The sequence below is a fragment of the Chiloscyllium punctatum genome, chromosome 1, assembly GCF_047496795.1.
Source record: "Chiloscyllium punctatum isolate Juve2018m chromosome 1, sChiPun1.3, whole genome shotgun sequence".
Classification (NCBI taxonomy): Eukaryota; Metazoa; Chordata; class Chondrichthyes; order Orectolobiformes; family Hemiscylliidae; genus Chiloscyllium; species Chiloscyllium punctatum.
Genome location: NC_092739.1, coordinates 146,725,887 through 146,786,834, shown reverse-complemented (window position 1 = coordinate 146,786,834; position 60,948 = coordinate 146,725,887). Strand labels below are relative to the sequence as shown.

The 60,948-nt window shown below is 45.6% G+C and overlaps 1 protein-coding gene across 4 annotated transcripts; it reads right to left on the bottom strand.

The window, feature by feature from the left end:
* Positions 1-1,564: 1,564 nt before the first annotated feature.
* smox (spermine oxidase) lies at positions 1,565-49,808 on the bottom strand. Of its 4 annotated transcripts, none has more exons than XM_072576830.1 (7): positions 49,629-49,808; positions 37,375-37,609; positions 21,108-21,334; positions 18,582-18,755; positions 14,334-15,042; positions 9,225-9,385; positions 1,565-4,175 (listed from the first exon to the last, which is right to left on the bottom strand). In XM_072576830.1, exons 2-7 carry the CDS (start codon positions 37,580-37,582, stop codon positions 4,023-4,025), a joined length of 1,632 nt encoding a protein of 543 aa, XP_072432931.1. In that variant the 5' UTR covers positions 37,583-37,609; positions 49,629-49,808; the 3' UTR covers positions 1,565-4,022. The 4 variants fall into 4 exon arrangements, with proteins under 4 accessions (XP_072432931.1, XP_072432962.1, XP_072432941.1 ...); XM_072576861.1 differs by having other exon boundaries at positions 14,985-15,042; positions 49,629-49,807; XM_072576840.1 differs by lacking the exon at positions 49,629-49,808 and adding an exon at positions 48,020-48,086.
* Positions 49,809-60,948: the final 11,140 nt, after the last annotated feature.

Sequence of the window (60,948 nt, the reverse complement as noted above, 5' to 3'; positions counted from 1 at the left end):
TGCTCCCAGGAGGACCAGTTCCACCATAGAGCACACCAGATGGCCTCCTTCTTTAGAGACTGCAATTTCCCTTCCCACGCGGTTAAAGATGCCCTCCAACGCATCTCGTCCACATCCCGCACCTCTGCCCTCAAACCCCACCCCTCCAACCGTAACAAGGACAGAACGCCCCTGGTGCTCACCTTCCACCCTACAAAACTTCGCATAAACCAAATCATTCGCCAACATTTCCGCCACTTCCAAATACACCAGGGATGTATTTCCCTCCCCATCCCTTTCCGCCTTCCGCAAAGACCGTTCCCTCCGTGACTACCTGGTCAGGACCACACCCCCCTACAACCCACTCTCCAATCCTGGCACTTTACCCTGCCACCGCAGGAACTGTAAAACCTGTGCCCACACCTCCTCCCTCACCTCTATCCAAGGCCCTAAAGGAGCCTTCCACATCCATCAAAATTTTACCTGCACATCCACTAATATCATTTATTGTGTCCATTGCTCCCGATGCGGTCTCCTCTACACTGGGGAGACTGGGCGCCTCCTAGCAGAGCGCTTTAGGGAACATCTCCGGGACACCCGCACCAATCAACCAAACCGCCCCGTGGCCCAAAATTTCAACTCCCCCTCCCACTCTGCTGAGGACATGGAGGTCCTGGGCCTCCTTCACCGCCGCTCCCTCACCACCAGACGCCTGGAGGAAGAACGCCTCATCTTCCGCCTCGGAACACTTCAACCCCAGGGCATCAATGTGGACTTCAACAGCTTCCTCATTTCCCCTTCCCCCACCTCATCCTAGTTTCAAACTTCCAGCTCAGTTACTGTCTCCTTGACTTGTCCGACCTGCCTATCTTCTTTTCCACCTATTCACTCCACCCTCTCCTCCTTGACCTATCACCTTCATCCCCTCCCCCACTCACCCATTGTACTCTATGCTACTCTCTCCCCACCCCCACCCTCCTCTAGCTTTTCTCTCCACGCTTCAGGCTCACTGCCTTTATTCCTGATGAAGGGATTTTGCCCGAAACGTCGATTTCGCTGCTCGTTGGATGCTGCCTGAACTGCTGTGCTCTTCCAGCACCACTAATCCAGTATTTGCTTTCCAGAATCTGCAGTCATTATTTTTACCTCTATTCAGAGATCCAGGCTAGTGCTTTGGGAACATGGGTTGACATCGTAAAATTTGAATTCAATTGATAAATCTGGAACCCCCTAATCTAATTATGACCTATTGCCAATTGTTGTGACAACCCATCAGTGTCCTTTACAGAAGGAAAATCCACTAACCTCATCTGGTCTGGCCTAATCGTCATTGCAGACCCACAGTAGTGTGGTTAACTCTGAGCTGTCCTCTGAAATTGCTGAGCTAATCACACAGTTCTTGGGTACTAAATGCTGACCCATTCAGCAATGCCTACACCCCCACCCCACCCCAAAAAAAACCCTGCCACCTGAGAACAAGAATCTAGTTTTAGCAATGTCAATGCATCAAACTGGGCATTGTTGTTCTTTGTAATCTTCACAATCAAAAGAACTTTAAATAAAAAGACAAATTATAAAACGGAACTGTGGTAATTCAGTTTTATTTATTGAATTGTTGGACCCCATTGTATTTGGACTTGTGTGCAATATTTGACATTTCTTAAAAGTTACAATTCCATTTGCCATTGGCCTGCCCAATTCCATGACTGATCGACATCTTTAAGCAATCTTTAAGCACATTTGTTTACCATATTCTCTCCATTTTAAAGAAAAATATAATTGCAACATAAACACATAGCAACAAAACCGTAGGAATTAGGCAAAGTATGACATTGTCAAATTAAAAGTAGACCAGCAGGTCATAGTAACACTGGATTGTGGACAGTCATTGAATTACTTAAGATACAAGTTTTAAGGTATTGATCATGCCGCCATCTATTTCTTTCCACATTACATCAATGTTTATTTCAACAGTTAGAATGGATGATAGAGGGACTGCCAGCCATATGCTAGATGTATGTACATAATCATATTTACCATGTGCTTATGTCTGTGAAAAATAGTCAATGATTTCATGAGTTGGAGCAATCTGGAGGAAGAAGAATGCAAAATGCAAGAGAACACATGTAATTGAGCCTCTGCCCTGATATTCATTGATAGACTACATAGCTTCCCACAGCCTCGTCCAACACAATGCAAGGGGTGGAACTGAGCTCTCCAAGGCACAAAACATGGTGACAGTGATTTGGCAGCTGGCTCCAGGCCAAATACAATGGAGAAAGAAATTAATACTTTGAAATACACTGCCAGCCCAGGTTGTGTTGTTGATATGCATCAATTAATCTCCCTTTTCCCCTGTATTTATATTCAAAGGTTACAGAATAGTAGTGGTTCACAGAGACAAAGAACTGGCATTTGTAGATTCTCTTTCATGACTTCAGGGCGTCCCAGCACACCTTATAGATATTGCATTATTTTTTCGTGGCATCATTGACTAATCTGTAACTTTATCTTGATTACCTATTCCTTTATAGTTCTACCTAATAAAAATCTTGATCAATTTCAAATCAATTTTCAATTGGCTTAAACTCAACAGCTCCTTCGAGGACACAGTTCTAGATCTTCATGACTTTAATGTGAAGAAGGCCTTCCTGACAGGCCTTGAGAAGTCTAGCTCTGCTTTAAGATTTTGCCCTTGGTTCTGGACTCCACTATCAGAAGACATCATTTTTTTTTAATCCGGTCCATTAATCATATGAAAGAACTCCATTAGATCAGCCCTTAAACTTTTATACTGGAAGGAATACAAGCCTAGGCTGCAACACTCTCTCTCCAAACTTGTTCTTTTATGGTGAAGTGTAACACTCCAACCCCACTAAGACTTGCTAAGTGAGGTACTCAGAGTTAATGCTGTACCTTTAACAGTGTCTAGTTTTATATAACTGTCATGTAACATTCACTTCCTTGGGATAAAGCCAAATATTCTTTTATTTTTTTCAAGTTCAGTTTTGTCGTTGTCCATTAGCTTTTAGTGGTTTTGTACACACAACTTTAAATCTGTGCTCCAGCACAGACGGTAGCTTCTCACAAGACAGCACAACGAGTTATCTTCCTTAAGTACCAGCTGAAAGATCTTCACTTCCTAGATTAAAAAATGTACCACCCCAGTTTTAGCCATTCATTTAATCTATTACTGTCATTTTGCAATTTTCTGCTCCCATGTATATTATTTACTGGGCCTCCTAACTTGGTATCACCGACAAACTTGCATATACTGCTGTCTACTCTTCCATCCAAGTCATTTATAAATATATTAAATGGCCCCAGTATATATCCATGAGAGATACATGCAACAATCTGCCAATTTGAGTATGTCTATAATTCCCTAGTTTCCTGTTTCTCAATGACGTGCCATAGGACTTTTCATAGCTGTTTGCAACTCATCTTATCCAAAAGGTGAAACCTTCAAAATTGCTTAGCACTGCACAGGAGTAACAGCCTAAACTATGTTTGTTAGCTTCTAAAACTGTGTTTGTTAGCTTGAACTCAACCTTCCAAACCAGAAGCAAGCACACTATCCTTGAACCACTGATAAAAGGTGGGGCTTTATTTAATGGCTGTTGTATCTAGTAGCAAGAGACAGCGAAACTCACAGCAGCAGTTTGCAAAACACCTTCAGGTAACTTCAACCTGGAGCCTTTGTCACAGATTCAGCTCCACAGGTAAGTTTGCTGACAGTCCCTGCTGCTCTGTTACACCCATCATTTTATTATACAGTGAACAACAGCAGAAGGCACTTATGATACAAAAAATCAAAATGAGGTTAGAAGTACATTAATTTAAAAATTGAAACAGTACTGGGGTGTAAACATTTGCATGGTCAAAGCTTTATCAGAATGTGTACATACATAAACCCATTTTAAAATGATTTCAAACCTTATTAACCCCTTATTAAACAAGATTATAATATTGCATTTTAAGAAATAGTACATTGAACACATTTTTCGTCCAGTCCATACAAGGTCTTGATGGTAAATGGTTTGTTAGTTATCAAACCTTGTGCCCTTGCCTTGGTAGAGGTCTTGATACATTTCTATGAGACGTGCAGCTTCTCGCTCCCCAGAAAGCAAAGCACCGTGTGTAGTTGAGTAGTACTTTCTGTGAGTGGCCTCCCCAGCAAATAAAACCTGCATTGGCTAATAGAAGCAAAAACTCATTACAAATCATAGGTTAAATCTCCAATCACTTCTCATTTGTTAAAACTCAAAAATGTTTCACTATTTCACAAGTCCGGAGAAGTCAATATGTAAATCACATGAAGTACATTCCATTTTCAATTGCAATTTGGAATAGAAACAGCACAAACATTATGCTAAAACCGTACAGAACACTAGGCAGGGCTCAGCTGTAGTACTGCACACAATTCTGGTCTAACGCACTACAGGAAGAATCTGCTGGCACTGTCCAGGTAACAGAGGTGCTGCCAGGACTGAAGAGCTTTAGCCATGAGGAAGCATTGCTTTGACTGGCACGGTATCCTTCAGTAGAAAGGAAAGCAAGGGGGAGATTGAATGGAAGAATAAGAGGGGCCAAGATGGGGTTGATGGATAGGATCTATTTTAATTCATGGAGTGGTTAATAATAAGGGAGCAGAGATGTTAAATTATCAGTGGAAGGATCACAGGGCAGGGGAAGGGGAGTCAGAAACTCAGGGCTGGATTTTCACAGAGCTGGACCAAATCCAGAGACCTTTAAAAATGGGAGGCAGGTCCTGACTGCAGAAGTCCACCTCCATTTCCAACAGATCCAATGTTCTGCAGGGAATGGAAGGGGTGGGGCGTGAAGGTCTTGAATGAGAAACCCAAACTTAGTGAGGGCATTTCAAAATAGTGTTGAGTCAAAGAGATCTCATTTTCACCCATGTTAAGTCTCTCAGACTGTAGTGTCATCAACACTTAGTCAACAATAACCTTCTCACTGACACTCAGTTTGGAATCCGCCAAAGTTGCCAAACTCCTGACCTCAACACAGCCTTACTCCTATGAAATTATGGAAAGGGCGAAGGATTATCACTTTGGCAAAAAGAATAAAAGCACAGACTACTTTCTAAACGGTGAGAAAATTCGTAAAGCCAAAGTACAAAGGGATCTGGGAGTGCTGGTCGAGGATTCTCTAAAGGTCAACATGCAGGTTGAGTCTGTGATTAAGAAAGCAAATGCAATGTTGTCACTTATCTCAAAGGGTTGGAATATAAAAGCACCGTTGTGCTACTGAGACTTTATAAAACTCTGGTTAGGCCCCATTTGGAGTACTGTGTCCAGTTTTGGTCCCCACACCGCAGGAAGGACATACTGGCACTGGAACGTGTCCAGCGGAGATTCACACAGATGATCCCTGGAATGGTAGGTCTAACATATGAGGAACAGCTGAGGATCTTGGGATTGTATTCATTGGAGTTTAGAAGATTAAGGGGAGACTTAATAGAGACGTACAAGATAATACATGGCTTGGAAAGGGTGGACGCAAGGAAATTTTTTCCGTTAAGTGAGGAGACGAGGACCCGTGAACACAGCCTTAGAATTAGAGGGGGTCAATTCAGAACACAAATGCGGAGACATTTCTTCAGAGAGTGGTGGGCCTGTGAAATTCATTGCCGCAGAGTGCAGTGGAGGCCGGGACGCTAAATGTCTTCAAGGCAGAGATTGATAGATTCTTGTTGTCTCGGGGAATTAAGGGCTACGGGGAGAATGCGGGTAAGTGGGGTTGAAATGCCCATCAGCCATGATTAAATGGCGGAGTGGACTCGATGGGCCGAATGGCCTTACTTCCACTCCTATGTCTTATGGTCTTATAGTCTTATCCAGTCAGCAAACTTTGCACTGTTGAGCTGGAAGAATGGGCTATATACTGGATTAGTGGTGCTGGAAGAGCACAGCAGTTCAGGCAGCATCCAACGAGCAGCGAAATCGACGTTTCGGGCAAAAGCCCTTCATCAGGAATAAAGGCAGTGAGCCTGAAGCAGGGAGAGATAAGCTAGAGGAGGGTGGGGGTGGGGAGAGAGTAGCATAGAGTACAATGGGTGAGTGGGGGAGGAGATGAAGGTGATAGGTCAAGGAGGAGAGGATGGAGTGGATAGGTGGAAAAGGAGATAGGCAGGTCGGACAAGTCCGGACAAGTCAAGGAGACAGTGCTGCACTGTAAGTTTGAAACTAGGATGAGGTGGGGGAAGGGGAAATGAGGAAGCTGTTGAAGTCCACATTGATGCCCTGGGGTTGAAGTGTTCCGAGGCGGAAGATGAGACGTTCTTCTTCCAGGCGTCTGGTGGTGAGGGAGCGGCGGTGAAGGAGGCCCAGGACCTCCATGTCCTCGGCAGAGTGGGAGGGGGAATTGAAATGTTGGGCCACGGGGCGGTTTGGTTGATTGGTGTGGGTGATTAGGAAATGTTCCCTAAAGCGCTCTGCTAGGAGGTACCCAGTCTCCCCAATGTAGAGGAGACCACATCGGGAGCAACGGATACAATAAATGATATTAGTGGATGTGCAGGTAAAACTTTGATGGATGTGGAAGGCTCCTTTAGGGCCTTGGATAGAGGTGAGGGAGGAGGTGTGGGCACAGGTTTTACAGTTCCTGCGGTGGCAGGGGAAAGTGCCAGAATGGGAGGGTGGGTGGTAGGGGGGTGTGGACCTGACCAGGTAGTCGCGGAGGGAATGGTCTTTGCGGAAGGCGGAAAGGCGTGGGGAGGGAAATATATCCCTGGTGGTGGGGTCTGTTTGGAGGTGGCGGAAATGTCGGCGGATGATTTGGTTTATGCGAAGGTTTGTAGGGTGGAAGGTGAGCACCAGGGGCGTTCTGTCCTTGTTACGGTTGGAGGGGTGGGGTCTGAGGGCCGAGGTGCGGGATGTGGACAAGATGCGTTGGAGGGCTTCTTTAACCACGTGGGAAGGGAAATTGCGGTCTCTAAAGAAGGAGGCCATCTGGTGTGCTCTATGGTGGAACTGGTCCTCCTGGGAGCAGATATGGCGGAGGCGGAGAAATTGGGAATACGGGATGGCATTTTTGCAAGAGATAGGGTGGGAAGAGGTGTAATCCAGGTAGCTATGGGAGTCAGTGGGTTTGTAAAAAATGTCAGTGTCAAGTCGGTCGTCACTAATGGAGATGGAGAGGTCCAGGAAGGGGAGCGAGGTGTCAGAGATGGTCCAGGTAAATTTAAGGTCAGGGTGGAATGTGTTGGTGAAGTTGATGAATTGCTCAACCTCCTCGCGGGAGCACGAGGTGGCGCCAATGCAGTCATCAATGTAGCGGAGGAAGAGGTGGGGAGTGGTGCCGGTGTAATTACGGAAGATCAACTGGAAGAATGGGCTGTCAAGGGAGCTGAAGTGACACATATGGTTCATGATGCAAAAGTTATGAAAAATGTTGTGAGCACTCAAAAGCTGCAGGAGCCTGAACAAAAGTCTGAAAATGATGATTTTGGTGAAAAGAAGACAACAACTCGAGCGGATGCTGCTTTAGCTTTATGTGTGTTGATTAAACTTACCAAAGGCAGATTCATCACTCAGCACAACACATTTCACAAGTGCACATTCTGCACTCAACTGACATGCAAAAGACAGTAAGCAAATCAGCAAGCTGACATGTTCAATACAGCTTCCAGGGCTTGTACTAGGATCCGATCGCCAACAAATTTTACATCTTCAAGGGAAGTGGTAAAAGATGATTCCCATTATTTCCTCTTGAGTACCCCATAGCCTGCATTATTCTATACTTTAATTCATGCTTTAATGTACTGTTGCAAATTAGAGTTATAAAAGTCACCTCCTGGCTACCTGCATTTCTTTAAAACTTATTCTTTGAAAGTTCATGATCCAAGTTTGATGCTGGATTCCACAGGTAAATATAACTCTCTATAAATAGATACTTGCTCTCTATTGATCAGCATCATCCATTCCCATGCTGAATAAGAAAGATTTTAACTATGCAATGCTATTACTCTGGACAAGTCTGTTCTTAGGTTGTGAGGTATGTTCTTAAGTATGAGGATAAATGTATAGAAAAGGACCAGAGACAACAGATTAGATGAGAATAAATTAATAGCTTTTGTTGTATTGAGAAACTTGAATGCAGTATTAGACTATTAATGCCAAAAAGACCAATAATAGTTGTGGTAAGACAAGCAAGAGAATTTCAAGCAATAGCAGTCATAGGATTTCAAAACTGTCCACTCCAGGAGGAAGGCTGGGGAAAGTAGGGATGATGTGTCAGGAAAGGATACATTGGGAAAGGAGACAGTCTTTATTTCAGCTCAGTGAGGTGGATGGTTTTGAAGGTTCACAGAAGCAAATTCCACATTAGCTTTCAAAAGACCACTCAATATAAACTTGGAATTTAAATGAAAATGCAGAGCTGTGGGGTAGTGAGACTAATTGGATAGATTTCAAAGAACTGGCAAAGACATGATGTCCAAATGGCCTTCTTTAATGTTCTGTGAAAAATACTTTCAGAGAAAGATTGGTAGTCAAACACAGCAATAAATTTAACTCTCAGGTGCCCATGTCAAATGGCTTTGCAGATTGTATTGGAAGAATTTATTTATTCACCAATATTAATGAATGTCGAGTGTCATGATACCATGTCTGAGTCATTATTTTCCAAGATGGCCAAATCTTAAATTTCCTAGCTTTCTGTTCAGCAGACTAACAGCAGAAATGTAAATTTCAAGCTTGCCCCAGTATCTCATTACCTATTCCATTCTTTTCCCTGACAACCTTTGACCCAGTTGCTATCTGGTCTGAGCCTTGTCCTTTTTTTTAAAGTCTTTCCTGGGGTTTGGCTGTCACTGACTGAGTAACATATGATACACTTGAACTGAGTGGCTTGGCAACCATTTCAGAGCACATTTAATGGTCAGCCCGATTGCTGTGAGCCCAGGGTCACATGTCAGCGAGACCAGAAAACAAGTAGATTTCCTTTCTTAAAAGACTTCAGTGAGCCAGAAGAGGTTTTTACAATAATCAAAGACACCATTACTGAGAGCCACTTACACTTGCATTTGTTAATATTAATAAAATGAATAGGCACTTCCTAAAGTTTCTACGAGTCAATCTGTTCCAATCTGCAGCAGTGTGTAAACTCTATTTGGATGGAATATCTTGTTTCCCTAGTTTGGAGGTCCTATTGACTATAACTCTGGCACATCAACATTAGACCACCCCACTGTACCCTGTGAATTCTCATGTGCTACTTACAGCCACTTTTGTGCTTTTTGGATAAGGCAGGGGCTTTGCAAGTTTCTCCACATCTGCTCCAGTCGACCCGACTCGGGTGTAGGAGTAAGACCCGTGGATGTAAGGGTTACTGCCCCAACCAGACCGCAGGATCCTCCGGGGTTTCGGAATGTGTGGGTTCCCTGTGGATACAATTGCAAAAGAGTTCAGCACATTTCCCAGAATTCTCTAGGGGGAGGGTCAAGTAACATTCCACTTTGAAATTATGTTGGTAACATGTCGCCAACTGCCTCAGCTCATGGAAGAGTTATGTAAGTATCAGGAATAAAGTTTATAACCCAATGGACCCAAAAAGATGTCAATTGACTCGAGTCATCAACCTTCTGCCAGTTTGGTGCATGTCATAAGTAAGTGATTGAACAGCACTTTTGAGTTTTCTTTGCCAGAATCTGTATTAGCTGTGGTATTCTTGAGCTGTTAAAGCACCAACAACAGATATATGTCTAGCAGTGCACGGCGAATTTAGTTACAAAAAGGAACTTGATGTCAAATAAGCAGTTAAATGTAAACGTTCAACAAAAGTTCATTCAAAAAGGCACTCAATGTATCTTTACAAGTCATTCACGAAATTTCATTAATATGAAGCCATTGTCAGTGCAGTTTCAACTGGGAATGACCCACTGTTCAGAGAATGTCCAATGTTACCACATGTGTATCCAACTCCTCGGAATGTTATAGATTTAACATAATGGATCCAGGGTTTCCGTATGGATACCACCCAGAATCTAGGCAGAAACAGACTGCAGAATTCTAAGCTGAAGCGAGTTACGCTTTAGTCTGCCTTACATATTGAGGCTTATACACCAATAAATTTGAGTGAACTTTACCACCTTGGCAAAAATTAGTGTCCAATTCATTCTTGCCATATTTTACCAATTGACTCCAAGCCAATGACCGCTCCAGGAAGAATCCTGGCTCTTAGTCATTATGAAAAGAACCAGGTGGCTACCCAGTCCAAAGGAGAGCTGGACGTTACAATTGCTGATATTGACATTCAGGGTATAACTTGAGAAAGAGGGAAATTCCCACTGGCCACGATTAAAAGTGAAACTGCAAGTGTGTCATGTATGAGCTCATAAGCTACACTACTAACAGTAAACCATTGAAACCTTACCCAGTGATGGTTCTGGAGGTACTAGGGGGGTGGTCACGCAAGTGTCAAGTTAAGGTAACCAACCTGTCAAGAATGTAGGGAATAAGATCACATCATTATGTTCTTGTTCTGCTGTTCAACAAGCCCTGCACCAGCAGCGATACTGCTTACAACCATGCTCCGATATCATCAGTCATTTCAGCCGGCTCATTTAGGTGATTAGACTACAGTCCAACAGTGTCAATGCTCTTCATTGTCATAGCTACTTCACTGGTGAGAGGCTGCACTGGCCTCTAATGGCCATGCTAGTGAGGTGCTGCAAGTGCCCCTGCTGCTGTTAAGCCTCACCCCCCTGAGCTGACTACATCTCCCCCGACTCTGGTGGGTGACTTGGTTGATAAATGAACAGGCAAGATCCAGTGCTGAGGTCCTGAGTGTTGACCTGTGCTGGGCTCCAGATAGCCAAGAGGCACTGCAAAGATGGAAACAAAATAGCATTTATAAGGAATCAAAGTAATGGCAATTCTGAACTGGCCTGGCGAAACACACACCATGTTCGGTCAGCTCCAGTGGCCAAGGAAGATCCGGGATTGGCCTCCTGTAACAACAGCCATCAGCTCCATTCTATTCTGGCTGTCTTCCCCTGTAAGCTGTGAAGCAGTGAGCAAAGGGCATCTGTTACAAGGTAGCTATGAATACCTGCATGCTAGCAGGCAGCAATGGACAAGTGGGCTTGCTTACTTGTGCTGGTGTGCAAGACAGGTAGTGAAAAATGAGCCCTTGAAGAAATGAAGCCTTGCCCTGGTAAGGACGCAGAATTGTGAGACATAGATGATACTTCAGAGGTCTAGCCTCTCGTCATTGGCAAAGAGCAGAGGAGCATTTCAAGTCAGATGCCTACCTTGCTCCAACACTGCAACCAGGCGAGCATCACAGTGTTGGTCCATCACCAGCTGATTCATTAGCACATCCCTCTCACATTGGCAGGCAAACACCACCTCTTTTACTACCCATGTCGTCAGCTCAATGCCAGGATCCTCAAAGCATGGTACCCTGCTTCCTCTAGTAGATCGAGCAACCACAATATGCCAGGCTGAGTAATGGCTTCAGACAGCACAGGTGATGATTCAAGGGGAGCACAGGATGGCAAAGTCAACGTGCAGCAAACAGTGAAACGCAAAGCAGCTCTATCTTGGGAGAAAGGTCAAGCAAACAGGCAGTAGTCGCTCAGAGTGACCAACAGTTGATGCAAGAGGCATCCAGAAGTGCAACCCCAAACCGCTGCCCTCCAAAGGCAAACAGCCATGTGCCCCTCAAAAGCCATTTATTGCCTTCCCACCGCCCTTTTAAGGTGTCAGCTTTGGATTAGGACATTGGCCTCAGAAGGTCATGGAATGGAGTTCAACTTGGCCACTTGGCACATAATCCAAGATGGCACACTCAGTTTCAGATGGGAGATTAACCCAGGTCTCATTTGCCAACTGCAGAAAAGATCAAAAAGATTTCGTACCACAACTTCAGAAAGCAGCAGCAACATTTTCCCCTGGTGTCCCTCAGTCACCGGATTATCTGGCCATTAACTGATTGCTGGTGGTGGAGAGATTGGTGTGCACAAAGTGGCCAGGGCATTTTGCATATACCTGCAGTCAACACATTTCTAAAGTACTTAATTGGCTGTGAAGTCTTTTGGGATATACTGAGATTGGGAAAGATTATACAGATGCCAATCGGTCCTTCTCTGATCTGCCTTTTTGTGAGTGCATGTGCCCGCATGTGTCTGAAGCTACGTGTTGAGGGGGTTGGTTGGCTGGATGGCTGGTTTGCGATGCAAGGTAACCTCAGTGTGGTTTCAATTCCTGCACCGGCTGAGGTTACCATGAAGGTGCCACCTTCTCAACTTCTCCCCTCGCCTGAGGAGTGATGACCCTCAGGTAAATTACCACTCGACATCTCTCTCTCTATCTCTATTTCTCTCTAATGACAGAGCAGCCTTATGGACTTGTTGGACTATGGCAGATGGGGAGGAGGGGCACATGTTGTGTTACACACAAATCCAATACATGGAAATGAGCTTCGAGAGGAGAGTGGGGTCTCAAAGCTTGATGTCCGAGAATACTTTAAGTGGAGGATACTCTATTTAAATTACACTTATAGAATGTCCTGACAGTTATCCAGTTCACTGCCCCATGGTGACAAGTCATGGCCTGGTCCTATCCTAGTTGATCATGGTTAATCTTGGCCCTATGATGGTTGGACATAAGTTGGAAATTTGCTTTTTCCCCCGAGTTGTTTGAGGTATCAAAGGGACACCAGACATGGTCCAGCAGCGAGAGTAGAATTACTGCCAGATGCATGTGTGCAAACTTCTCATGGTCAGCTCAACAGTTACCTTCAACAAGACCCCAGAGCAGCAACGCACTTAGCAACAGTCGCAGCGTGACTTTGAATGGCTTGAGCAGGGGAAGTAGGGAATCACTGTCCATATTTGTAAAGAGTAACTACAACAGAACACAACAGCCGACACCGAGAAACAAAAAGCAAATTCAAAAACATATCAGTGGAAATAGTCTTGCAGCACAGCCAAAAAAAAAGTAGGATGAAAGTGGATTGAGAACAGAGTACTCAAAGTGTACAACACCTCCACAGAATCCACAATACTATACCGAAATTTATCAAGCCACAGTACTCACAGCACAACTCTGAACTTTTAATCCAATAACGAACTAACTACACAGTATCACATGACAAGGATAATTCCTGGCAGATTTTATTTAGTCCCAAGGAATTTTACTGAAGGGCACTCAAACACAAAACAGAGTTTCCTGCTTAATTATACCACGTTCCAACCATTACAATAACTTTCTTCAGAATAGGTTTTACCAATGTTTTGTTTCAGGAGGGACAGTATGGAATATTACAATGCTCAAACAGCCAAATGCTGGAGACATGAAGGATGTCGAGTGACGTACAAAAAATGTTAACCTGCCCTTTCCCATTGAAAGCCCAATGTGCATTACTAGAGTTTTCCATTCCAAGGGGCCCCTGTCTTCTCTGTTTTAGTAACAGATCTGTCTTATTACAGCCCCAACTTGTGGAGGTGCCTTGGGATCAACCTTGAGCGACATTCAAGGCACAATTACAGGATGTTTGTCGCAGGTCGGCAGGTCAGACAAATGTGAGCTCAACTCTTTATTTTTGAAAAGCAAAAGGAGGCCAGGATCAGCTCAAAGTCCCACCAACCTCTCTGAAGAAACTGGAGATGAAAAGCTAGATTTACACTGCAAAGAGACCAAGATGCTTACTTTGCCCACGAATGCAGTAAAAAGGGTTACCCCAATAACAAACACGTGGAAGAGGCTCAAAACCTATTACGCCAACCGCGCTTTGGGTCTTCTCCGTTAACTCGTCGCCTGTTCTTCCGCGTCCTATTGGCTCCGCAAAGCACCTTTAAATGATATGAATGGTGTTTTTTTTTAATGAAAGGCAAGCACCTTATTGGAGAACCCATTCAGAACTCCCTTTCGGCCAAGAAAGTATATGGTGAGAGATCAAACAAATTTCCGATGCTGAAGTTTCCGTCCACAGGGACAACTCTCGGCTCCGTACTCTCCTAGAGGGCCTGGTCCGATGAGGAAGCCATTTGTCAATCTCAATGTTCATCAATGCAAACTAAATCCTCCAAAGGTGGCCCACATACTCAGGAAACTAGGAACAGGAGTAGGTCACCGGGTCCCTTGAGCCTGTTCTGTCTGAACTCAGAGAGTTAATTTACAACAGAGTGGCGACTTTGCCTAATTTCACCTCAGAATCGGCCATGCTGCACACGGATTTGGGGGAAAAAAAAAGAAAATTCCTCCATCAACAATAGAATGAAGTAAAGCAGCTCGGACAGAGTGGAGGTTCTACACGAAGGATCCTAAGCAACGTCCCGGGATTGCGGACACTCTGTGAATGGGTTGAGAAAGAACAGTAATAACCTGTAAATTTCCGCAGTAATTCTGTGCAGGTTTCCGCCACCATTTCATCGTCGTATCTCTCCATGATGAGGGCTTCTTCTCCACAGATCCAGCCACTCAGCACGTGCCCGTACCGCTCAGGCGGGTACAGCACATCAAAACTGCAGATCTTCTTGTACCACAGCTCCTCTGGATAAGCGAGGCTCTCGTTTTCCGCATCATCCTCCCAAACAAACTGGATGCTGTTGCACTCGGGACTCCAGAACGGCTCCTCAAATTCCAGGAAGATCTTGTCCGTGGTGCTAATGCCCAGCATCTGGATGGCCGAGACCTTCTCTTCAGGGAGGCGGGGGTGGAACATGGTTTCGTGGTACTTCTTCAACACGCCCAGGGACATGGTCACGATGACATGATCGGCTGGGATCAGCTCACAATCTTCACACTCCACGTAGACCTGATAGCCCTCCTCCTCCTGGCTGTCCAGGTTGTGGCTCGGGAACGAGGTGCTGATCAACTGGATTTCCTTGCTGACCGAGTGGTTCCAGTGAATGTACTTGACTGGCTTGTTCAGCTGGATCACTGATTTGGGGATCTCCCGCGCCAGGATCTCCACTATGTTAATGAAGCCACTCGGAATGACGTGGTGGGCTCCAGGGATTTCTGTCCACTCACCAAACTCACTAAGGGATACTTCATCCATGCTGTGGCAACTGCTCTCACAGCTTTCAACCTGCCAATGGAAACGAGACACAAGTGAAATCAAGGGAAAGAGAAAAGTCCAGCCCGTACTCCCTCAAACCCAAGCACAGTCATTTTACTGTGATTTCAAGCCCACATTAGAGTGGGAGATCATCATCCTGCTCACTCCTGACTTGTAAACCATGTAAAATCTACGCCATGGGCAAGGGAGACAGGGTGCTGATGAAGGCACAGTTGCCTTCATTGGTCAGTGCATGGAGCATCAAGTTGCAGCTGTACAGGACATTGGTTAGGCCAAACAATTAACAAGAATGTTGCCAGGACTGAAGGGTTTGAACTACAGGGAGAGGCTGAATAAGCTGGGCTATTTTCTCTGGAGTGTCAGAGGCTGAGGGGTGACTTTGCAGAGGTTTATGAAATCATGAGGGGCATGGATAGGATAAATAGACACAGCTTTTTCTCCAAGGTAGGGGACTTCAAAACTAGAGGACATAGATTTAAGGTAAGAGGGGAAAGATTTAAAAGGGACCAAAGGGGCAACTTTTTCACACAGAAGGTAGTGAGTGTATGGAATGCACTGCCAGAGGAAGTGGTGGAGGCTGGTACAATTACAACATTTAAAAGGCATCTGGATGGATATATGAATAGGAAGGGTTTAGAGGGATATGGGCCAAAAGTCAGCAAATGGGAGTAGATTAATTTAGGATATCTGGTGGATGCAGACGAATTGAACCGAAGGGTCTGCTCTGTGCTGTATGTCTCCATGACTCTAGATTTCTCTCCATTCAATGTCCAGATCTGTTCTGCATCAAAATACTTTAATCCCCAAACACAACCCCCAAGTATTCAGCTGGACTGCCTTCCTCCATCTTTCATCATCTACCCCGACTCACCTCCCCACCTCCCTTCTGCATCCCCACGATTCTCACCTTCCCCAACATGATAATGGAACCCAACGGACTTTTTCATCATCTCTGCCCAAACCTCTCCCCATAACACATCAATCTCACTTCCCAGGTCAGCTTTCGAACAGTGAATTATTTTAGCCTTTGGCAGACAGTTTTCTCCACATTGTCATTATTTCAAGCTGTTTTTAATTTTCATTCATTCTTGGAATGTGGCCATCACCGTCTAAGCCAGTATTTATTGCCCATCCCTAATTGCTCAGGGGGCAGTTAAGAGTCAACCATATCGCTGTGGGTCTGGATTCAGCCAGACCAGGTAAGGATGTCAGATTTCTTTCCCTAATTGGCATTAGTGAACCAGATGGGCTTTTCCAACAAAAGCAATGGTTTTATGGTCATCTTTAGAGTTGTAATCCAGATTTTTAAAGAATTCAAACGCTAGTCCACAGAATATTGCCTGGGTCTCTGGATTAACAGTCCAACGATAATACCTGCCCTTCATGCTCACCATTACACTCTCAATTCAAAACTGAGGACAGATATCACCATCTACCATGACAGGATTCAATCCTGGGTCCTCCAGAAGATTACCTGTGTCCACAGAATAATAACCCAGTGATAATACCAGTACGCCATTCCGTCCTCTTATTAGATACATTTTCTAATTATTACCCTAGTGCTTGCTGACTTACCCTGGCTCCCAATCAAGCAAATCCTTGTTTATAAAACCATCTGGCCATTATCTGGATCTGTATTCTCCTCCAACCCCACATTCCTCCAAGTTATCGGTGTTCCCCTCACTTCTTACTCATTAGTATCCCTGATTTTAATTGCTCAAGATTTGGGGGTTGTGTCTTCAGCTTGCAAGATACTAAACGTGGGAATTCCATCATGAAAACTCCTTCACCACTCTTTTTTTTCCTTTAAAGTACTCCTGAGAATAGTGAACATTCTGACCACCTAGCTCAGAGTCTCATTTTGGTTTTTGATCTTCTTGAGATGCCCCACATTGGCAGGTTGATGGCAAAGGGATGACAGGAGTAAATGCAAGCAGTTAGTGACCCTTGGTTGAAGCGGCAGAGGAAGGACATAGAGAGATTATATGCAAGAGGTTTAGAACTGAGAGCAGGAGATTTATTTCTGTAACACTGAGCACTGTGTGACCATGATATGCATTATCATAGTTAGCAACTGAAGCAGAGACCATGTTAACTTGAAAATTAGATTACAGTAGTGTTTAAAGGGGAGTCAAATAAAGAGCTTTGGTAAGAGGCAAGTACACAAGATAAGGCCTATAGACAATCAAGGGTGACGGGGAAAAGTCACCAAGGTGGGTATGAGGAATTTCACATTAGCCACGATGCTATTGAATGGTGGAGAAGGCTTGAGGGGCCTGTTTCTGTAGGTGTAGGTCTTCCTGTTTCTAACGGCATATCCTGGTGAGGCCAAATGGCCTGTTTATGAAGGGAACAGGAAGAGATCTGCCATTCACCTCCTCTCTCTTGATGTAAAAGCTTCAGTGAATAGCTGCTAGCATGGACAGGAGACAGCTGGAGAATTTCACAAAGTCCTGGGATTAATTTATCTTAAGGCACTCCATCGAAATATAATGTGATATGGTATGTTATATTCCCTGGAGGACAGGTAAGGGAGATTGTATATGTGCAGTTGGTTACACAAATCTTCAGCTTGTAAAGATAATAAGAATATCTTGAAATGTATTTTGGTTCTCAATGTTTACTAAAATGGTCTAATTACTTTCAAAGTATATTTTGTCTTCAACTTGCCTTGATCTTTAAAAAAAATTCAATGCCACATGCAGGCAAAAGTTAATTTATTTTCGCAGTTAGACTTCAAATACAGCCAGGGCAATTTTCCCACAAGAGCATTTACACCGTCCTATTTGTTCAGTTCAAAGATCAGCCACCCTTGATATGAAGTGGATGAGCTCATTTCCATGTCACAATTATCCCTCATCCCTGAAGTTTATTAGATTCAGTTTGGGAAGTCAGTATTGCTACTCGAAGCAGGGAAAGTTAAAGGGAGACTTGATAGAAGTGCCCACACACCATGGGGAGCTTGATAAAGTTAACTGGGGGAAAAAGAAGACTGTTTTCACTAAAAGAAGGGTCAACAACTTGAGAACAGAACTTTAAAGTAACTGGAATAAAAAAGCCAGGGGACAGAGCAAGAGAATTGTGTGGGTAAGTCTGCATTGCCACAAAAGGTGATGGAAGCAGTTGCAAGTGTGACCTTTGAAAGGTGATTGGACCTCTTTCTCTCTCTCTCTCTACTCAGAAGGGAAATTTGCCAGGGCTATGGGGGAAAGAAAATGGAATATGACTCCTTCGAATGTCAGAAGTCACACAACACCAGGGTTATCGTCCAACAGGTTTATTTGAAATTACAAGCTTTGAGTGCTACTCCTTTGTCAGGTGAAGTGCTCCACCTGATGAATGAGTGGTGCTCCAAAAACGTGTGATTTCAAATAAACCTGTTGGACTACAACCTGATGTTGTGTGACTTCTGACTTTGTCCACCCCAGTCCAACACCAGCACCTCCACATCCTGGTTTCCTTCAAATGTTGCAGCTCAGGCGTGATGGACCAAATGGCCTCATTGCATGCTTTGTGCTCTACTATTTACTTCCAAAAACAACCCCTACCTTCAAGAATTGCTGAAGCATCGCCAGCTTCAGCTCCTTGGTGATACCTGTGTCCTCGGTATCAGCTTTGAGGCGCTTACGCACCCCACTCCTCGTGAAAACACCAACGCTGTTTTGGCTTTCTTCACCAACTGGCCTTCCCCGTTGGAAGAACTCCTGAGTCAGGTTGTAGACCTACCAAACGATATTAGTCAAGGTCAAAAACCTATACCAACAGTAACCTGGTGAAGGAAAATAGCATCTTGTGTAAGTGTAATAAAAATGAGAAAGGGCCAACATTGGGTTGGGCAGCATCTTTGGAGAGAAACAGAGTTAAACATCTCAGGCCAATGATTTTTCACCAGACCACAAGGAAGAGTGCAACGGAAGAGTTTTGGAGCTAGTCAAAGAGGGGAAGGGGTAGGAAGAACAAAGTGGGAAAATCTGTGATTGGGCGATTCCCTAACAAAATATTTTATAATGGCCCAGCCAAAGAGATTGGTAATGGGTATAGTAAAGAAACAAAGGCGATGTACAGATGAAGTGTGGTCAATAATAAAGCAGCCTTTTGAATACAACAGAAAGAGATAAAGTTTTTTAAAAATGCCAACTCATGTAGAACAAAAAACACAAATGGCATATGATGGAGGATGTGATGGTGTCCCTTGAGTTTGCATTGAAGATTCATTGGAACAATGTAGCAGGCCATGGACAGAAAGGTCAAAGAAGGAGCAAGTTATATAATTAAAACAATAGGCTCTAGGAAGCTTGGGAAGCTGCCTCAAATCTGAACAGAAATGCTCCATAAAGCAATCGTCCAAAATGGAGTTGACTATATCATGAACAGATATCAAATATGACACCAACTTGAAAGATGGACATGTACAATACAAGTCCATGGTATTATTTAATTGGCATTTCTACATTGTGTGTGTTAAGGAATGAAGGAAATAGTTATCATTTCATTTTTGAGTTCTGCAAGTAGTGCAGGGGGTTTTGAACCTTTGTTATTTGCATTTAGATTAGGTCTTTAAAGCTCTTGAGGACTGCATTAGTAGCAGGAGTAGAAGAGACAGAAAAGCAGAAGACTTCTATAACAACGGGGCATCCAGTAATGCAGGAAACTAAGAATAGGAACAAGTTCAGTTAGAAAGGTAGCACTCAGGTGTCTTTCAGAGAGAAGTAGGTCATTCAGAAAGAGACAGGGTCTTTAGCAGCAATGCAACTTCAGCAGTCTTCAAAACTTCAGAGCTGGGGGAAAAGTCCCGAGTCGCTGAAGAGAAAACAAGAGACAGAAAACTGCTACAAGCTGACTACATGAAAAGTTAATTTGCTTACTCTGAAAGTGTTTAGAAGTTACAAGTTGTCATTTAATTATGCAGAACTTCAGCATTGCTGGAAAAGACACATTTTATTAAAGCTTTTTATCCTATTGTGCTGATGAGTGCAAGCTTAAAAACTTTGACAAAATGTGTTTTTTTTCCTCAAAGTCAGTGTGAAGAAAGCTCCAGCAACCAATTACTGTCATTCCAACTCAACGAGGAACTGCAGGCAGGATGACCCATCATTGAGATGTGAGTAGCTGTAAGATTGTTGTTGAGGATAAAAGGGTTGAATCTTTATTTTGATATTTCTGATATTTATAGTAAGATCAATTCAATTCATTCTTGCAAAGTGGAACATAGTTCATGTACTTCTTCTAAGTGATAAACTCTGATGTTCTTTTGTTAAAACATATACTGCCAGGCTCTTGCAAAGGTGTTCAGTAACTGGCCAACATAAAATATAGTCTATTAAACCAGTTCACACTGGGATCTGATTTGTCCAGAATGACCATCAACTGAGAACATACACATTTCAATCGTTATTACACTTGGCAGTAGTGTAGATGGTGAGATTGGAGAAAGTTAAGAGACAGGTGTTACTTTTCCTGAGTTTGCCAGAAAGTGCCATTGAGAAGGCAGGGCGGGGCTGAACTGGTCGATCCCACAGAATCAGCTGACTACAGCCTAAGCAATATGTATGGATCTTCTTACTCACCATTGTCTTGTTCTCAACAAATTGATCAACATTGTAAAGTAATAACTGTATTCATTCCGAGATGCCATAGGCCAATTGCACAGTGACAGACTCAAGGACATTCATGGGCCAATACAATCTCAAGTATGATGTGATCCACATTTCAATATTTTTCTATTGTTTGACGGCTCCAATCAAGTTGCAAGGCAATTCTGCTTTTCAAAATGCAAATCAGAAGAGGCAATTGGAAGGACGGGCCTCTCAGGAAGTCCCCGGCATGCGGTAAAAGACACCGAGCATTCCCATCCTACCAGAGTGCACTCCTCCTGATGCTCCAGTAGGGCTTTGGCAACTTTAACCCCTCTACTGAGAGAGTTCTGGAATGCAGAATCACCCCTTCTAAAGCATAGCAACAAAATTGATTGGAAATGTTCAGCCTTCAAATGATAAACCCCATAGCTTGAAATCCAGAAGGAATGCATAGAGTTGTGCACAGGATATTTATGAAAGACTGAGATATAGTCCCACCTCGTTGTATACATCGCTGAATTCCTCAACGACATCCTTAGGTATTCTCTGTCCACTGCTGGTGCAGTAGTGTGCCACTCCATTCCGAGAGTAGAGACTGATGCGGCCAATGCTTCGCTCCCGATCTGTAGTTTCTTCAAGGAGACCATGGTCTTCTGCTAGCTGATAAATCGGGTTCCCATGAGCACCGTGAATCCAAGTTGCCCCAAGGTCAAATGTAGCACAGCCTGAGCAAAGAATATTGTATATATACAGATATCATTTTATTTTTTTTAAAAAATGACACATGTGGCAACAGAAGCAGAGGAAAATCTTTTATAAGCAGTGAGCATTTAGTATCAGGAATGCATTGCCTGAGAATGAGATGGCGGCAGGGTCAGTCGAGGCTTTCAATAGGGCATCAGACCACTACCTAGAAGAGAACATTGTGCAGAATTCTGGGGAAAAGTCAGAACGTTGGCACCAGGTAAAGGGCTCTTTTAGAGAGTTTTTGCAGACATGATGGGCCAAATGGCCTACTTGGGTCCTGCAATGCTTGTAAAGTTTGTACTGTGGCCACATACAAAATACAAAATAAAAATAAAAATAAAAGAACTTCAGATGCTGGAAAGCTGAAACAAAACTCAGCATCGCTGGAGAAACTCATGAGGTCCGGCAGGATCTGTGGAGAGAAAGCAGAATTAACATTTTGGGTCCAGGAACCCTTCTTCAGAACAGAACTGCTTTCTCTCCACAGCTGCTGCCAGACCTGCTAAGTTGGTGCTGTAATTTCTGTTTTTGTATAAAATAAACAAGCATTCTTGATTCAGAAGAAAAATCAGTCTCCCTTAGTGAGTAACTTGAAAAGGATGTTAAGTGGAAATGTAACATTTTTCTATTCATTTGTAAGATGTGAGCACCATTGACAATGTCAATATTTGTTGTCTATCCCTACCCGCCCAGGGAAAGTGGTGGTGAGTCCTGAACAATTGCTATTCAGCCATGATCTCACTGAACAGAAGAGTAGACCTGATTGGCTGAGTGCCTATTACCAATCCTTGTGGTCTTCTAGTCTATGCATATGGAAGAGAACACAGCACTAATGCAAAACACTGTGACTGCCAAATGATCATTCTGTGTGAGACCCAACAGGAACATCCCACATATTTATCATTCTGTGAGGGTTCATCATACAAATAGAATTGCTCTCCTGATTCAAGCAAAACTGTTGGGTTTTTTTTTCCAACAATATATGCTGTTGCATTGTCTTGGATTGTCTTTGAACTTTGGAGAAAAAAAAAGACAAAACATCAGCACTTTTAATAGACAGAGGAACAGACAAAGGCAACACATGGTCAGGTCAGCACAAAAGAGAGAGAGAAAGAGAGAGAGAGAGAGAGAAAGAGAGAAAGAAAGAGAGAAAGAAAGGAAGAAACCCACACTGCAAACTGACACCACAGTGAACCGGCGCAGTTACTGCCTTTGCTGTTTGAATTCATGTATCGCTGGACATCGGAGTACATCTGGGCAAATTAATAAACTGCGAAATTCACAACTAATCTTGGAGGAACCTGTTTGGGAGAGGTCACAGCACAGAAACAGATAAGTGAATATTTTTAAGTGTGGCCCGACAGTAAGTCTGCAGTAGTGAGTAGAGTGGATTCTTTGTTGATTATATGTTTTATTGAGATATGTCTCTTGATTAAACTTAAAAATATAAGCCATAAGTATTAAGTTAGCCTGGAGCAGCATTTTATAGAGGAATAAGACAGTGCTATTTTCTGGGTCTGTAGATTGGAAGAAGCGAAAATGGCCTTTAGTAGAGTGATATGCTCTTCTTATTGGGTATGGGAGTTTAGGGAGAGTTTACATGTTACTGAGGATTATATCCGCAATAAATACCATTGGTTGTGAATCCTATCAGATCGAATGGATTGGTTGGAGAGACAGTTAGAGGCAATGAGGAATTTACAAGAGCAAGGGGATGTGATGGAAGGCAATTATAGGAATGGGGAAAAGTTGCAATACAGGAAAGCTAACAGAGGAAGGCAGTTAGTGCAGGACCCTTCTGTGGCTATCCCCATTTCAAACAAGAAAATGTGGGGGGGGGCAAGAGGGTGATGGATTCTCAGGGGAATGTCGCAAGAATAGCGAAGTTTCTGGTATTGAGACTGGCTCTAGTGCAATGAGGAGTACATTAGGTTCCAAGAGATCAATTGTGTTCGGGGACTCTCTTGTCCAAGGCACAAACAGACATTTCTGTGGCCAGCAGTGAAAAATCAGAATAGTGTGTTGCCTCCCTGGTGCCAAGATCAAGGATGTCTCAGAGAGGGTGCAAAATGTTCTCAATGGTGAGAGGGACCAGCAGGAGGTCATTGTACACATTGGAACAAATGGCACAGCAAGGGAAAAGATGAGAGGTAGTGAGGGTAGGCATAGGAGGATTGAGCAGATGAATGAGTGGCTGAGGAGCTGGTGCAGGGGAGAAGGGTTCATATTTTTGGATCATTGGAATCTCTTCTGGGATACAAGTGACCTGTACAAGAAGGACAGATTGAACCTAAATTGGAAGGGTTCTAATATACTGGCAGGGAGATTTGCTAGAGATGCTCGGGAGGAGTTAACTATTAAGGTTGGGCGGCGGGGGGTAGGGGAACTCAGGGAGATGGTGAGGAAAGAGATCAATCTGAGACTGGTACAATTGAGAAAAGATGCGAGTCAGACAGTCAGGGCAGGCAGGGACAAAACAGAGAACAAGGTAACGCAAGGGGCCTAATAGGGAAGGTAGATGTACTCAGGGCATGGTTAGGAATGTGGGATTGGGATATCATAGCAATTACAGAAACATGGCTCAGGGATGGACAGGACTGGCAGCTTAATGTCCCAAGATACAAATTCTACAGGAAGAACAAAAAGGGAGGCAGAGAGGAGGGGGAGCGGCATTTTTGATAAGGGATAGCATTACTGCTGTACTGAGGGAGGATATTCCTGGAAAAACATCCAGGCAAGTTATTTGGGTTGAACTGAGAAATAAGAAAGGGATGATCACCTTATTGGGATTGTATTATAGACCCCCCCAATAGTCAGAAGGAAATTAAGAAACAGATTTATAAGGAGATCTCAGCTATCTGCAAGAAAAATAGGATGGTTATGGTAGGGGATTTTAACTTTCCAATCATAGACTGGGACTGCCATTGTGTTAAGGGTTTAGATGGAGAGGAACTTGTTAAGTGTGTAAAATAAAATTTTCTGATTCAGGATGTGGATGTACCTAGCAGAGAAGGTGCAAACTTTGACCTATTTTTGGAAAATAAGGCAGGGCAGGTGACTGAGGTGTCAGTGGGGAAGCTCTTGGGGCCAGCGACCATAATTCTATTAGATTTAAATTGGTGATGGAAAAGGATAGACCAGATCAAAAAGTTGAAGTTCTAAATGGGAGCAAGGCCAGTTTTGACGGTTTTAGGCAAGAACTTTCAAAAGCTGATTGGGGGCAGATATTCGCAGGTAAAGGGACGGCTAGAAAATGGGAAGCCTTTAGAAATGAGATAACGAGAATCCAGAGAAAGTATATCCCTGTCAGGGTGAAAAGGAAGGCTGGTAATCAGAGGGAATGCTGGATGACTAAAGAAATTGGAGGATTTGTTTAAAAAAAGAAGGAAGCATATGTTAGGTATAGACAGGATAGATCGAGTGAATCCTTAGAAGAGTATAAAGGAAGTAGGAGTATGCTTAAGTGAAACATCAGGAGGGCAAAAAGGGGACATGCGATAGCTTTGGAAAATAGAATTAAGGAGAATCCAAAGGGTATTTACAAATACATTAAGGACAAAAGGATAACTAGGGAGAGAATAGGGCCCCTCAAAGATCAGCAAGGCGGCCTTTGTGTGGAGCCACAGAAAATGGGGGAGATACTAAACGAGTATTTTGCATCTGCATTTACTGTGGAAAAGGATATGGAAGATATAGAATGTAGGGAAATAGATGGTGACATCTTGCAAAATGTCCATATTATACAGAGGAGGGAGTGCTGGATGTCTTGAAATGCGTAAAGGTGGATACATCCCCAGGACCTGATCAGGTGTACCCGAGAACTCTGTGGGAAGCTGGAGAAGTGATTGCTGGGCCTCTTGCTGAGATATTTGTATCATCGATAGTCACAGGTGAGGTGCCAGAAGACTGGATAGGATGTACATGTATTTGGAAAGGCAAGGACTGATTAAAGATGGTCAACATGGCTTTGTGCGTGGGAAATCATGTCTCACAAACTTGACTAAGTTTTTTGAAGAAGGAACAAAGAAGATTGATGAGGGCAGAGCAGTAGATGTGATCCATAGGGACTTCAGTAAGGTGTTCGACAAGGTTCCACATGGAAGACTGATTAGCAAGGTTAGATCTCATGGAATACAGGGAGAACTAGTTATTTGGAGACAGAACTGGCTCAAAGATGGAAGACAGAGGGTGGTGGTGGAGGGTTGTTTTTCAGACTGGAGGCCTGTGACCAGTGATCGGTGCTGGGTCCTCTACTTTTTGTCATTTACATAAATGATTTGGATGCGAGCACAAGAAGTACAGTTAGTAAGTTTGCAGATGACACCAAAATTGGAAGTGTACTGGACAGTGAAGAGGGTTACCTCAGATTAGAACAGGACCTTGACCAGATGGCCCAATGGGCTGAGAAGTGACAGATGGAGTTTAATTCAGAGAAATGTGAGGTGCTGCATTTTGGGAAAGCAAATCTTAGCAGGACTTATACACCTAATGGTAAGGTCCTCGGGAGTGTTGCTGAATAGAGACTTTGGAGTGCAGGTTCATAGCTTCTTGAAAGTTGTGTCGCAGGTAGATAGGATACTGAAGGTGGTGTTTGGTATGCCTTCTTTATTGGTCAGAGAATTGAGTACAGGAGTTGGGAGGTCATGTTGCAGCTGTACAGGACATTGGTTAGGCCACATAGGGTAAGAGGGGAAAGATATAAAAGAGACCTAAGGGGCAACTTTTTCACACAGAGGGTGATACGTGTATAGAATGAACTGCCAGAGGAAGTGGTGGATGCTGGTACAATTGCAACATTTAAGTGGCATTTGGATGGATATATGAATAGGAAGGGTTTGGAGGGATATGGGCCGGGTGCTGGTAGGTGGGACTAGATTGGGTTGGGATATCTGGTTGGCATGGACCGAAGGGTCTGTTTCCATGCTGTACATCTCTATGACTCTAAATTAAGGGTTTGGTTAAGAAAATTAAGGAAGCATATGTCAGGGTTAGACTGAATAAATCCAGAGGTAAAAACAATGACTGTAGGTGCTGGAAACCAGATTCTGGATTAGTGGTGCTGGAAGAGCACAGCAGTTCAGGCAGCATCCAAGGAGCAGCGAGGAGAGTAGAAAGGCAGTAGGAGTATACTTAAGAGGGAAATCAGGAGGGCAATAAGGGGAAATGAGATAGCTTTGGCAAACAGAATTAAGAAGAATCCAAATGTTTTTACAAATAAATTAAGGACAAAAGGTTAACTCGGGAGACAATAGCAAGATGGCCTTTGTCCAGAGCCGCAGAAGATGAGGGAGATACTAAACGAGTATTTTGCATCTGTACTTACTGTAGAAAAGGATAAGGAAGATAGAGAATGTAGTGAAATAGATGGCGACATCTTGAAAAATGTCCAGATTACAGAGGACGAAGAGATTACAGAGGATGTCCTAAAATAGGGCAAGTCGATAAATCCCCAAGACCTGATCAGGTGTACCCGAGAACTCTGTGGGAAGCTAGAGAAGTGATTGCTGGGCCTCTTGTTGAGAAATTTGTATTATCGATAGTCACAGGTGAGGTGCCGGAGACTGAAGGTTGGCTATTGTGGTGCCACTGTTTAAGAAGGGTGTTAAAGACAAGCCAGGGAATTATAGACCAGTGAGCCTGACGTTGGTGATGGGCAAGTTGTTGGAGGGAATCCTGAGGGACAGGGTGTCCATGTATTTGGAAAGGCAAGGACTGATTTGGAACCGTCAACATGGCTTTGTGTGTGGGAAATCATGTCTCACAAACTTGACTGAGTTTTTGAATAAGTAAAAAAGGATTGATGAGGGCAGAGTGGAGGACATGATCTATATGGACCTCCATCAGATGTTTGAAAAGGTTCCCCATGGGAGACTGATTAGCAAGGTTAGATCTCATGGTATACAGGGAGAACTCGCCATTTGGATACAGAACTGGCTCAAAGGTAGAAGACAGAGGGTGGTGGAGGGTTGTTTTTCAGACTGGAGGCCTGTGACCAGTTGCGTGCCACAAGGATCAGTGCTGGGCCCTCTACTTTTTGTCATTTATATAAATGATTTGGATATGAACATAAGAGATACAGTTAGTAAGCTTGCAGATGACACCAAAATTGGAGGCATCGCGGACAGTGGTGAAGATTATCTCAGAGTACAACTGGATCTTGATCAGATGGGTCAATGGGCTGAGAAGTGGCAGATGGAGTTTAGTTTATATAAATGCGAGATGATGCATTTTGGGAAAGCAAATCTTAGCAGGACTTATACATTTAATAGTAAGTTTCTAGGGAGCATTGCTGAACAAAGAGACCTTGGAGTATGGGTTCATACAAGAGTTGGGAGGTCATGTTGTGGCTATACAGGACATTGGTTAGGCCACTGTTAGAATATTGTGTGCAATTCTGGTCTCCTTCCTATCGGAAAGATGTTCTGAAACTTGAAAGGGTTCAGAAAACGAGTAACAAGGATGTTGCCAGGGTTGGAGAATTTGAGATACAGGGAGAGGCTGAACAGGCTGGGGCTGTTTTCACTGGAGTATCAGAGGCTGAGGGGTGACCTTATAGAGGTTTACAAAATCATGAGGGTCATGGATAGGGTAAATAGACAAAGTCTTTTCCCTGGGGTGGGGGAGTCCAGAACTAGAGGACACAGGTTTAGGGTGAGAGGGGAAAGATATAAAAGAGACCTAAGGGGCAACTTTTTCATTTAGAGGTGGTATGTGTATGGAATGAGCTGCCAGAGGATGTGGTGGAGGCTGGTACAATTGCAACATTTAAAAGATATTTGGATGGGTATCTGAATAGGAAGGGTTTGGAGGAATATGGGCCGGGTGCTGGCAGGTGGGACTAGATTGGTTTGGGATATCTCGTAGGCACGTACGGGTTGGACCGAAGGGTCTGTTTCCATGCTGTACATCTCAATGACTCTATTAATCTTGCGCAATTGATGGTAAAGTTGATATTTTGGGAGAATGAGATTGATTGGCAGTAAGGAATTCTTCAACCAAATGTAACTTGTTAATTTGTTTGGAATGGTTGTTAACTCTGACTTTTAAAGAGAGCTTTCAAACAGCTTCAGCTTCATTAAGTCTAGCTGTGGGTAACTCTCACACCTGTGAATCAGCAGGTTTGGGTTCAAGCTTCACACTAAAGACAACAGTATATCATTCACACTGATATTTCAGTGCAGTACTGCGGGGATCCTGGTCTGTTGGAGTCATAGAGATGTACAGTATAGAAACAGACATCTCAGTCCAACTTTTCTATGCCAAGCAGATATCCTAAATTAATCTAGTCCCATTTGCCAGCACTTGGCCCATATCCCAATTAACCCTTCCTGGTCATATACCCATCCAGATACCTTTTAAATGTTGCAACTGTACTAGCCTCCACCACCTCCTCTGGCATCTCATTCCCTACACGTAACACCCTCTGTGTGAAAACATTGCCCCTTAGGTCTCTTTAAAAATCTTTCCCCTCTCACCTAAAACTACGCTTCCTAGTTTTGGGCTTACCTACCCTGAGAAAAAGACTTTGTCTATTCACCCTATCCATGCCTCTCACGGTTTTATAAACCTTTACAACGTCTCCCCTCAGCCTCTGACACTCCAGGGAAAATAGCCCCAGCCTATTCAGCCTCTCAAACCCTCCAACCCTGGCAATATCCTTGCCAATCTCTTCTGAACCCTTTCACGTTTCACAACATTTTTTTTTACAGGGAGACCAGAATTGCATGCAGTATTCCAAAAGTGACTTAACCAATGTCCTGAACAGCCACAACACTACTTCGCAACTCCTATAAGCAATGCACTGATCAATAAAGGCAAGCGTGCCAAACCTCTTCTTCATTACCCTCTTTACCTGTTTAGGAACTATGAACCTGCATTCCAAAGTCTCCTTGTTCAGTAACACTCCCTTGGACCTTACCACTGAGTGCATAAGTCCTGCCCTGATTTGCCTTTCTGAAGTGCAGCACTTATCTAAATTAAACTGGGCAGACTTTCAGATGAGATGTTAAACCAAGACCTTTACTGTTTTCATGGCCTTTTTATCATTTTGCCAGAGACAAAGCAAGGGTCCATCCTCAGTGTCCTGGCTAAAGACAATTTTAAAAACATCAGATATTATTTCATTGCTGTTTGTGGCAGCATGCGGTATATAAATTGGCTGCTGTGTTTTCTACATGACAACATGTCAAGACAGTTTTATGGTGTTCTGGTATCATGAAAGGTGCGAAAGAAATGAAAGATATTCATTCAAAGATCCTTTCCATTCTGGTTTAATACTGGAGTAAAAGCAACACATGATCTCAGGACAGGCACTGTACCATTGCACATAAACCATACTTTGGCTGAGAAAATACAGCTACACGTGATACTATTAGGCAGGGCAGTAGAGTTTACAATATTCATTGTGGACAGTTTTCTAGTTTTCCTTTGTTTTCTAGTTTCTCTTTCTCTTCCACCAGCTTTTATAAAAAACAGAAAAATTCAAGAATATAAGAATGAGGAGCAGGAGGAGGCCATTCAGCCCCTCGATCCTGCCCCACCATTCAACACTATATTGGCTAATCTTCTTTCTCAGCTCCTCTTTCCCAATTGCTCCCTGAATCCTTCAGTTTTCTGAGATCCAAATACCTCTTAGCTCTAGTTTTAAATGCATGCAATGATAAAGCATCCATGAACCTCAGGGACAGAAAATTCCAAAGATTCACAACTCTTTGGACGATTCGATTTCTCCTCATCTCAACCCTAAAGGTTCACCTGACGATCTTCTACGGCTGTGTCCCTCCTCCCCACGCGCCCCACCCCCCCACACGCCGCCCGCCCTCCCAATGTTCAGGCTCGACAGACAGATGAAATAACCTGTCATTGTTTACCCTGTCAAGCCCCTTCAGAATCTTGTATGCTTACGGCTTGTTCTCCCAAACTCCAGAAAGTATGGAGCCAACCTCCCACTTTAAAACAACCTTCTCCTCACAGCTACCAAACCCAATAAACCTTTACTGCACCACCTCATTCCTTGCATACAGAGACCAAAAATGTGCCCAATACGGCTTTCAATTTTAGCCACTTTTCTTTATTGCAAGAGGATTGGGGTACAGGAATAAAGGGGACAACATTTTTTTTTCCTTCCTATAAACTTCAAGCTAACATTTTGTGTTCCTTCTATAAGTGCACCGAAATCCCTCTGAATATCAAGAACAAAGAACATTACAGCACAGGAAGAGGTCCTTTGGCCCTCAAAGCCTGTGCTGATCCAGATCCTCTATCTAAACCTGCCATCTAGTTTCTAAGAATCTGTGTCCCTTTAGTCCCTGCCATTCATGCCTAGTGATGGGTGAGTGCCGAACCAGACGACACAGTTTAAAAGTACAGCGTAGACCATTTAGGACAGAGATGAGGAGAAACTTCTTCACCCAGAGAGTGGTGGCTGTTTGGAATGCTCTGCCCCAGAGGGCAGTGGAGGCCCAGTCTCTGGATTCATTTAAGAAAGAGCTGGATGGAGCTCTCAAGGATTGTGGAATCAAGGGTTATGGAGGTAAGGCAGGAACAGGATACTGATTAAGGATGATCAGCCATGATCGTATTGAATGGTGGTGCAGACTCGAAGGGCAGAATGGCCTACTCCTACAGCTATTGTCTATTGTATGGAGGGAAGGTCTTACGAGGAAAGGCTGAGGGACTTGAGGCTATTATCGTTGGAGAGAAGAAGGTTGAGAGGTGACTTAATAAAGACATATAAGATAATCAGAGGGTTAGATAGGGTGGACAGGGAGAGCCTTTTTCCAAGAACGGTGACAGCGAGCACAAGGGGGCATAGCTTTAAATTGAGGGGTGATAGATATAGGACAGATGTCAGAGGTAGTTTCTTTACTCAGAGAGTAGTAAGGGTATGGAATGCTTTGCCTGCATTGGTAGTAGATTTGCCAACTTTAAGTACATTTAAGTCGTCATTGGACAAGCATATGGACGTACATGGAATAGTGTAGGTTAGATGGGCTTCAGATTGGAATGACAGGTCGGCGCACCATCGAGGGCCGAAGGGCCTGTACTACGCTGTAATGTTCTATGTTCTATGCATCTGTCTAGATACATCTCAAACGGTGCTACCATTCCCGCCCTGACCCCCTCTGCTGGCAACGCATTCCAGGCATGCACCACCTTCTGTGTGAAGAACTTTCCAAGTATATTTCCCCTAAACTTTCCCCCTCTCACTTTGAACTCATGATCCCTGGTAATTGAGTCGTCCACTCTGGGAAAAAGTTTCCTGCTATCCACCCTACCTATACCATTCATGATTTTGCAGGCCTCAATCAGGTCCCCCCCTTTTCAATGAAAATAATCCTACTCAACCTCTCCTCATAGCTAGCACCCTCCATACCAGGCAACGTCCTGATGAACCTCCTCTGCACCCTGTCCAAAACATCCACATACTTTTGGTAATGTGGTGACCAGAACTGTACGCATTATTCCAAATGTGGCCAAACCAAACTCTTATACAATTGTAATATGACCTGCCAACTCTTGTACTCAATATCACATCCAATGAAGGAAAGCATGCCGTATGCCTTCTTGACCACTCTACTGACCCGTGTTGCCACCTTCACCAAAGATACAGAAGCCTAAACACACACACACACCAGTCGGTTTCATAACAGTTTCTACCCTACTGTTGTTAGAGTACTGAATGGACTCACAAACCCATAACATTCGCCTGTACCCTGTGTTTTGGATTTTGCCGCTGTTTACCTATTATTTACTATCTACGCTACTTAACTCTGCGATCTACCTGTATTGCTCGCAAGACAAAGTTTTCCACGGTGCCTCGTTAAATGTGACAATAAATTCAATTTAATTCAATTCAATATACCTGAACACCCAGATCTTTGTGTACATCAATTTTCCCCAGGACTTTCCCATTTACTGTATAGTTCGCTCTGGAATTGCATCTTCCAAAATGCATCAACTCGTATTTGTCTAGATTGAACTCCACCTGCCATTTCTCTGCCCAACTCTCCAATCTGTCTATCGTCTGCTATATTCTCTGACAATCCCCTTCACTATCTACTACTCCACCAATCTCATTGTCAACTTCAAACTTGCTAATGGGGGAATCTGCACCTTCCTCCAAATCATTTATGTATATCACAAACAACAGTGGTCCCAACACAGATCCTTGTGGGACACCACTGGTCACAACTCTCCATTTTGAGAAGCTCTCTCCATTTTGAGAAGCTCCCTTCCACAAATATTCTTTGTCCCCTGTTGCCCAACCAATTCTCTATCCAACTAACTATCTATTTCACCTTCTTCATCAGCCTACCATGGGGATCCTTATCAAATGCCTTACTAAAGTCCATGTATATGACATTTACATCCCTTCTTTAAACAATCAACTTTGTCACCACTTCAAAGAATTCTATTAGGTTTGGAAGACATGACCTTCCCTGCACAAAACCATGCTGCCTATCACTGATAAGCCCATTTTCTTCCAAATGAGTATATATCCTATCCCTTAGTATCTTCTCCAGTAGCTTCCCTACCACTGACGTCAGGCTCACAGGTCTGTAATTACCCAGATTATCCCTGCTACCCTTTTAATCAAGGGGACAACATTAGCAATTCTCCAGACCTCTGGGACCGCTCCTGTTTTCAAGGATGCTGTAAAGATACCTGTTAAAGCCCCATCTATTTCCTCTCTTGCTTCCCTTAGTAACCTGGGATAGATCCCATCCAGAACTGGGGACTTCTCCACCTTAATGTCTTTAAGAAAACACAACACTTCCTCCCTTCTTATGCCAACTTGACCCAGAGTAATCAAAGATCTGTCCCTAACCTCAACATCTGCCATGTTTCTCTGCTCGGTGAATACCGATACAAAGTACTCATTAAGAATCTCACCCATTTTCTCTGACTCCACGCATATCTTTCCTCCTCTGTCCTTGAGTGGGCCAACCCTTTCTCTAGTTACCCTCTTGATCCTTATATATGAATAAAAGGCTTTGGGGTTTTCCTTAACCCTGCTTGCTAAGGATATCTCATGACCTCTTTTAGCCCGCTTAATTCAAGATTTGTAACTTCCTGGTCATTTTTAAAAAAAAGACTTTGCAGTCTATTATTACCAGCTCAGTGAATTTCCTCACGCTTCCCTGCTTAATACTTTATTGGTCACTTTTCCGCCCACTCGCTTAAATGTCCATAATCCCTTTGAAACCTCTGCATCCTCCTAACAGTTTACACTCAATGTAGACTTCTTGATCTCTTCACCTAAGTCATCAATACAGATTGTAAATGGATGAGGCCACAGCACTGATCCTTACAATACTCCATGAGGCATGACCTTTTGTCCTTCATTTCCAGTCTGCTGACCAATCACAGATAATAATTCATTGCCACTCTTAGATTGGCCTTCAATACACCTATTTACATAATACTGTAGAAAATACATGGTCGAGTCTAACATCTATTGAGCAATGAGCCAAGTATCCATTATTTCCAGGAGCTTCCTCTTTACATTGTAAGGCTGGAATCTCAATCTTTCCTTTAAAATTGTGGCCATTCAGCCCATTGAGTCCACACTGACCCTCTGAAGAGCATCCCACCCAGATCCACCCCGAAACCCTGCATTTTCCATGGCTAATCCACCTAGCCTACACATCCCTGGACACTACAAGCAATTTAGCATGGCCAATCAGCCTAACCTACACATCTTTGGAGTGTGAGAGGAAACCAGAGCACCCCAGAGGAGACACATGCAGATATGGAAAGAATGTCCATGTGGAGTTTGCACAGTTGCACAAGGGTGGAATTGAACCTGGTGTCCCTGGCATTGTGAGACAGCAGTGCTAACCCCTGAGCCACCTGCTTCAAGGTGATTGACATTTTTAACTACAATAACTACCTCAGAGAGGAAGTGATTTATAAGAGGAGTCTGCATTGAGATTATAAATTTGGAATTCCAGTTAAACTGGTGCGATGCTTCGAAGTAATGTTTGTCAGCATCAGGAGTGCACTAAGTGGGTGTAGAGTCAACTGAGATCTGACTCAAATTTCACAACAGAAAAGTCAGCCATTTGGCCCAACTCAGCTATGCTGATGTTTATGCTTCACACAAGTAGAGGGGTAGGGACAGGCAGAGTGGGAACGTTGTGCCAGGAGCCTCATTCTCAGCATCTCCGCCCACTCGACCTTACCTGGAACTATCAGCAGAGTCTTGGACTCCATTTTCTCCTTCCTGTACTCAGCTTCCTGCATTCTCCTTCCTGTATTTAACCAAATTTCATTTACTGCTACTACATGGAGAAGTGCAGTTGTAATATTTCATTTTTAAACCACTCTCTGGGTAAAACGGTTTCTCCTGAATTCCATTTTATTTTATCACTATGTTATATTTGTGATTCCTGTATTTAGGAGAAAATAAAATGGGCATCTGGATGGGTATATGAATAGGAAGGGTTTAAGAGGGATATGGGCTAAGTCATAGAGTCATAGGGATGTACAGTTTCAAGGGAACAAAAAAATGATAATTTCACAAGTTGCTTACTTTTCATGGAAAGCTCACAGGAACTGTGGGAAATAGAATCCCTACTGTCTGAAAACAGGCCATTTGGCCCAACAAGTCCACACCAACCATCCAAAGAGTAACCCATCCCGACCTGTTCCCCAAACTAATGCATCTAACCCACATATCCCTGAACAGAATGGGTAATTTAATGTGGTGAATTCACCTAACCTGCACTTCTTTAGTGTGTGGGAGGAAACCAGCACACCCGAAGGAAACCCATGCAGACATGGGGAGAATGCACAAACTCCACACAAACAGTCGCCTGATGCTGGAATCAAACTCGGGTCCCTGGTGCTGTGAGGCAGCAGTGCTAACCACTGAGCCGCCCCTCAGAGAATTCAATTTTCCATATTGCTGTTCGATCTCAGCACCATTCGTTCCAGTAACACCACTGGTCTTTTGGGCTCTACAGTTAAGACAATTGTTAAAATGGCAATGAATGGGCCTGGCATGGACTACCTCAAAGCACCAGAGACCCAGATTCAATTCCAGCCTCGGGTGACTATCTGTGTGGACTTTGCACATTCTCGCCGTGTCTGCGTGGGTTTCCTCTGGGTGCTCCCATAGTCCAAAGATGTAGAAGTTAGGTAGATTGCCCATAGTGTGTAGGTTAGATGGATTAGCCACAGTAAATGCAAGATTACAGGGATGGCATGAATCTGGGTGAGCTGCTCTAGGGTGAGTCGGTGTGGACTTTTTGGGCCGAATGCCCTGATTCTAAATTCACCGAACATCCTGAGACAGCATCTTCCAAACCCATAACCACTTCCATCTAGAAGGGGCAAGGGCAGCAGATACATGGGAACACTACCTCCTTCAATTTCTCCTCCAAGCCTTTCCTCATCTTGACTTGGAAATATATCGCTGTTCTTTCACTGTCACTGGGTCAAAATCCTGGAACTCCCTCTCTAAGGGCATTGTGGGTCAACCTACAGCAGGTGGACTGCAGCTGTTTAAGAAGCAGCTCACCATCAACTTCTCAAGGGCAACTAGGGACAGGCAATAAATAGGCAGTGACACCCATGTCTCATGAGTGAATAAGATTACAAATAAAAAAAAATTAAGTTCATGCTATAAGCAAATAAAACAATGAAACAGACTGGATTGTCTGAACAGCTTCCTCCAATTACAGTTTTCAAAAAATGGCCACAATATTCCTCCACATATCAATAGTGACCAGGGTGTTATAAAGCATTTTACTTTATACATTCTTTATAGATGGTCACCATTGGCATTTCTTGCTCATCCCTGCTAGTTTGGGATTCAGAAGTTGAGTTTTGCACATCAGCATGGGCAGAAATGCACTTACAAATCTCGTGGGTGTACAGGAGAGCATCACTGAGTACCATCATGCAAGCACTTGACCAACTTCAACAGTATAGCTTCCCATCCTCAACCATATACCACCACCAGTTCTCAGAAAGTGGTATCCCAACAAACTCAGAGTGACTAGTTGTTGATGAATCTTCAGAACCTCCCAAGATTCTACCTTAAATTTAGAAACCTGTAAGTTGTAGGTCAGTCAGCAGTGAAAGCTTTCAAAATCTCAGAAGACTGACCTAAACAAGAACGGAGGAGGATGTGGGCATCAATAGGGTTGAAGAATCAGAATCCCATCATTCAACCTCCCACCTCAGTCTCGTGGGTCATCACAAAATTCACTGAAATTCATGTGGATATTGTTACAGCCAGGCTATCCAAATCATGGAGCATCTTTCCCCTAAATCATACAAAGTCCCATGTGCTCATTGACTGACATTGGCTTCCACTCAGAATCCTTGTGTTCAAAGTCCTCCATAGTCTTAGTCCTCCCCACTCTGTCATTTTGTCTAGCCCCACAACCCTCGGAGATCTCTCGGATCATTCAGTTCTGGTATCTTGCGCATTCCAACTGCCTGGACTCCAAGATCTGGATCTGAAATTTACTCCCTAAACCTCTACACCTGTTTATCTCACCTCACTCTTTTAATATGCTCCTTACAATCGACGTTTTTGACTGTTTTAATGTCTGCCGGTGAAGTCTTGTGTCAGACTTTGCTGATAACACCCCTGTGGTGACTAGATTAGATTAGATTCCCTACAGCACGGAAACAGGCCCTCCGAAGAATAACCCACCCAGACCCATTCCTTAGTCCCTACTAATGCATCTATCACTATGGACAATTTAGCATGGCCAATGGGACTGTGGGAGGAAACCGGAGCACCCAGAGGAAACCCACGCAGACACGGGGGAGAATGTGCACAGTCACCCAAGGCTAGAATTGAACCTGGGACCCTGGCACTGTGAGGCAGCAGTGCTAACCACTGAGCCACTGTGCCACCCCGATGAGCCTTGGGAAGTTTCACTGTGTTAACTCAATGATGGTGTTGTGAAACACTGCACAGTAGAATCCTTCCATTCACCCCATAACATGAGGTGGTTCTTTTGAAAATTTTCAAACAGTAGGAGAGAAGGCTTACCGAGTTTAACACTTTGCACTCTGCCTCCAATTCGCTCAGATGCTTCTAGAATGACAATATCTGTGAATCCATTCGCTAGGAGTTTTTTTGTAGCAGAGAGGCCAGCAAGCCCAGCACCGATAACTACTATTCGAGGTTGTCGCTTTCTCTGGGAGCCACTACTGAGAGGATCATCTGCACTGTCTGAAGATATTTCACAACTTTGCATACCGCCCAAGCTCTTCTTCTATGGAAACTGGGAAAGAAAATAGTAAAAATATTGGTCAACATCATTCATAGTCAAGCAATAACCTTAAAAATAAAAGTAAGTTCTGAGCAGGAGCAGCAGGATAGCCCTTTGAGCCTACCCTGCATTCAATAAGAACATGGTGGCTCATCTTCTCCCTGAATTCTCCCCTCATCTCCACATCCCTCAATTCACCCAATGCTCAAAGATCTGTCAATTTTAGTTTTAAATATATGCAATGGCTAAGCATCCAAAGCCTTCTCAGGTAGAGAATTCCAAAGATACACAACTTTCAGCGTGAAGGAACCTCCAGCCGGTAAAACATGTTACAGAGACAATGGATACCCTCAATGACTGACATTCCCGTTTCCTGATGAAGGGCTTTTGCCCGAAACGTTGATTTCGCTGCTCGTTGGATGCTGCCTGAACTGCTGTGCTCTTCCAGCACCACTAATCCAGTATTTGGTTTTCAGCATCTGCAGTCATTGTTTTTACCTTGCTCAGTTATGTCAGGTAAAACAGAAGCACATACAGGCAAACTGGTGACAATGCTGGCTAGGCAATGCAATGGTAGAATAGGGTGCATCATCCTTCGGGGGCCTGTCATAACTTGGTCGTGAATTCCAGAAAAGGCAAAAATGTCTGTTTCTACACCTCCCCAATGCTTCTGAGTGAGGATCCAACTGGAGATGTATGAGAATTCTCATCAAATTCCAGCCCAGCCTTTGTATGACTTTGGTCTGCCTGAAAGCTGGGTGTGCTGCTCCACCTCTGCCCCCAGTATGGGGTGACTCCAATAGACACCCAGAGTGCTCGCAATGGATCAGCATCTTCAGAATGCACTGCAGCAAGTCACCAAGGCTTCTTCCACACACTGAGCACAGCAAACATACAGGAACACCATCATCTTCAAGTTCCCTTGAAAGTCTCACGCATCATTCCTTCTCCAACTCGTATCATTACTCCTTCATAATGGCCAGCTGAAGAACAGTTATGCGCGAAATGTCAACTCTCCTGCTCCTCAGATGCTGCCTGACGCGCTGTGCCTTTTCCAGTGCCACCCTTTATCTACCCCTTCATCATGGCCGCCTACCTGATAGTATCGTGAAATTAACAAATATCTTAGTACAGAATATGGTTTTAAATTTCTTTTACTTCCAGTTTCTCTTCAGTTCCTGGATGCAGTAAGAGAGATCACAAGGTCACAAATTTGGGCAATTGCTTTCCCAGAAACACTACATGGGTAGTGTCTCCCACCCATCCTCCTCCTCAAACCATAAAAAAGTTCTGTGCGTCAGTTGGTAAGGTGATAAGTATTTGTTTTCATGTTTCTTTTTTTTCCCGGCTGTTTATTTGGGAATTTAGGATAGCGGGAATGGAGGTGAGGGCAGGTGAATGTTCCTCCTGCAGTATGTGGGAAGTAAGGGTCACCTCTATTGTCCCTGCTGACTTCATTTGTGGGAAGTGCACCCAACTCCAGCTCCTTGAGAACTGTGTTAGGGAACTGGAGCTATAGCTGGATGAACTTCGGATCATTCAGGGGGTGTAGGGGGTTATTGAGAGGAGTTATAGGAAGGTAGTTACTCCACAGCCACATGAGGACGGTAGATGGATTACCATCAGGGCTAGGAAAGGGAACTGGCAGGCAGTGCAGGGATCTCCTATGGTGGTTTCCCTCAACAACAATTATATCATTTTGGATACTGTTGATGGGGAGCGACTTACCAGGGGTAAGCAATGGGGCACAGGTCTCTGGCAGAGTCTGTCCCTGTTGCTCAGAGAGGAAGGGGGAAGAGAAGCAGAGCTTTAGTCAGTGGGGACTCCATAGTTAGGGGAGCATATAGGAGGTTCTGTGGGAACAAGAGAGACTCACGATTGGTGTGTTGCCTCCCAGGTGCCTGGGTTCGTGATGTCTGATCGTGTTTTCCAAATCCTTGAGGGAGAGGGGGAAGGGGAGCAGCCACACATTGTGGTCCACATAGGCATCACCAACATAAATAGGAAGAAAGGCGGGGATCTAAGGCAGTAATTCAGGAAGCTGGGGTAGAATCTTAGACCTAGAACAAACAGAGTTGTTATCACTGGTTGTTGCCCGTGCCATGTGCCAGTGAAACAAGGAACAGCGAGAGAGCAGAGCTGAAATCGTGGCTGCAGGGATGGCGCAGGAGGGAGGGTTTTGGATTCTTGAATAATTGGAGCTCTTTCTGGGGAAGATGGGACCTTTACAACAGGATCATCTTCACCTGAACCAGAGGGGTACCAATATCCTGGGGTTGAAATTTGCTAATGCTCTCTCGGGGGGTTTAGACTAATGCAGCAGAAGGACGGGAACCTGAATTGTAGTTTCAGTGTACAGGAGGTTGAAGGTAGTGACATCAGGAATAGGTTTACAAGGTCGCGAGAGAATGTCGGTTTGAAATGTGTGCACTTCAATGCTAGGAGCATCAGGAATAAGGTGGGTGAACTTGCAGCATGGGTTGGTACCTTGGATTTCAATGTTGTGGCCATTTCAGAGACATGGCTAGAGGAGGGGCAGGAATGGTTGTTACAGATTCCGGGATTTAGATGTTTCAGCAAAACAGAGAAGATGGTAAAAGAGGTGGGGGTGTGGCATTGTTACTCAAGGGTAGTACTACAGCAACTGAGATAACATTTGAGGACTCATCCACTGAGGTTAGTTTGGGCTGAGGTTAGAAACAGGAAAAGAGAGGTCACCCTGTTGGGAGTTTTCTATAGGCCTCTGAATTGTTACAGGATGTAGAGGAAAGGTTAGCAAAGACAATTCTCAATAGGAGCAAGAGTAACAGGGTAGTTGTTATGGGAGACTTTAACTTCCCCAACATTGACTGGGAATACTACAATTTACATGGGTCAGTTTTTGTTCAGTGTCTGCAGGAGGGTTTTCTGACACAGTATATAGACAGGCCAACAAGGGGCGATGCCATATTGGATTTGGCAATGGGGAATTAACCTGGCCACATGTTTGATTTGGAGGTAGGTGAGCACTTTGGTGATAGTCACTATAATTCGATTCTTTTTAGATCACTTACAGTGTGGAAACAGGTCCTTCGGCCCAACAAGTCCACACCGACCTGCCGAAGCGCAACCCACCCAGACCCATTCCCCTACATTTACCCCTAACACTACAGGCAATTTAGCATGGCCAATTCACCTACGCTGCACATTTTTGAACTGTGGGAGGAAACTGGAGCACCCGGAGGAAACCCACGCAGACATTGGGAGAATGTGCAAACTCCACACAATCAGTCGTCTGAGGCAGGAATTGAACCCGGGTCTCTGGCGCTGTGAGGCAGCAGTGCTAACCACTGTGCCACCATGCCGCCCACTCTGTTTACAATAGCAACGGGCAGGGATAGGTACATACCGCATGGAAAGAGGTATAACTGGGGGAAAGGCAATTATGATGTGATTTAGGCAAGATTCAGGATACATACCATGGGGAAGGAAACTGTTGGGGATGGACACACTTGAAATGTGGAGCTCATTCAAGGACCAGCTAGGGAGGTAGTTGTTGAGAGAGGGAGCCATGGTTTACTAAAGAAGTTGAAGCTCTTGTCAAGAGGAAGAGGAAGGCTTATGTGAGGATGTGGCATGAAGCCACAGTTAGGGGCCTTGGGAGATTTTCATTAGCCAGAAAAGATCTGAAGAGAGGGCTAAGAAGAGCCAGGAGGGGACATGAGAAGTTTTTGGTGGATAGGATCAAGGAAAATCCTAAGGCCTTCTATATGGGATATCAGGAATAAAAGAATGACTAGAGTAAGATTAGGGCCAATCAAAGATAATAGTGTAAAGTTGTATGTGGAATCTGAGGACATAGGGGAAGCGCTTAATGAATACTTTTTGTCAGTATTCACATTGGAAAAGGACAATGTTAGTGAGAATACGGAGATACAGGCGACTAGATTAGATGGTATTGAGGTTGACAAAGAGCAGGTTTTAGCAATTTTGGAAGATCTGAAAATAGATAAGACCCCGGGGGCGGATGGGATTTATCGTCAGCTTCTCTGGGAAGCCAGTGAGGAGATTGCAAAGCCTTTGGCTTCAATCTTTATGTCATCATTGTCAACAGGAGCAGTGCCAGAAGACTGGAGGATAGCAAATGTTGTTCCCTTGTTTAAGGAGGGGAGTCGGGACAATCCTGGTAATTATAGGGCAGTGAGATTTATTTTGATTATGGGTAAAGTGTTGGAAAAGATTAGAAGAGATAGGATTTATAATTACCTGGAAATGAATAATTTGATTAAGGAGAGTCAATATGGTTTTGTGAAGGGTAGGTCATGTTTCATGAACCTTATTGAGTTAGAACATAGAACAATACAGCACAGAACAGGCCCTTCGGCCCACGATGTTGTGCCAAACATTTGTCCCAGCTTAAGCACCTATCCATGTACCTATCCAATTGCCGCTTAAAGGTCACCAATGATTCTGACTCTGCCACTCCCACAGGCAGCATATTACATGTCCCCACCACTCTCTGGGTAAAGAATCTACCCCTGACATTCCCCCTATACATTCCACCCTTCACCTAAAATTTATGTCCCCTTGTAACACTCTGTTGTACCTGGGGAAAAAGTCTCTGACTGTCTACTCTACCTATTGCCCTGATCATCTTATAAACCTCTATCAAGTCACCCCTCATCCTTCGCCGTTCCAATGAGAAAAGGCCTAGCATTCTTAACCTATCCTCGTACGACCTATTCTCCATTCCAGGCAACATCATGGTAAATCTCCTCTGCACCCTCTCCAAAGCTTCCACATCTTTCCTAAAGTGAGGCGACCAGAACTGCACACAGTACTCCAAATGTGGCCTTACCAAGGTCCTGTATAGCTGCAACATCACCTCACGACTCTTGAATTCAATCCCTCTGCTAATCAATGCTAATACACCATAGGCCTTCTTACAAGCTCTATCCACCTGAGTAGCAACTTTCAAAGAGCTATGAACATAGACCCCAAGATCCCTATGTTCCTCCACCTTACTAAGAACCCTACCATTAACCCTGTATTCCGCATTCTTATTTGTCCTTCCAAAACGGACAACCTCACACTTGACAGGGTTGAACTCCATCTGCCACTCCTCAGCCCAGCTCTGCATCATATCTATGTTCCTTTGCAGCTGACAACAGCCCTCCTCACTATCCACAACTCCACCAATCTTCATATCGTCTGCAAATTTACTGACCCACCCTTCGACTCCCTCTTCCAAGTCATTAATAAACATTACAAACAGCAGAGGACCCAGAACTGATCCCTGCAGAACCACACTTATAGCTGGGCTCCAGGCTGAATATTTACCATCTACCACCACTCTGACTTCAACCAGTTAGCCAGTTCTCTACCCAACTGGCCAAATTTCCCACTATCCCATGCCTCCTGACTTTCCGCATAAGCCTACCATGGGGAACCTTATCAAATGCCTTACTAAAATCTATGTACACTACATCCACTGCTCTACCCTCATCCACATGCTTGGTCACCTCCTCAAAGAATTCAATAAGACTTGTAAGGCAAGACCTACCCCTCACAAATCCGTGCTGGCTGTCCCTAATCAAGCAGTGTCTATCCCTCAGTATACCCTTTCCATTACTTTGTCTACCACCAAAGTAAGACTAACTGGCCTGTAATTCCTGGTTTTATCCCTATTCCCTGTCTTCAAGAAGGTGACAAAACAGATGGATGAAGGTAAAGCAGTTGATGTGGTGTATATGGATTTCAGTAAGGTGTGTAATGAGGTTCCACATGGTAGGCTATTGCACAAAATACGGAGTTTTGAGATTGAAGGTGATTTAGTGGTTTGGATCAGAAATTGGCCAGCTGAAAAAAGACAGAGGGTGGTAATTGATGGGAAATGTTCATCCTGGAGCTCAGTTAGCAGCGGGGTGCTGCAAGGATCTGTTTTCGGCCCTCTGCTGTTTGTCATTTTTATAAATGATCTAGAGGTGGGTGTTGAAGGATGGGTTAGTAAGTTTGCAGATGACACTAAGGTAGGCAGAGTTTTGGATGGTGCCGAAGGATGTCGTGGGTTACAGAGGGACATAGATAAGATGCAGAGCTGAGTTGAGAAGTGGCAAATGGAGTTTAATGTGGAAAAGTGTGAGGTTGTTCACTTCAGAAGAAGTAACAGGAATGCAGAGTACTGGCTTAAAGGTAAAATTCTTGACAGTGTAGATAAAGAGAGAGATCTTAGTGTCCAGGTGCATAAACCTCTGAAAGTTGCTACCCAGGTTGATATGGTTGTTAAGAAGGCATATGGTGCATTGGTGTTTATTGGTAGAGGGATTGAGTTTCGGAGCCATGAGGTCATGTTTCAGCTGTACAAGACACTGGTAAGGCCACACCTGGAGTATTGCATGCAGTTCTGGTCACCGCATTATCGGAAAGATGTGGACACTTTAGAAAGAGTTCAGAGGAGATTTACTATGATGTTGCCTGGTATGGAAGGAAGGTCTTATAAGGAAAGGCTGAGGGAACTGAGGCTGTTTTCATTGGAGAGAAGAAGGTTGAGAGGTGATTTAATCAAGACATATAAGATAACCAGAAAGTTAGATAGGGCGCACAGTGACAGCCTTTTTCTTTGGATGGTGAAAGCTAACGTGAGGGGGCATAGCTGTAAATTGAGGGATGATAGATTTAGGACAGATATCAGGGTAGTTTCTTCACTCAGAGAGTAGTTGGGGCATGGAACAGCCTGCCTGCAACAGTAGTAGTCTCACCAACGTAAAGGGCGTTTAAATGGGCATTCAACAAACATATGGATAATAATGGAATGGTGTTGGTTAGACGGGCATCAGATTAATTTCGCATTCTGTGTTCTAGCAGATTGTGGTGCATGTACCAAACAAGCTGCCAAAGGAAGTGGTGGAGGCCTGTATAATTACAACATTCAAAAGGCATCTGGATGGGTATATGAAAAGGAAGGGTTTAGAGGGAAATGGGTCAAATGCTGGCAAATGGGACTAGATTTATTTAAGATACCTGGTCAGCATGGACTAGTTGAACTGGAGGGTCTATTTCCACGTTGTATGTCTCTATGGCTCTGTGACTCTATGGCTCATTGTATCTTTGCTGGCACTTTGGGATACTCACTCATCCTTTTTCCCCACTCCTATGTCATAGCGATGGAAGGATTGGTCCACTTCCTTTTCTGCTTTCAGCCAGTGCATTCCACATCATAACAACTTGCAAAACAATACTGCCTTGGGCTCGTTTGCAAATAATCTTAAATTTCTGCTTTTTGCTTCAGATCTCTAAAGTTCTTTGTTTTATTGGTGCTGTACAGACTGGAATTGTACACTGAAACCCAGTGAATCATAGGTGCAGAAGACTCCATGGGGAATTGTCCAGAAATTGAAGATCGTAAACAGGCAATTCCCCTGCATCTAGGAGAAAGTCAGGACTGCAGATGCTGAAGATCAGAGCTGAAAATGTGTTGCTGGAAAAGCGCAGCAGGTCAGGCAGCATCCAAGGAGCCTGATTCCTGAAGAAGGGCTTATGCCTGAAATGTTGATTCTCCTGCTCCTTGGATGCTGCCTGACCTGCTGCGCTTTTCCAGCAACACATTTTTCAATTCCCCTGCATCTGAAAGTCTCCACAAGAAAAGCCCTTAACATCAGAGAAATCAAGAGTGTACCACTTCCGTTAAGTTGATAGTTACCGAGGAAAAGGTTTGACTATTGTTTGGTGAGTTGTTATGGTGTAGCTAGCTGTAAAGGCAGTGAAAGCAGGTTCAAAAGCAATCTTCAGAAAGGGGATTGGAAATTGCCTCAGAACTGCCTGGAAGTGACTGGCTTTGCTGTAAACAAATGCAAACATTTTCAATTTTCTATGACATTAGGTTTCATTACAAACTATTTTAGGACAACAAACAAAAGGTCAAAAGACACGTGCTGCAAAAGAACAGGCCCTTTGGTCCTCCAAGCCTGTGCCGATCATCACACCCTAACTCAACTGAAAAGCAAACCTTCTGCCCTTCTGTCCATATCCCCCTAATCCCTCCCTGCTCATGTCACCATCCAAAAACCTCTTAAATGTCACCAATGTGCCAGCTTCCACCACCTCTTCTGGCAGTGCATTCCAATCCCCTAATCATTCAAATAATAATTCTCATTTATATATCAAAAACATTTGTGCACTAACGTCTAACCCAGTGACTCGTAAAAACCAACTGTTCTCCCTTTTTTATTTCCTTGAAAACCTTCTTCTTTGTTCTTGTTTACACTTCAGTCCCACGCTCCTGATCTTTGGGCATTCAGTGCAGAGCGAGGAGGGTAGGTCAGAGGACCTCCTCGTGGGTCTGCTCCTGGCCTGGTCAAATTGGCCATAAATAGATCCAGGCAGTGGGCCGTGGAGGGGGTCATTATGGCTGATTGCCTGCCCCTCTTCTGCAGGAATGTCAGAGCCCGGGTGTCCCTGGAGAAGGAGAACACGGTGTCCACCAACACCTTTGAGATTTTCAGGGAAAGGTGGGTGTATTATTCACTCTCGCAGGGAGAGTGTATTATTTTCCCCTCCCCCACTCTATTTTGATTTGATGCCTGCCCTCCCCTTCACTGTTTGATCTCACAGCATTTCCCTCTGAGAAGGGCACAATAGACAATAGACAATAGGTGTAGGAGTAGGCCATTCTGCCCTTCGAGCCTGCACCATTATTCAATATGATCATGGCTGATCATCCTTAATCAGTATCCTGTTCCTGCCTTACCTCCATAACCCTTGACTCCACTATCTTTAAGAGCTCTATCCAATTCTTTCTTAAATGAATCCAGAGACTGGGCCTCCACTGTCCTCTGGGGCAGAGCATTCCACACAGCCACCACTCTCTGGGTGAAAAAGTTTCTCCTCATCTCTGTCCTAAATGGTCTACCCCGTATTTTTAAGCTGTGTCCTCTGGTTTGGCACTCACCCATCAGCAGAAACATGTTTCCTGCCTCCAGAGTGTCCAATCCTTTAATAATCTTATATGTCTCAATCAGATCCCCTCTCAGTCTTCTAAACTCAAGGGTATACAAGCCCAGTCACTCCAGTCTTTCAGTGTAAGGTAATCCCGCTATTCCAGGAATTGACCTCATGAACCTACGCTGCACTCCCTCAATAGCCAGAATGTCTTTCCTCAAATTTGGAGACCAGAACTGCACACACTACTCCAGGTGTGGTCTCACCAGGGCCCTGTACAGCTGCAGAAGAACCTCTTTGCTTCTATACTCAATCCCTCTTGTTATGAAGGCCAGCATGCTATTAGTACTGCTTGTCACTGGCCACCCTAGTGTTATCTTTCTTCCTAATAGTGGAAGTTGAATAAAGATTTGTACACCTGTTGTCTCACACCTGCACACACACACACATGCTGGGGAAAATATATGCATTACCGCTGTTAGGCGGTACGATGGGGGTAAAGACATTTTTAAAAGAAATTTTCCTGAGTGTTCATGAAAATTGTAGAACTATGAAATGGCGGAAACCACAGGAGAAGATTTCAGGTGCTCATCTGACAGAGGTTCCCATGATTTACCAACACGCAGGTGAAAGGAAGACAGTTCAATGAGACGTACTGCTCCAGGGAAAAGACATTTCTCTTACAAGGGACTGGAGAACGAGGAACTGCTTCCCTTGGAGAGGGGAAGGACAAGACATTGGGCAGAAGTTTTCAAAATCATGAAGGTTCTGGAACAGAGTGAATAGGGAGAAACTGTTCCCACTTGTAAACAGATGGGAAAGTAGAGAGCACCATATTCAAACAGTTTGCAAAAGAAGCAAGTGTGAGATGAGAAAATGCTGTGGTGGAAGAGTGGTGGGAGCATTCAAGGATGATTATTTAAATAGAAATAAGTAGAGGGAAAGGGAAACGGCTGGAAATTGGCACTGAGCCAAAATGCTCAGGGAGCTAGTGCGGACAAGTTGGGCCGAATGGTCTCCTTCTGCATTTGAACAATTCTGCGGTTCTGTTCTCCAGAAAACACAAATAACAGTGCACAAAGATGATGGTTAGAGTTCCACTTATAAGTCATTTCTTCTGTAATTGGACGGTTGCCCTTTTGCAATCCCACATTATCGCCAAAATGTGTGGTGCTGGAGAAGCACAGCAGCTCAGGCAGCGTCCGAGGAGCAGGAGAAGGCACATCAGGGTTTATGCCCGAAACGTCGATCCTCCTGCTCCTCGGACGCTGCCTGACCTGCTGTGCTTTTCCAGCACCACATTTACCGACTCTGACTCTCCAGCATCTGCGGTCCTCACTTTCCCCCGGCCCAGATTATAGAAAAACCGCGCTTTAGAAACAGCCCTGAAAAGCGCTGGCGATGTAATCGCGTTACAGCCAACACGCGGTTCAAAAGTCCGCGCTGTGGAAACTGAGTCCTGATTCGTTACCTGCCTTGCAGCGCGTTATAAAAGAACGGCGGTACCTAGAAAGCTGGTGGGCGAGGAGACTGTGAGCAGGTCTGTTGTGGTTAGCGAGTGGCCAGCCCAGTGGGTTCGGCAATCTGAAGGGATGGGGTTTTAAACGGGAGGCCCGCCTCCCTACAGGGTTTGGAGATGCTGCAAACGTGGGAGCACATGATCCATGGGCAGCTCTGAAGACAGCACCTTGCACACCCAATGTCCCTCCTTTCAGGGGCGGGGAAACCCCAAGCACTGTCTGGGATGCATAAACTCCACACACTCCTCTGAAAATCTTTGCATGATACGAAGTAAATATTTCACAAAAGGATTCCCCCTCTCACCAGTGAGGTATTGGCGCGACATTCCGCACCAGTCTGTGACTATCTCACGTTCATCACACAAATACTTAAGGACTTTCATTGCAGTCCTAAAGTTCTCCTCAGAGTGACAGGGAGGGATGGGAACTGCTAAGTTTGACCACTTTCATCCGAGAGCAGTGAAACCTCCCGTGCACTGGCAAAATGACGACTTCATGATAAAGTAACATCCCCCGGTTTTGAAAATATTCTTCCAGCCGTCACAGTTCCACATGTAAACAGCCTGATGAAACCTGACCCCAGGAATAGCCTGAGTGCTATTTGCCTCTGACACTGACTCCACAGCGTTCGCTACATGTTAAATGCGCTCATGAGACGGGGTAACTGATGAAAATGGGGGGCTGCTGTGAACGTGGTAGCGCCAGCATGGATCAAACGGGCCGAATGAGCGAGCTCCCGGGAATAGTCCTGAGCCAACGCGGCGAACTTTAGCCCAGATGCTGAAACGAATTCAAAACAAAACGGGACCCCTCACAATGCAGGTGTGCAAACCCAAGTCTGGAACATGGAAAGTCTTTGCTCACAATAGTTCAACTGCTTTGAAAAGGAACCAAAACCCCTTACCGCTGAAACGCTCCCAGCTAGAATTTTTTGTATAAATAAATTAAGTGTAGCGGGTCTGAGAAACTCGGTGTTCGGGCCAAAAAGAGAAATCTTGTTTGCAAGTAAGTTGTTACCAAACAGGATATCAAATAGACCCAGTGGGGGATAATGGTTTTTCAAAAGTGCTGATATAAAAACCGAGCGAAATGATACATGGAGAGCCAGGGCATCATCGTCGATTTTTAGCGATAACATTTTTTATTTAAAAAAACAACAATCCTTCACTTTCCCCTTCAAATCTGTCGAACAGCAGCGGAGACAGTCTCTGCCAACCGAGCGGTGTGTTGCCACGTACTGACGGTGGACAAAGCAATACTCTATCCGTGTGTGCAACAACAACAACTTGGTTTCTCTGGAGACAAACACAGTCCGTCGCCAAAGAGCACTTCGTTCATGATATTAAAAACGGGGAAAGGATCGCGGTGACAGACAGGTCAGCATCCCAGCCGGGGCATCAAAAGCCCTCAGGTCCCAGACAACCACAACCGCCCCCCCACCCCCCCAGGACCTTCCGTTCGTGAATCATCAGTCGTGAAGGGACACTATTCCCCTCCGATTAAAAAAAAAAGGAATATTTATACCGACGGCCCTCCATTGCAATGAGACGGAGTTTTAACAAAGGGTTTTCTCACGAAAACAAAAAAGGATCTACCTTGCCCCGATCTTCCACCCGCAACACAGAATCACCAGCTGAGCCCCGGCCGTGCGCCTCCGCTTGCCCAGCGTTCCGCTCCTCTCTCTCTCCCCTCTCTCTCTCTCTCTCTCCCTGTCTCCGCCTGTTTTGCAGCTGATCCGGAGAAACCCAGAAGGAGCCAGCGAGTCCCTGCCGACAGCTCGGCGCAGGCGCAGAACGCCGCCACTGTGTCAATTTCATGTGTCAATTTCAGCCAGAGTGCGCGCGCACCACGTGCTCACCCCAGGCACAGGCGGTCGCCTCCGCCCGAACCGCCACTTCCACCAATTAGCCACCATTGCCCCTCGCCACACTCAACATTCACTCAGGCCAGCCCACAAATGTCCATCCAAGCCACCCAACAATACCCACCCAAACCACTCGACACAATACCCAAACAGGAGAGGGTGGAGTGGATAGGTGGAAGATAGGCAGGTCGGACAAGTCAAGGAGACAGGAACTGAGCTGCAAGTTTGAAACTAGGATGAGGTGGGGGAGGGGGAAGTGAGGAAGCTGTTGAAGTCCACATTGATGCCCTGGGGTTGAAGTGTTCCGAGGCGGAAGATGAGGCGTTCTTCCTCCAGGCGTCTGGTGGTGAGGGAGCGGCGGTGAAGGAGGCCCAGGACCTCCATGTCCTCGGCAGAGTGGGAGGGGGAGTTGAAATGTTGGGCCACGGGGCGGTTTGGTTGATTGGTGCGGGTGTCTCGGAGATGTTCCCTAAAGCGCTCTGCTAGGAGGCGCCCAGTCTCCCCAATGTAGAGGAGACCACATCGGGAGCAACGGATACAATAAATGATATTGGTGGATGTGCAGGTGAAACTTTGATGGATGTGGAAGGCTCCTTTAGGGCCTTGGATAGAGGTGAGGGAGGAGGTGTGGTAACAGGTTTTACAGTTCCTGCGGTGGCAGGGGAAAGTGCCAGAATGGGAGGGTGGGTCGTAGGGGGGTGTGGACCTGACCAGGTAGTCACGGAGGGAACGGTCTTTGCGGAAGGCGGAAAGGGGTGGGGAGGGAAATATATTCCTGGTTGTGGGGTCTTTTTGGAGGTGGCGGAAATGTCGGTGGATGATTTGGTTGATGCGAAGGTTTGTAGGGTGGAAGGTGAGCACCAGGGGCGTTCTGTCCTTGTTTCGGTTGGAGGGGTGGGGTCTGAGGGCGGAGGTGCGGGATGTGGACGAGATGCGTTGGAGGGCATCTTTAACCACATGGGAAGGGAAATTGCGGTCTCTAAAGAAGGAGGCCATCTGGTGTGTCCTATCGTGGAACTGGTCCTCCTGGGAGCAGATACGGCAGAGGCGGAGAAATTGGGAATACGGGATGGCATTTTTGCAAGAGATAGGGTGGGAAGAGGTGTAATCCAGGTAGATATGGGAGTCAGTGGGTTTGTAAAAAATGTCAGTGTCAAGTCGGTCGTCACTAATGGAGATGGAGAGGTCCAGGAAGGGGAGCGAGGTGTCAGAGATAGTCCAGGTAAATTTAAGGTCAGGGTGGAATGTGTTGGTGAAGTTGATGAATTGCTCAACCTCCTCACGGGAGCACGAGGTGGCACCAATGCAGTCATCAATGTAGCGGAGGAAGAGGTGGGGAGTGGTGCCGGTGTAATTACGGAAGATCAACTGTTCTACATATCCAACAAAGAGACAGGCATAGCTGGGGCCCATACGTGTTCCCATGGCTACGCCTTTGGTCTGGAGGAAGTGGGAGGATTCAAAGGAGAAATTATTAAGGGTGAGGACCAGTTCGGCCAAACGAATGAGAGTGTCAGTGGAAGGGTACTGTTGGGGACGTCTGGAGAGGAAAAAACGGAGAGCTTGGAGGCCCTGGTCATGGCGAATGGAGGTGTAGAGGGATTGGATATCCATGGACGAGATGCGTTGGAGGGCATCTTTAACCACGTGGGAAGGGAAATCTACTCCACCCTCTCCTACTTGACCTATCACCTTCATCTCCTCCCCCACTCACCCATTGTACTCTATGCTACTCTCTCCCCACCCCCACCCTCCTCTAGTTTTTCTCTCCATGCTTCAGGCTCACTGCCTTTATTGCTGATGCAGGGCTTTTGCCCGAAACGTCGATTTCGCTGCTCGTTGGATGCTGCCTGAACTGCTGTGCTCTTCCAGCACCACTAATCCAGTGTTTGGTTTTCAGCATCTGCAGTCATTGTTTTTACAATACCCAAACAAACCATCGCCCACCTCACGCCCACAATACTGCCCAAAACCCCTCTCCACGGTACCCAACAAACCGACCCCTCCTCTCACCCACAATACTGAATCAAACCACTCTCCACAATACCCAACCAAACCATTTCCCTCCTCACATCCACAATACCCACCCAAACCACTCTCCACATTACCCAACCAAACCATCCCCTCCTCACAACCACATTACCCACCCAAAACCCACCTCACAATACCCAACCAAACCATCACCCTCCTCACACCCACTATGCCCAAACAAACCATCCCCCTCCTCACACCCACAATACCGAACCAAACCATCCCCCTCCTCACACCATCAATACCCAACCAAACTCCTTCTCACACCCGCAATAAAGACCAAAACCACTCTCCACAATACCCAACCAAACCATCCCCCTCCTCACACCCACTATACCCAAACAAACCATCCCCCTCCTCACACCCACAATACCGAACCAAACCATCCCCCTCCTCACACCACCAATACCCAACCAAACCATACCCCTTCTCACACCCGCAATAAAGTCCAAAACCACTCTCCACAATACCCAACCAAACCATCCCCCTCCTCACACCCACTATACCCAAACAAACCATCCCCCTCCTCACACCCACAATACCGAACCAAACCATCCCCCTCCTCACACCACCAATACCCAACCAAACCATCCCCCTCCTCACACCCACTATACCCAAACAAACCATCCCCCTCCTCACACCCACAATACCGAACCAAACCATCCCCCTCCTCACACCACCAATACCCAACCAAACCATACCCCTTCTCACACCCGCAATAAAGACCAAAACCACTCTCTACAATACCCAACCAAATCATCCCACTCCTCACACTCACAATACCCAAAAAAAACACTCTCCACAATACCCAACCAAACCATGCCCCTCCTCAAATCCACAATACTGACCCAAACCACGCTCCACAATACACAACCAAGCCATCCCCCTCCTAACACCCACAATACCCACCCTAACCCCTGTACACATTACCCAAAAAACCATCCACCTCCTCACACACACAAGAACGACCCAAACCAATCTCCAAAATACCCAAACAAACCATCCCCCTCCTCACACCCACAATACCCACCCAAACCACTCTCCATAATACACAACCAAACCAACCCCTACACACACCCACAATACTGACCCAAACCCCTCCCCACAATACCCAACTAAACCATCCCCCTCCACACACCCACAATACTGACCCAAACCACTCTCCATTATACCCAAACAAACTATCCCTCTCCTCACACCCACAATACCGACCCAAACCACTCTCCACAATAGCCAACAAAAACAAACACCTTCTCATAACCAGAAAACCCACCCAAACAACTCCCCACAATACCCAACCAAACCGTCACCCTCCTCGCACACACAATACTGACCCAAACCCCTCCCCACAATACCCAACCAAACCATCCCCCTCCACACACCCACAATACTGACCCAAACCACTCTCCATTATACCCAAACAAACTATCCCTCACCTCACACCCACAATACCGACCCAAACCACTCTCCACAATACCCAACCAAACCATCCCCCTCCTCACACACACAAATGCCTACCCAAACCACTCTCCACAATACCCAACCAAACTATCCCCCTCCTCACAGCCACAATACTGACCCAAAACCTTCCACACAATACCCAACCAAACCATCCCCCTCCTCACACACACATACCCAACCAAACCCCTCTCCACAATACTCAACCAAACCATGCCCCTCCTCACACGCACAATGCTGACCCAAACCACTCACCACAATAACTAACCAAACCATCCCACTCCTCACACCCACAATACCAACCCAAACCACTCTCCATAATGCCCAACCAAACCATCCCCCTCCTCATACGCACAATATTAACCCAAACCACTCTCTACAATACCCAACCAAACCATCGCCCTCCTCACACCCACAATACTCACCCAAACCACTCTCCACAATACCCAATCAAACTATCCCCCTCCTCACACCCATAATACCGACGCAAACCGCTCTCCACAATAGCCAACCAAACCAAATACCTGCTCATACCCACAATACCCACCAAAACCCCTCCCAACAAAACCGAACCAAACCATCACCTTCCCCACACACGCAATACCCAACCAAACCACTCTCCACAATACCCAACCAAACCATTCCCCTCAGCACACCCACAATACGCACCCAACCAAACCGTCCCCCTCCTCGCACCCACAATAATGACCCAAACCACTCTCCACAATACCCAACCAAACCATCACCCTCCTCACACTCAGAATACCCAAACAAACCACTCACCACAATACGCAACCAAACCATCCCCCTCCTCACACCCATAATACTGACCCAAACCCCTCAACACAATACCCAACTAAACCATCCCCCTCCTCACACCCACAATACTGACGCAAACCATGCTCAACAATACACAACCAAGCCATCCCCCTCCTAACATCCACAAAACCCACTCAAACCCCTGTCCACATACTACTTCCTCACACATACAAGACCAACCCAAACCAACCTCCAAAACACCCAGCATCCAAGTAGCTTCGAAATCGACGTTTTGGGCAAAAGCCCTTCATCAGGAATTGCTGTGCTCTTCCAGCACCACTAATCCAGAATCTGGTTTCCAGCATCTGCAGTCCTTGTTTTTACCTTGTTGATTTTAACCCTACTGCAAATCCTCTTGCAAGGATGCATGCCTTGAAGAAGTTTTCCTCCTCTCTCTACAAGAATCCCAGGGAGTCCCTCTCCCACTGCAAATCCCAGGTCATTTCCTCTGCCCGCTTTTATTCCTGATGAAGGGCTTTTGCCCGAAACGTTGATTTCAAAGCTCCTTGGATGCTGCCTGAACTGCTGTGCTCTTCCAGCACCACTAATCCAGAATCTGGTTTCCAGCATCAGCAGTCATTGTTTTTACCTCCAAAATACCCAACCAAACCAGCCCCCTCCTCACACCCACAATACTGACCCAAACCCCTACCCACAATGCCCAACCAAACCATCCCCCTCCACATGCCCACAATACCCACCCAAACCACTCTCCACAATACCCAAACAAACTATCCCCCTCCTCACACTCACAGTACCGACCGAAACCATTCTCCACAATAGCCAACCGAAACAAACAACTTCTCATACCCACAATACCCACCCAAACAACTCCCCACAATTCCCAACCAAACCGTCACCCTCCTCGCACACATAATACTGACTCAAGCCCCTCCCCACAATACCCAACCAAACCATCCCCATCCTCACACCCACAATATTGACCCAAACCACTCTCCAAAATACGCAACCAAACCATTCCCCTCGTCACACGCATAATACCCACCCAAACCAATCTCCATAATACCCAACCAAACCATCCCCCTCCTCACACCCACAATACTGACCCAAACCCCTATCCACAATACCCACCCAAACCACTCTCCACTATAACCAAACAAACTATCCCCCTCCTCACACTCACAATACCGACCCAAACCACTCTCCACAATAGCCAACCAAAACAAACAACTCCTCATACCCACAATACCCACCCAAACAACTCCCCACAATACCCAACCAAACCGTCACCCTCCTCACACCCACAATACCCAACCAAACCACTCTCCACAATAAGGCAAAAACAATGACTGCAGATGCTGAAAACCAAATACTGGATTAGTGGTGCTGGAAGAGCACAGCTGTTCAGGCAGCATCCAACGAGCAGCGAAATCAACGTTTCGGGCAAAAGCCCTTCATCAGGAATAAAGGCAGTGAGCCTGAAGCATGGAGAGATAAGCTAGAGAAGGGTGGGGGTGGGGAGAGAGTAACATAGAGTACAATGGGTGAGTGGGGGAGGAGATGAAGGTGATAGGTCAAGGAGGAGAGGGTGGAGTGAATAGGTGGAAAAGAAGATAGGCAGGTCGGACAAGTCAAGGAGACAGTAACTGAGCTGCAAGTTTGAAACTAGGATGAGGTGGGGGAAGGGGAAATGAGGAAGATGTTGAAGTCCACATTGATGCCCTGGGGTTGAAGTGTTCCGAGGCAGAAGATGAGGCGTTCTTCCTCCAGGCGTCGGGTGGTGAGGGAGCGGCGGTGAAGGAGGCCCAGGACCTCCATGTCCTCGGCAGAGTGGGAGGGGGAGTTGAAATGTTGGGCCACGGGGCGGTTTGGTTGATTGGTGCGGGTGCCTCGGAGATGTTCCCTAAAGCGCTCTGCTAGGAGGCGCCCAGTCTCCCCAATGTAGAGTAGACCACATCGGGAGCAACGGATACAATAAATGATATTGGTGGATGTGCAGGTGAAACTTTGATGGATGTGGAAGGCTCCTTTAGGGCCTTGGATAGAGGTGAGGGAGGAGGTGTGGGCACAGGTTTTACAGTTCCTGCGGTGGCAGGGGAAAGTGCCAGAATGGGAGGGTGGGTCGTAGGGGGGTGTGGATCTGACCAGGTAGTCAGGGAACGGTCTTTGCAGAAGGCGGAAAGGGGTGCGGAGGGAAATATATTCCTGGTTGTGGGGTCTTTTTGGAGGTGGCGGAAATGTCGGCGGATGATTTGGTTGATGCGAAGGTTTGTAGGGTGGAAGGTGAGCACCAGGGGCGTTCTGTCCTTGTTACGGTTGGAGGGGTGGGGTCTGAGGGCGGAGGTGCAGGATGTGGACGAGATGCGTTGGAGGGCATCTTTAACCACGTGGGAAGGGAAATTGCGGTCTCTAAAGAAGGAGGCCATCTGGTGTGTCCTATGGTAGAACTTGTCCTCCTGGGAGCAGATACGGCGGAGGCGGAGAAATTGGGAATACGGGATGGCATTTTTGCAAGAGATAGGGTGGGAAGAGGTGTAATCCAGGTAGATATGGGAGTCAGTGGGTTTGTAAAAAATGTCAGTGTCAAGTCGGTCGTCACTAATGGAGATGGAGAGGTCCAGGAAGGGGAGCGAGGTGTCAGAGATAGTCCAGGTAAATTTAAGGTCAGGGTGGAATGTGTTGGTGAAGTTGATGAATTGCTCAACCTCCTCACGGGAGCACAAGGTGGCGCCAATGCAGTCATCAATGTAGCGGAGGAAGAGGTGGGGAGTGGTGCCGGTGTAATTACGGAAGATCAACTGTTCTACATAGCCAACAAAGAGACAGGCATAGCTGGGGCCCATACGTGTGCCCATGGCTACACCTTTGGTCTGGAGGAAGTGGGAGGATTCAAAGGAGAAATTGTTAAGGGTGAGGACCAGTTCGGCCAAACGAATGAGAGTGTCAGTGGAAGGGTACTGTTGGGGACGTCTGGCGAGGAAAAAACGGAGGGCTTGGAGGCCCTGGTCATGGCGAATGGAGGTGTAGAGGGATTGGATATCCATGGTGAAGATAAGGCGTTGGGGGCCAGGGAATCGGAAGTCTTGGAGGAGGTGGAGGGCGTGGGTGGTGTCTCGAATGTATGTGGGGAGTTCCTGGACTAGGGGGGATAGGACAGTGTCAAGGTAGGTAGAGATGAGTTCAGTGGGGCAGGAGCATGCTGAGACAATGGGTCGGCCAGGGTGGTCAGGCTTGTGGATCTTGGGAAGGAGGTAGAACCGGGCAGTGTGGGGTTCCCGGACTATGAGGTTGGAAGCTGTGGGTGGGAGATCTCCTGAGGTGATGAGGTTCTATATGATCTGGGAGATGATGGTTTGGTGATGGGGGGTGGGGTCATGGTCGAGGGAGCAGTAGGAAGAGGTGTCCTCGAGTTGGCGTTTTGCTTCAGCGGTGTAGAGGTCAGTGCGCCAGACTACCACTGCGCCCCCTTTATCCGCTGGCTTGATGGTGAGGTTGGGATTGGAGCAGAGGGATTGGAGGGCTGCGCGTTGTGAGGGTGAGAGGTTGGAGTGGGGGAGGGGGGACGACAGGTTGAGGCGGTTAATCCACTCTCCACAATACCCAACCAAACCATCCCCCTCCACAAACCCACAATGCCCAACCAAATCATCCCCCTCCTCACACCCACAATACTGACAAAAACCCCACCCCACAATACACAACCATATCATCCCCCTCCTCACAAGCACATACCCAACCAAACCACTCTCCACAATACCCAACCAAACCACCCCCCTCCTCAAATCCACAATACTGACCCAAACCAATCTCCACAATACCCAATCAAACCATCCCTCGCCTCACACCCACTATACCAAACAAACATACTCTCCACAATACTCAATTAAATCATACCCCTCCTCACAGCCACAACACCCAACCAAATCATCCCCCTCCTCACACCCACAATACTGAACCAAACCCCTCCCCACAATACCCAACCAATTCATCCCACTTCTCACACCCACAATACTGACCCAAACCCCGCCTCACAATACCCTACCCAACCATCCCACTCCTCAAACCCACAATACTGACCCAAACCTTGCTCCACAATACCCAAACAAACCATCCGCGTTTTAACACCCACAATACCCATCCAATCTACTCTCCACAATACCCAAACAAACCATCTCCCTCCTCACACCCATAATAACCATCCAAAACACTCCACAATACACAAAAAAACCACCCCTTACTCACACCCACAATACCCAACCAAACCATCCCCTCCTCACACCCACAATACCGATCCAAACAAATCTCCACAGTACCCATCCAAACCATCCACCTCCTCACATCCACTTTACCCCACCAAACCACTCTCCACAATACCCAACCAAACCATCACCCTCCTCACACTCACAATACCCAAACAAACCACTCTCCACAATACGCAACCAAACCATCCCCCTCCTCACACCCATAATACTGACCCAAACCCCTCGCCACAACACCCAGCCTAACCATCCCCCTCCTCACACACACAATACTGACCCAAACCCCTCCACACAATACCCAACCAAACCATCCCCCTCCTCACACACACATACCCAACCAAACCCATCTCCACAATACCCAACCAAGCCATGCCCCTCCTCACACCCACAATACTGACCCAAACCACTCTCCACAATGACTAACCAAACCATCCCACTCCTCACACCCACAATACCAACCCAAATCACTCTCCATAATGCCCAACCAAACCATCCCCCTCCTCATTCGTGCAATATTAACCCAAACCACTCTCCACAATACCGAACCAAACCATCACCCTCCTCACACACACAATACCCAACCAAACCACTCTCCACAATACCCAGTCAAACCATCCCCCACCTCACACGCACAATACCCACCCAACCAAACCATCCCCTGCCTCACACTCACAATAATGATCCAAAACACTCTCGACAATACACAAACAAGCCATCCCACTCCTTACACCCTCTTTACCCACGCAAAACACTCTCCATAATGCCCAATCAAACCATCCCCCTCCTCACATGCACAATAATGACCCAAACCCCTCCCCAACACACACAAACAAGCCATCCCACTCCTCACACCCACAATACTGACCCAAACCACTCTCCACAATACCCAACCAAACCATCCCCCGCCTCACATTCACAATACCCAAAGAAAACCCTCTCCACAATACCCAACCAAACCATCCCCCTCCTCACACCCACAATACTGACCCACACCACTCTCCACAACACCCAACCAAACCATCCCCCTCCTCACACCCACAATACTGACCCAAACCATTCTCCACAATACCCAACCAAACCATCCCCCTCCTCACACCCACAATACTGACCCAAACCATTCTCCACAATACCCAAACAAACCATCCTCCTCCTCACACCCACAATAAAGACCCAAACCACTGACCACAACCCCAAACAAACAATCCCCCTCCCACACTCACAATACCCAAAAAAAAACACTCTCCACAATACCCAACCAAACTATCCCCCTCCTCACACCCACAATACTGACGCAAACCACGCTCAACAATACACAACCAAGCCATCCCCCTCCTAACACCCACAATACCCACTCAAACCCCTGTTCATATACCACTTCCTCACACATACAAGACCAATCCAAACCAATCTCCAAAATACCCAGCATCCAAGTAGCTTCGAAATCGACGTTTTGGGCAAAAGCCCTTCATCAGGAATTGCTGTGCTCTTCCAGCACCACTAATCCAGAATCTGGTTTCCAGCGTCTGCAGTCCTTGTTTTTACCTTGTTGATTTTAACCCTACTGCGAATCCTCTTGCAAGGATGCATGCCTTGAAGAAGTTTTCCTCCTCTCTCTACAAGAATCTCAGGGAGTCCCTCTCCCACTGCAACTCCCAGGTCATTTCCTCTGCCTGCTTTTATTCCTGATGAAGGGCTTTTGCCCGAAACGTCGATTTCGAAGCTCCTTGGATGCTGCCTGAACTGCTGTGCTCTTCCAGCACCACTAATCCAGAATCTGGTTTCCAGCATCAGCAGTCATTGTTTTTACCTCCATAATACCCAACCAAACCATCCCCCTCCTCACACCCACAATACCCAACCAACCTACTGTCAACAATACCCAACCAAACCATCCCCCTCCTCACACCCACAATACTGACCCAAACCACTCTCCACAATACCCAACTAAACCATCCCCCTCCTCACACCCATAATACTGACCCAAACCAATCTCCACAATACCCAAACAATCCCCCTTCTCACACCCACAATACTGACCCAAAACACTCTCCACAATACCCAACCAAACCATCCCCCTCTTTACACCCACAATACACCACCAGACCTCTCTGCACAATACCCAACTAAACCATCCCCCTCCTCACACCCTCAATACCCACCCAAACACGTCCCCACAATACCCAACCAAACCATCACACTCCTCACACAAACAATACCCATCCAAACCACTCTCCACATTACCCAACCAAACCATCCTCCTCCTCACACCCACATTACCCAATGAAAACCCACCCCAAAATACCCAACCAAACCATCCCCCTCCTCACACGCACTATACCTAAACAAACCATCCCCCTCCTCACACCCACGATACTGACCCAAACCATTCTCCACAATACCCAACCAAACCATCACACTCCTCACACAAACAATACCCATCCAAACCACTCTCCACATTACCCAACCAAACCATCCTCCTCCTCACACCCACATTACCCAATGAAAACCCACCCCAAAATACCC

What these genes read in the sequence shown, in the direction of transcription:
- smox (XM_072576830.1), bottom strand. Translation starts at nt 37,582, where the DNA reads ATGCAAAGTTGTGAAATATCTTCAGACAGTGCAGATGATCCTCTCAGT. An exon ending in TCAGCGATGTATACAACGAG is followed by an intron (nt 18,756 to 21,107) that starts GTGGGACTATAT and finishes ATCGTTTGGTAG; the next exon opens with GTCTACAACCTGACTCAGGA. An exon ending in CAAAAAGCACAAAAGTGGCT is followed by an intron (nt 4,176 to 9,224) that starts GTAAGTAGCACA and finishes TGCTTCTATTAG; the next exon opens with CCAATGCAGGTTTTATTTGC.